The sequence below is a fragment of the Camelus dromedarius genome, chromosome 19 (assembly GCF_036321535.1).
Source record: "Camelus dromedarius isolate mCamDro1 chromosome 19, mCamDro1.pat, whole genome shotgun sequence".
NCBI lineage: Eukaryota > Metazoa > Chordata > Mammalia > Artiodactyla > Camelidae > Camelus > Camelus dromedarius.
The window spans coordinates 19,418,375-19,489,629 of NC_087454.1; the positions used below are offsets into that span (position 1 = coordinate 19,418,375).

General features: G+C 45.2%; 2 protein-coding genes, 1 long non-coding RNA gene and 2 pseudogenes across 3 annotated transcripts; 3 read left to right on the plus strand and 2 right to left on the minus strand.

Moving 5' to 3' along the window:
* LOC135318469 (patr class I histocompatibility antigen, A-2 alpha chain-like) overlaps positions 1–1,301 on the plus strand; it is a 6,257-nt pseudogene extending 4,956 nt beyond the window's left edge.
* A 3,396-nt stretch (positions 1,302–4,697) lies between these two features.
* LOC105087511 (HLA class I histocompatibility antigen, B alpha chain-like) lies at positions 4,698–13,700 on the minus strand. The gene is made up of 7 exons (XM_031435403.2): positions 13,554–13,700; positions 13,080–13,349; positions 12,599–12,874; positions 5,648–5,923; positions 5,417–5,530; positions 4,981–5,013; positions 4,698–4,834 (listed from the first exon to the last, which is right to left on the minus strand). Exons 1-7 carry the CDS (start codon positions 13,675–13,677, stop codon positions 4,713–4,715), a joined length of 1,215 nt encoding a protein of 404 aa, XP_031291263.2. The 5' UTR covers positions 13,678–13,700; the 3' UTR covers positions 4,698–4,712.
* A 13,403-nt stretch (positions 13,701–27,103) lies between these two features.
* On the minus strand, positions 27,104–30,535 carry LOC116147766 (uncharacterized). Its single transcript, XR_004131387.2, has 3 exons — positions 30,293–30,535; positions 29,417–29,463; positions 27,104–29,055 (listed from the first exon to the last, which is right to left on the minus strand). It is a non-coding gene; the product is annotated as an uncharacterized LOC116147766 (long non-coding RNA).
* A 3,045-nt stretch (positions 30,536–33,580) lies between these two features.
* Positions 33,581–39,758, plus strand: LOC116147841 (NADH dehydrogenase [ubiquinone] iron-sulfur protein 8, mitochondrial-like; annotated as a pseudogene).
* An 11,364-nt stretch (positions 39,759–51,122) lies between these two features.
* Positions 51,123–54,548, plus strand: LOC116147840 (class I histocompatibility antigen, Gogo-B*0102 alpha chain-like). Its single transcript, XM_064476279.1, has 8 exons — positions 51,123–51,277; positions 51,582–51,851; positions 52,050–52,325; positions 52,942–53,217; positions 53,336–53,449; positions 53,840–53,872; positions 54,016–54,063; positions 54,228–54,548. Exons 1-8 carry the CDS (start codon positions 51,214–51,216, stop codon positions 54,230–54,232), a joined length of 1,086 nt encoding a protein of 361 aa, XP_064332349.1. The 5' UTR covers positions 51,123–51,213; the 3' UTR covers positions 54,233–54,548.
* Positions 54,549–71,255: the final 16,707 nt, after the last annotated feature.

Sequence of the window (71,255 nt, forward strand, 5' to 3'; positions counted from 1 at the left end):
TTAGCTTATAACCAAGAATACTCTATCCTGCAAGGCTCTCATTCTGATTTGATGGAGAAGTCAAAACCTTCACAGTAAACAAAAGCTTAAAGAATTCTGTACCACTGAACCAGCTTTACAACAAATGTTAAAGGAACTTCTCTAGTCATCAAGTAAGAAAAGAGAACAAAAATAAGAATGGGGGGGACCTATAAAAGATTGCTTTGGCAATTTGGGGACTTTTATGGTGCCATAAAAATTTTGGAATTGTTTTTTCTCGTTCTGTGAAGAATGTCGTGAGTATTTTGACAGAGGTTGCATTGGATCTGTAGATTGCTTTGGGTAGTATGGCCATTTTGATGATGTTGATTCTTCCAATCCAGGAGCACAAGCTATCTTTCCATTTCTTTGTATCATCTTCAGTTTCCTTCATCAGTGTTTTACAGTTTTCAGAGTATAGGTAACCTCCTTGGCTAAGTTTATTTACAGGTATTTTGTTGTTTTTTGATGCAATGGGAATGTTTATGCCAGTTATAAAATTCTGGTTTTTGAAGTGAAAAAAAAAAAAAGATTGAAGGGGTGCAAATGGCAAAATAGCCTTCCTTTTTATGGGTGAGTTGTATTCTATTACATGTATATGCTGCATCTTCTTTATCCATTCATCTATTGATGTGCACTTAGGATGCTTCCATATCTTGGCAATTGTAAATAATGTTGCTATTAATAGCGGGTGTATGTATCTTTTTGAATTAATTTTTATTTTGTTGTTGGCTTTATTCCTTTGATAACTATGTAAGTTTAAAAAGCTTAAAGCTCTAAACATTCTTAGAAACAATGAACAGTACATATATGTTAATTTTTAAAAATACATGCAGTGTATTGTGTATATGTATTTACATGCAATATATTGTATACATGCAGTCAAATTGTAACAATTCTACCTAATAAAACTGAAAAATGAAAAAAAAAAAGATTAAGAAACCTTATTACAGCCTGAGAAATTAAATCTATTCTTAAAGTTAAATTTGTGTTTAGCTGAGCTAAGTCCTTGAAGACTTCAGTGCCTCTTGAAGACGTGTCTCCCTCTAGCTCATGTCCACATTTACATGCCTGCTGGCTCTTGTAAGCAGTTTTGGCTGAGACCCCTGCATGGACTGTAAGAACTTTGCCCCCCCCCATATTTGCTTGTTGACTTTTGATTTTGTACCAATACCATGCTGTTTTGATTACTGTAGCTCTGTAGTATTGTCTGAAGTCTGGGAGAGTTATTCCTCCAGCTGCTTGTTGACTTTTGAATAAATAATATTTTAAATTTTAAAAAAGTGTTGTTTAACATGATAATTAATAAGAATAACTGAATTGAGAGCTGAGATGAGTTGCCTAATAGAAAGTTATCATTTCTTATCCAGCTTCCAGACTTGAACCAATTCTGAGACCCAGGACTCACTGGCTGAAGGGAGCTGAGGTCCCCTGAGGAAATACCCTAGAATATATGGCAACTGTGTACAGTAGGAATTCCCTTCGTCCTTCCATATAGGAACCAATGACCATTTTTCAGGTTTCCATTAACTGAACAAAGGAAGATCTAGGTCCCTTTATGTCTGCTGCATAGAGTCCAATCTGACACTGATACCTGGAAGCCAAAGCACCATCCTGAACCCCCACTAGAGAAACATTGACAGAGATGACTTAATTTGAGTCCTGTCTTAGGCCCACCCGTATGTCAGTGGGTTCTCGGTCTCCACACATCCACTTGGTGGGAATCTCCTCAGTTTCCAAATATTTCGTTGGAGGGGATGTGTGTAGAGTTTCTAAGAATCCTTATATTGGTTCTTTCACCTGTAGAGCAAATGTTTTTAGTGAGAAAAGACAAGAAGAAGCCCCTGAAAAAGCCTCCCAAGTTCAGTCAAGACAGAACATTAAAAACAATATTGTATCTTGAGAGTAATGAAAGAGATAAACGTCCTCCTCAGAGACTTAAAGGATGGGGGGGGGGTCCCCTTCCCACAACCACTAGATTCACCCCTGAGGTTCTTGCAGAAACCGGAAGTGTCATTGCCAATGGCAGTGAGACAGCGCTAACTCAGACCTGCTGCCTTTTTCTTCATTTCCAACCTTTGTGTTTCCATCTACACAGTTCTCTCTTTTAATCCCAAATTACCTGGAAGACTGGGACAGGTTTTCGGGAACGTAGTTTTGATCTGGATTGCTGTGGAGTGAGCACCAAATCCTGTGAACTTGATCTCTTTATTTGTCCTATGCTCTTCACTCCTAGTCTCAGCCCTGTGAGAGGCCGTCAGGTGGTTCTCAAAGGCACCCTGTGGTGGGCAGACTCTACGTTAGTCCCCAGTGTTCGCCCCTCTGGTATCATGCTCTTGTGTAATAGACACTTTTGGAATATAAACTGGACGTAATGACTTGCGTGTAACAAATAGAAGAGGGCAGGTGCTGGGCTGTATATTTTGGAATCACTGGGGGAAGAGACATGAGGGACCTGGGGTCAGTTGTCTCAGGCTGGCTGTCCAGGGCAGGCTGGGGCAGCAGAGATTTCCCATGGAGCCAAATGACAAAGGACCCTGTGTTCCTTTCCTACCTGAGGAATTTCTCCTCTAGATCTCAGCCCCCACAGCCCCTGCCATCAGACAGTTTGAGGAGGAGGAAGAGACACCAGCAGTGATTCTCATCCTGGCTGGAATGTCGAGGGAACTGTCTGTAAAAGGAACAGGAAGGAAGTGAACAAACCAAGGCTCCCAAATCTAACACCTGGTGATCCACACACTCCCCTAGGTCAGACCCCATGTGGAAAGATGAGAAGGGTAGCAGTCTCCAGTCTCCCTGTGCTACCCCCTGGGGCCCAGCTCTCTTCTGCAACTGAGAATACTTGCTAAAAGCTTTTGTCTGAACCAATATGGGGATTCTGGCCAACTCTACATATGTCCCCTCCAATGACATGTTTGGAAACTGGGGAAATTCCCACCAAGTGGATGCGTGGAGACAAGAGAACCCACTGACATATGAGTGGACCTAAGAGAGGACTTGAATTTTGTCATCTTCCTTATGTGCTTCTCCTCTCATACGGGTTCATGGTAGTACTTTGGTTCCCAGGTATCAGTGTCAAGTTGGACTCTGTATCCAGTAGAAATAAAAGGACCTAGATCTTCCTTTGTTCAGTGAATGGAAATCTGAAAAATGGCCATTGGTACCTATATGGAAGGACGTGGGGAATTCCTACTGCACATAGCTGCCATGTCAGAATTGATTTTAGCATATTCAGAGAGGTGTGACCATACCCACAGACAATTTTGGAACATTATCATCCCCCAAAGCATTTTTCTGTCTCTCACAAGTGATGATATCACCTCCACCCCATAGCCACCTGTCTCCACAGCACACACAATGATGTCTGTCTCCTCAGAAGATGATCCTACATTTATGGGTCCTATGGTCCAACCCACTGTGAAATTACATTAGACTGTGTTACAAATCCATGAGTTTGGCCTGGAGCCAGCACTAGGATTACTAGATCTAAGGGCACAGAGAGAGAGAGCAGGCTGCAGAGAAGACAGAAATCCGGCAAGAATTAAATGAGGATGCGAAACTACTGGGTCCCTCCTCTTCGCTAATTCTATCATCTTTGTTTCATAAAAAAGACGAGGAAAACATGCAAAGAAGAATCCTGGAAACAGTGGTAGAAGAAGGGCAAGAGCTGGATGAGGCTGAGAATTTCTCTCTTGATACTGAGAACTGAGAACCTGTGTGCAGGGACCCCTGGGACTTGTGGGGACAATGACTGGCAAAAATGACTCCTACTAGTGTCAGAGATGGGGGACACCCAGAGCAGAATGAGACCAGAACTCTAAATTTGAAAAAGAACAATCATAATTTTTTTTTAAATCCTAAATAGGCAAAATATAAATACACATAAAAAAGATGGGCTGAGGGCTGGACTCTGGTCTGAGCCTAAGTTGATCTGGTCACATGAAGCCCTCACTACCAGTGTCCTCTACAAGGCCTGGGTGACTTCTGAGTGCCTGTGATCACAGGTCCTGGTGGGACCAGGTTCTACTGAAGTTACAGGGACACAGGAACAGAGATGACCCATCCCAGTAGTGACCCCTCCACAGCCCACAAGGAACTGAGCACTGACTGGGCACAGTCCCTGCCCACACTCCTCACATACTTCTCCTGTCCCCCCTGCAACAGACTCAACACAGCAAACATGCAGATTCTGGAAGGTTCTCAGTGCTCCATTTATTTCCTCTCTCAAACTTTGGGAATCCTCACCTTTATTATTCCATCAACCCATCAAGGCAGTAATAAATTCATATCCAGATTCATTCTCATTAGGAAAGTAAGACAGTATTACTCAGAGCAACACAAAATTAAGACAGGGATGGAGACGGCCCAGCCCTGCTTCTGCTGAAAAAGAAAAGTCAATCAGGGAAGAGAACACAGGTCAGGGTGGGGAGGGGTCCTGGGGGGCAGGGGTGGGGCACTCTCCCCACTTACTCACATTATGGTAATAGGAGCACAGACACATTCAGACGCAGCTGCAGAAACAGGAGTCAGGGGATCTGAAGTCACAAAGTGGGACGTGAACACATCTTGCATCACTCAGTCCCTCACAAGGCAGCTGTCTCACACTCTGAAAGAAAAGAATTGTGAACCGATTCAGGTCAGTCATGGAAGTGCTGACATTCTCAACAGCCCCCCACATGCCCAAAATGTCCCACTCAGAGAATCCCCACACCCAGGGCATCCCCTCTGCTCCAACCCCTCTCCCAGTCTAGGCCCTCCAGGGTCTCACCTCTGGGATCTGTGAGAGACACATCAGAGCCCTGGGCACTGTCGCTGCCTGGGGAAGAACAAAACCAGGACGTGGTCAGAACCTACAGGAGAGAAACTAGAGACGGAACTCTGAGGTGGGGATGATCTCCCCCCCATGGCTTCCCAGCTCCACCATCACAAGGGTCTCAGGAATGACAGTCACTCTGTACTTACTTGCAGCCTGAGCATAGCTCCCTCGTTTTTCACCTGTGAGAAGAAATTATCATGTGAGATGCTAGGGAAGAAGACTGAGTCATGAGAAGAACCCCTTGTCCTGGACCACAGAGAACTTTCCAGAACTGTGACCAAAAATCCAGGACAGGATCAGGAGTATGAAGGAAGAGATGTGAGGGACTGGACCAACTGCCTTCCTGAGGGGAGTCTATCCTTCTGAATTTTGACTGCTGGGAATCTGATCCCCAACTGGAATTATCAAGGTGAAAAATCTTTCATTTTCACAAGTGCTTTACAATAAGTGGTAGCACTCAGCTCCAGATGGGCAAGCACGTGCGTGTGGATAGTTCTTCCCTGTAATGAGGCAGACAAACTTCTACCTGGACTTGAAACCCCAGTGAGACAAGAGAAGTCAGATTCCCTCTCTGTTCCGTACCTGAGCGCCTTTTCCTCCAGATCACAACTCCCGCCACCACAGCTGCAGTGAACACAAAGAGAACCAGGCCAACAATGATGCCCATGATGGGGACAGTGGGCTGAGGAGGCGGCTCTGCAATGAGAAGAAAAGGGGCCCTGACCTCAGGCTTGAGTCCCGACCTTGCTGAAGGTTTCCAGAAGGGCTTCTGCTTGATCTGAGAAGAAGCTCCACCCCCGTCTCCCTCCTCACCCCATCTCAGGGTGAGGGGCTCCTCAAGCCCCTCGTGCTGCATGTGGCATGTGTATCTCTGCTCCTCTCCAGGAGGTACCACCAGGGCTGCCCACTTCTGGAATGTCCCGTCCCCTGCCGGCCTGGTCTCTACGAGCTCCGTGTCCTGGGCCTGGTCCTCCCCATCATGCTGCCAGGTCAGTGAGATGTCTGCAGGGTAGAAGCCCAGGGCCCAGCACCTCAGGGTGACCTCATGATCAGAGATGGGGTGGCGGGACACATGGGTCTTTGGAGGATCTGAGGAAAAAGAATCAGAAAATTCACACTTTGGGCTACCTGCATGGGCCACTGAAACAGCATCATGTGACCATCCTGAGACAGGACAGGATAATTGTGCGGTGCCAACTGGTGCCTACTGAGGCCTTGTGATCACCATCCCTGGGCCCTCAGATGTCTGCCTGCAATCCCGCACAAAACCAATGTACACCTTTTCCTGATGTGTGTTTGCCTTAGCGGAATTAACAGCCTTGGAAAATGCCTAACCTCCCCATAGCTCAGGCTGACTTGTCTCAGGCCACATGTCCTCCTTATTGGAGTCATAAATCCCACTACGCTGCTCATGTCAGCCAATCAGAAATCTGCTCCCCTATCCCTTTGTGTTCACAGCCCCTTCCTCAATAAAAGACCCTGCATGGTCACCCTCGGTGCTCACACAGGCACCTCTCATCTGTGTGGCCCGCTGTTGTCTATGACAGTATACCTAATAAACTCCTTCCCTATTTTCATTCTTTGTCTCAGGTAAATTCTTTTACTGCCTGTGCATCAGCCCATTGTGTCCCCCAATGTTTGGTGGCCCATATAGGGAACCCCAAAACACATGGGGACCCCACCAAGTATGACGAGCCCTACGGGTGGATCTCCCTTTCTCTGTCCTCCCTCCCCTTCCTACGGGAGCCGCTCCCCTTGGCTGGATGAATGCATACTGGAGGGCAGATTGCCAGGCAGGCTTCCCCCTCCCCTTCTCTGCTTTACTCTCTCTCTCACTTCCCTTCCTGCTGTTCCCTAGCGTTTGGGACTTCCCCAAGTCTTAGGGAGGACTGAGGAACCCTGGGTGGGCTACTCTAGTGGGCTCTAAAACTCGGTCTGACAGAGGGGAGTGACCCCAGCCCACAGTGGTGACCACACACGGAGAGGGTCTTCTTTTCCAAGTCCCGTCTCTGGGTCAGAGGGGACTTTGCATCTAGTCAGGGAAGGCACACGTAAGGACTGGTCATCTCCTGGTGCCTTGAGACACCCAGGACCCTGTATCCTGGTTGGCTTCAGACACATAATAGGGAGCGGTCGGGCCAGCAAGTAAAAGCAGTGGGAGGTCCACCCCATAAACTCCACACTGTGACCCAGTACAGACTTGCCTCTTCTTGCTCTCTGTGGCCTCAATTTCTGAGCCTAACTGCCAGACGCTATCTTCCTGCGTCTCCCTCCCACACTGCCTCTGTGACCTGGACACTTCAAATACATCAGCTGAGCCTCCGATCCCCATGCCAGGTAGAAGCTGCCAGCGGATGAGTCTCTCCCCTCTTCTCTTCTTTCTAAACTGCTCAGCCCTTGTGCCAGTTCAGCCTTGGCACCAACTCCCTTTTAGCCTTGGTGCTGGTGGGCTGGTTGCCCTCAGCTCTTGCACTGGTCAGTTTCTCAGCCTCTGCGCTGGTGGCCTTGGCACTGGTTTCAGCTTCTCTTTCTCAGGGGGTGCCCAAAGTAAGAGGATGCTGGCAGTTTGACCTCTCTTCTTCTGGGTTTAGCCGCCTCTTTCTTGTTAGCCTCTCTCTTTCTGGGGGACAGACGCCCCAGAATAGAGTCTGCACTGGTTTCCTTCTCTCTTTGATACCTGCCCTTAATCACTACAGGAAATGCTCCCTCTATCCCCCAGGACTCACCTTTGGGTTTCATTTTAAAGAACTGGGATAAGTGTGATCCCCAGGCCTTAAAGACAGAGTGCCTTGTCTTTTTCTCTAACACTGCCTGGCCACAATACCAACTCCCATATCAGGACACTTGGCCCCTTAATGGGACTCTGTAACACCATCTGTCAGCTCGATCTCTTCAGCCACAACTTAAACAAATAGCCCAAGGTCCCATATGTCCAAGCCTTATGGCTGTCTCTCATGGAGTCCTCTTGGGCAAGTTCTGTCTAACTGGAAAGATTTTAGTTATGAGCGCATGAGAAAAAAATTATATTATAACACTGTGTGACCACAATATTCTTTAGTCTCCAAAGAAAAATGGTTTAGAGAAGCTGTTTGAAAATTCCAAAACTGGTTCTTTTGCATATATAGTTAGAAAAAAAAAACTAGCTTCAAAATCCTAAACCTGAGAAAACAAAGATATTCCTAAGAAAAAGCTTGAAGTTAACCTTTATGATGTCCTTATAATACAAACACAGCCTGCTATGTCTAAGACTTCAGCGTTGGGCTAATTAGTAAAATTTCAAACCAAAGGAAAAAAGTGGTAAAAGGCCTTCTAAAAACTCAAGCAGAAAAACTATGAGATCTCTGTCTGTGTCTGTCTGGCTATATGTATGTCTGTGCACACATTATACACATGAGATGTCTCTACCTCTAAAAATGTTATCAAAATTAAATTTATAAAAGAGCTCTATTTAATTGACCTAAAATAAGTGCTTACAAACTAATTTTAAAACAGCTAAACAAAGTAACTTACAGGGTCACGTGAACTGGAAAATATTCAGTATTAAATTAGTAGTACCTGGCATTAAAGTTCACTGATTTAATTAATATAGACAAGTCATCCATGTTAAACACAATACTTCTGTTGTACATAGGCTTAATAAAAGTCAAATAAGACCTTGTTATATCTGTTACAAATTTGTCAACAAAAAATAACTTGGTATGGTGAAATTCTTATAAGTAAATTAAATACAAATGAGATAATAAGACACTAAAACATTAATTACTAAACACTGGCTTCCCCTTGGAGAGAAACTAAAACTATTTAAGACTATTAATAAATATGTTTGGTGCCCCCCTGAGATGTTCTCTATAAGAAAACGTGGTTTTTAGAAATTGTTAGTATTTATGTTTGCCAATCTACAGAATGCTAATGTAAAAGACAATTCATACTTGCCTACTTCTTAGTTTTCACTGGAAATTCCAATTTAAGAGTTGACGATTCTATTTTGAATATTTATTTGGAGCTACTAGGAAAAAATAAAGGAAACATTTCAGTATACAGTAGGAAAGTGAGATATATGTTTTCAGTAAGAAAGGTACGAGGGATGGAATTGTGTTCAGAGAAAACAAAAGTAGGTTTGTCCTATAGCTGGTTGTTTCTGGATGGAAAAATAAGGGACAAAGTAATACAGATTCAGAAAGTGATAAAAGGTTTGTAGAGAAGAAATCCCGAGAAAAGAGTTTTGTGTATGGTTGGGATTGACTAAACTTAGTCTAAATAAATAGATTTTGTTGTTAAAAGTAAGTTGATACATACTGAGTTTTGATTCTCTATGTTAAAAAAAAATTAAGTTTCTTAGAGTACAACTTTTGATAACAGATTGTGTATCTGTGCCTTTAAGTGACTTATATCTGTTTTTAAAACCACTGTCACTTTGGTTGAATGAATAAGTAATGTTTCACAGTGACCAATGATTTTACCTGACCAAATGTTTTAAAACTTTTAACAAGCCTCCCAAATATCAAATTGTAATTAATGTCCTTTTAACCTCCAGCTAACTTTGGAATGCTTCAGAGAGCCCCTGAAACTTCCCAAAGCGAGACTGAAACTAGTTAGGTTCATTTGGTATGTTAAATTACATGGGAACTATTGTCAAATAAATAATAAATCTTCTAAAGTTATACTGTATGAAAAAATATTATTAGTATAGATATTCTAAAGATTTTAAGGAATCCTAAAGATCTGGTATGTCTGGTAAAATGTTACCAGTTATAATTCTAGTTACTATCTTAAACTGTTCTGTCACAGTAGTAACAAAGTTTCTGGACAATTGTTTTGTAAACAGGGTTTTAGCTGTGTCTGCTTAAGTCTTTTGTCATTCATAAACAGTACAGTTTTACTCTGATGCCTGTTTTGAAAAAAATGCTTTCTCTTCAAAAAGGTTAATTTTAAAAAAGGAATTCTTTAACAAGTACAGGTTTCTAATAACTTTTAAATCATACTGCTAAACTGGGTAATAAAAATTTTTTAAGTCTAATAAAAACTCTGATTTCATAAAACTGTTAACAAAAAAGATTAGTTACATGGAATTGAGTAAAACAATAAATATGGTTATAATTTTTAATTTTATCTAAAATAGTACTGGCTTTTAATCCATGCTTTTCCAGATATTAAAAAAAAATCCTTCTCAAGCTAATTCTGACATAACAATTCAGTAAATTATACCTCTGTAAACAAAAGTGAAACATTTATCTTTTTCTCTCTACCTGATCCCTGCAAAGACTGAAAACTCTTAGGCTCTCAACAGCTTTATAATTAGCCTGAATCTGTAAGACATGGCTTTCCTGGCCTTGAGAGACCTTTTAAAAATTCAACCTGAGACAACTTACAAAAAAAAAAAATTCCAACACAACCAATTTAAAAGAGCCTATATGACCAGTTAATCAGACAATTTACAAACAAATTCATCTTAATTTGTCTATATTTGATAAATGAGGGTAATTATAGAGGAAAACAAGATTATGTTTCAGTGGATATTTTAGTTTTGTTAACTGAAATCTGTATTTACTAAGACACACTGCCCAGACCATTCCTTGCTGTTATGTTATATTGTTACAAAGTTTAATTAAATTATTAAAAGGAAACTCTAGGTTTGTTTCTGAAGCTCAGTAATCTACCCTTGGATGAAAATCAAATGCCCCATGACCTACCAGAAATTATGCATACTAAAAACAACATAATTTAAGGGCAATCTTCAACCTAAACGGAAGGACCTTTATCAGGTACTCTTAATTAGCTCACAGTAAATTGAAGGAAATTGACTTTTGGATTAATTTCCACTCCAAAAAGGGCCCCCGCACTGGACTGGCCAATAGAGAGGGCTGCTGCACCTTAAAATGATGCTCAAATGGAGAAAAAGCTACCAGACCAGAATGAGAAAAAGACGACATCTGAAGTAGACAGCTGACCCAAGACAGCAGATCAGGCCTGTATACCAATTACTTTGATAATTGTTCACACCTTTGCTTAGAAACTAAATGTATCTCACAATCTTATGCAGAGCTAAGTCTTATGTAACTGTGTGACTGAGCCTCTGATAAAATGATGACAACTTAAAGCAGTTAACCAGATACATAGTTCTATAGATTTATGATTGTAATAGTGTAACTCTAAATATGGAAAGAAGCAACAAGAGGGAATATTTTCCTGGACCATAACAGACTAGCAAGGCAGGTGGTCCAGAGCCTTCTTGGTGCTGTTAATAAGGCCTAGTCCCATAATAACACATGGCCTATCAACAAAATCTTCGCCTGACCTAGGGATGAGCATTCCTAGCAACATGGAACAAAATGGTCATAAAATGCCTCCCAAGCTGTGGTCAAATTTATGATCATCAGGGGCCCTGCCAATTAAAGTTAGCACTTGCCATCTGCCACTACAGTCACTAACCTCCAGCACACCCTAAAAGGAGTTCAGGGTGGAGATCAGGAATGAGACTGGGACTGTGCTCTGGGACAACTGGCAAAATAGGCCTTCAGATAGTTAGACATTTTCAGGAAAAGATGTTATGAGCTCAATTCTTGCATCTTCTCATATCTAGAAAAATACTAAAATCATTAATGGTGACATCTACTTTGGCCATTAAAGAGAGCTGTTCTTACAAACCAAAAGATGAGACCTCTGCCCACATGCCAAAGATCTGATGTTGCCAATCTGTTGAGGGGGAAGCGGTGCCACCTGGTGCCTGCTGAGGCCCTGTGACCCCCATTCCTGGGCTCTGAGATGTCTGCCTACAATCTTTCAAAAAAACAAAGTACACCCTTTCCTGATGTGTGTTTGCCTTAGCAGAATTAACAGCCCTGGAAAATAGCTAACATCCCCACAGCTCAGGCTGACTTGTCTCTGGCCACGTTTCCTCTTTTTTTGGAGTCATAAATCCCACTACCCTGCTCGTGTCAGCCCATGTCTCCATCTTACTGGAGATGTAAACTCACTGTCCTCCAGTATACCAAAGCCCCTTACCTCACTTCTAGCCAATCAAAAGTCTGCTCCCCATCCCTTTGGGTTCACAGCCCCTTCCTCAATAAAAGACCCTGCTCAGTCACCCTTGGTGCTCGCACAGGCACCCCTCGCCTGTGTGGCCCGCTGTTGTCTATGACAGTGTACCTAATAAACTCCTTCCGTATTTTCACCCTTTGTCTTTGGTAAATTCTTTAACTGCCTGTGCACTGGATCGCTGTGTCCCCTCAACAAATGGTTTTGAAAAGAAGCACAAATCCCAGACACCATCCTGGACTTGTATATCTGGGAATATCTCCTAATCCTTGGAAAATTCAAGAATCAGGATGAAAGCCAAGGTACAAGACTCCAGAACTCTAAGGGGGAGAATACAGAGTAATATTCATGACTCTGGGGGAGGATGAATGAATCAGAAAAGCTGGAGTCAGGCCTCCAAACATGCTCTCAGGTTGAGAACAGGCCTTGAAAGAGAAAGTCCTGGTTCACACGATGGCAGCCGGGGTCAAAGGGCACCACTGATCAGTTATTTCAGGGATAGTCTCCCCGTCTTTATCCTAAAAGAGACTGGATTTCTGAACTGTCCTGTAGAGAAGTGGTGCCACTGGCGAGTCACTCTATTGTACAGAATATGGAGACCTGGGCGGATTCCTCCCTCTCCCAACAGGAAGCTGGGGCTGCATTCCCGTAGGATCCCATCCTCCTCTCCTTGCGGGACGCCAGCTCCAGCCCGAGGGGAGATCGTGGAGGCACCGCGGCCCCTCGTACCTGTGCGCTGCAGGGTCTCCTTCCCGTTTTCCAGGAATCGTCTGAGTGACTCCACACACCTGCCCTCCAGGTATTTCCTCTGGCGCTCTGCCTCACCGGCCGCCTCCCACTTGCGCTGGGTCATCAGCGCTACCGCGTCCGCCGCGGTCCAGGAGCGCAGGTCCTCGTTCAGGGCGATGAAATCAGCACCGTCGTAGGCGAACTGATCGTACCCGCGGAGGAGGCGCCCGTCCGGCCCCACGTCGCAGCCGTACAGGTTCTGGTAGGTGTGAGACCCTGACCCCGCCCCGAGGTGAGCGCCGCTCCCCCAGCCCCCCACTGATTAAACCTAAGTTGAAAATGAAACCGGGTCAAAGTCCCCGCCGGCTGTTCCGGGTTCGGGGAGACGGGAGGGTCCCGCGATATCGGGGTGACCCTCAGACCCTGGGACTCAGGAGACCCTGGCCCGTCCCTGGGGATGGGGGTCCTGACCTGGGCTCACCGGACTCGCTCTGGTTGTAGTAGCGACGCAGACTGTTCAGGTTCACTCGGAAAATCTGTGCGTGGTCTTTAGAGATCCGCGTGTTCCGATCCCAAAACTCCGGCCCCTCCTGCTCCACCCACCGCGCTCGCGGCTCCTCCCTCGGATTCGGGGCGTCGCTGTCGAACCGCACGAACTGCGTGTCGTCCACGTAACCGACGGAGATGTAGCGGGGCTCCCCGCCGCCGGGCCGGGACACCCCCGTGTTAAAATACCTCATGGAGTGGGAGCCTAGGGGCGGGAAGGGGGTGAGACCCGGCCCGACCCTCCTCCTGGCGAGGCCCCGGGTCCGAGGTGATGTGGCCGGGTAGGGTGATGGGTCTGGGAGGGGACGGCGACCTCGCACCTTTCTCGGGATCCCTGCCCGCCCCTACCCCCGGGCGGTTTCCTCGCTCCTGCCCCACAGGGGCCGTTTTCTCCCGACCCCACACTCACTGGCCCAGATTTCGGTCGGAGCTAGGGCCCCCGAGAGGACCAGGAGGAGAGTTCGGAGCCCCAGTGCCAGCATCTTCGGAGTCAGTTGAGAAGCAGAGTCCAGACCGATCGACGAGGACTTCATAACCCGGTGACGCTGATTGGCGTCTCTAGAAACCCGACACCCAATGGGAGTGAGAACTAGGACTGTGTCACGAGTGTCCAGGCAGGAGGACCAGGCACAAGCTGTGAGAGAGAAAGTGAAACCCGGGGAGATGGGGAACCCCAGCACCAAGCGTCCCCGCCCAAGACCCCGCCCTCGGTGAGACCCCGAGAGCCACGCCCTCCAGGGTACCTGGGATTTTGCTATGATCCCTCCCGTGCTGCACTGAGAGCTCTTCGTCCCACTGTCTCCCCGGGTCCCGGCCCTGGGTTGTGTAAATTGATGATTTTCAAAATATTTTGGTCAGAATACTTAAACTCGTACAAACTAGTGATGATCACAAGGATAATTTTGTTTATGTGGTTATTTCCATCACTATTTTTCACACTAGGAATAAATTTTTATTTTTTCTTAAGAGATAACATTAGTAACCTTTGCATTTAATATAAAAAATAATTTCCAAAAAATACACATAGTAGTGAGAAGACTGGAGCTTTTTACATTTTTACAAGTCTCTAGTCTGTCTCATTAAAAGACCACTGGATTTTCATGTTTGCTGCTGCATTTATTACGTTATTTTGATTGAACTCTCACACATATGTAAGAGCAGTATTTTTAATAACCTTGTCAGATAATTGTAGGTGGTCCTTTTTGATACTAAACTAAAATTACCAAAGTGGTTGTTTGTCAAAGGTTATTTGCAAAGTGGTCCTGAAACAATATCAGTGAATATTTGTTATTCTGTTACATTAAAATTTACAAGCCTACTTTGGACACTGAATGTCTCTTGTACTAATGGAAGATTTTTTAAAATAATACATTGTTTCTCTAAAAAGTTATACAGATCTTCCAGTGTCAGTCTTTCAAGTAAAAATAGTATTCCATAAAATAGAGGGTAGTTCAGTTCACACAAATTATTTTACATGGGACATAGTACTTTGAAATGTAGCAGAAGTGGTTGATGTGTATGTCCCATGTCATCATAGAAAATATTTTTAAAATATGATTTAAGGATGATGATTTAGGAACAATAATAATTTTAATGCTTCAATCAGGATGTTTTAAAACAAATCTGTCTTTTTTTCCTGCAAGTAAATTGTTAAAATAATTACTATTGCAGTTTGCTTCCATAATCTCCATTATTTCTAAGATGTACCTCAAAGCAGATGTCAACACAGTGAAAAGGCAAATAGAATCTTAGTAATGCTACGAAAATAGTTTTGACTGGGCATCTGATTAAATCTCACCCATAGGGTAAGAGGATGCAGCTGTAACAGCACAGAAGCAGTGGTCGCCGTATGAGCACAGGGAGAGGTTTGGTGCACAGTGAGGGACACAGTGCCGCCTCATGTGGTCTGTGCTTTGAATCGTGTCCTGCTCTTGTCTTGGCTCCCTGTGTCATGGTCTCAGGTGTCCCTGTCTGATGTCGATGTTCTGTGAAATGACTTATGTCAACAGCATAGTAACATGGCTGAGTGGGGAGCATCAGCCCCGCTTCTGACAACACTGAGGCCCGTGTAAGTGTCAGACCAGTTCCTGTGGTTGGAGGCTGCTTTGTCCTTCTTGAATTCAATATTTTAAAATAACTATACCCTCTCCCCCAAAAAGGAATATTAGAGAACAATTTAGAAAAGAAGAAATGCAAATGTTAAACAAATATATTAGTATTAAATAAATGTAAACAAAAATGAAAATGTGGAATAAGAAATGGGAATGAATTAAAATGTATCATCTTGGCAAAGATGAAAGTGAATGAGGGGAGGACTGACAGGAATTGAGGGAGAACAGACTGTCGAAAAGACTGATGGGATTGAAAATTGGTACAGAAATCTTAAAGGTCACTTTTGCAAAATGTCTCAATATATTCAATATGTCTCCATTTTGACACAGAAATTTTTCCTTTAGAAATTTATCCTAAGAAGATAATCACAAATGTTCTCAAAAATAGTTAGTCAAGGATGTATCTTGAATTGTGCTTTATAAAAGCAAAGAATGGAAACAATCTAAATACTACAATGACTGTCATGATGATCACTATGAATAAAGGAGCACTGGCTATGTTTCAGGCAGTAATTCCATGTGATTTACATACGGGGTCAAATTATCCCTCAAAGCAAACCCATGAGGTGTTCACCACGTGATCCCTTTGTGCAGACAGGGAAAGGAGACTCAGAGAGGCTAAGGAGCGTCTATTTGCATCAGGATCTGGAGAATCTGGAGGAGAGCAACAGTTAGGCCCCTGCTGATGGGAGACGGGCTCTGCTGTGCGGGAGAGGGACAGAAATGAGCAAGACAGATGCACAGCACGACTGCACTAAATGCCATGAGGAAGAGCTCATGATGCCATGAGAGCAGATAACAGAAGTCCTGACAGGTCCCCTGCCGCTGTTATCAATGATATCTGAAAGATGGAAAAGATAAATGAAATATGAAACAAAAACAATTCTATACAATTATATTCAATCATAGAATAGAAAAGAGCTCTTGGGAATTAAAAATATGGTCATAGAAATAAGTTATTCCATAGATGAATTGGAAGATTACAGTCGTGCTCCCAGTAAGTAGATGGAAAAGTAATGGCAAGGAGGAGAGAGGACCTGTAAGAATATGTCTATCAGTCACAATGTTCCAACAAGTCACAAATAAAAGTTTCAAAAATAATGGAGAGTAGGAAATGATAAAAAAAAAAAAAAAATTCAAGAGAACTGCTAAGTTTACCGACAAAAACTTGTATCTTGAACAGCCTACACGAATTCTTAGTGCACTAGGTGAAACAGACCCACAGGAGGGCCCATCACAGTGAAATCTGAGAAAGAGGTTGGAAAAGAAGAGACCTTGAAAACCTCAAGAGGCAACAAACACGTGCCTGGAAGACATTGAGCAATGCCTTCAGAATTCTGAGGAAATAAGTATTTCCAACAGAGATCTGTACATCTAGTCAAGATGTGAGTCAGTCCTGGGGAAGCCTAAGGCCCTTCAGAGTTACAGTGATTCACTTTCCACATTCCCTTCCTCAGGATACCATTAGGGAAAGTCAGAGGAAATGATGGAGAAAATCAACAATAGGGAAGCCATGGGATCCAGGCCCCCAGGGGAGCCAAAAAAGAGAGGAAGAGGGCTGCCCAAGAGGAAGTGAAGGAGATCCGGGACTTCAGCCCTGCCCCAGGTGTGCAGGGACCCTGTCCATACGAGGCATGACTGAGGGCTGTGGGACAGGTCTGTGCAAAGAGAGGAAGTGGACAGAATATCAGATGCGCTCAAAGATGTTCACGAAGACTAGACTCTGGGGAGAGTTTGAGGATGGTTTAAAATTAGTACAACAAAACTACCACTTATTCCAGGGAAAATAAAAAATTCATTCAAGAAAATAAATAATTCATTCAAAAAAATAAAAGAAAAATAATCATAGTCTACTAAATGCTCAGTTGTGACTTTCATTTCCATCATCAACGTAATGTAAATATTGCAGGTTGAGCTAATCAAAATTACAAAATTGATAAATTTTTAATTATGAACTATAATTATAGTGGGAGGACAGGGGAGAGTGAAAGAAGAACCAATTAACTAAAGATGATACATAAAACTGAAAAACAAAGAGGGAGCATCATAAAGAGGATGCTGTTTAGAGGTACTGAAGTAACAATTAGAGAATCAGCTGAAAGAACTAAAACAGCTTGTCTCTGAGATTCAGGATTTGGGGGAGCCTGGAAGATTGAGTCTTCTGCCTTGATACAAAGTCTCGTAGAAGTCTTATACTCTTTAAAGCTATGTGCACATATCCATTAGATAACAATGAAAAGATAATCCAGTAGGTGTGCCAATGGACTTGGGAACTGTTCTGTAAGGAGAGTCACAGACATAGGGCAGTAGTTAAAATGAAACTGGACATAGTGGTGGGTTTTTATGGGATGATTTGTTTTGATTTATTTAGTTTAGTTTGATTATTATTTTTTTTTTTAAGCAGGAAGAATTATGGCATGCTTTAAGCAGGAAGGAATGATCCAGAAGAGAGCCAGAAACTGCTGATACAGGGGAGGGAGGAGCTGCATCCTGTGTCCTCACTGAGGGGCAGCCTTAGACAGGAGGGACCATCCATCATCACCGGTGGGAAGGTGAGAATACAGGTGCAGATTCAGGAGTAGGGGAGGAGGAGGATGTCATTCTCACCTGAGTCCTCTTTTATTTTCTGAGGAAAACAGAAGTTCACCATTAAGGATGGGAAATGGGGAGGGAGTGGGGGGGATCAAGGAGGGAGAAGGAAGTGAAAGACGGCCTCTCAGGAGGTAGAAGAGTGAGCTGACTCAGGATATGGCATCTGACAGTGCGGGGTGGTGGCCACTGAGGTCTGTGCTCATCAACTTAGAGAAAGTTCCAGCCCTTGGGCAGCAACAGAAAGATGAATAATAAACTAAAAGAAAAAGCAACAAAATATCTCCCATGTGAGGATTTCAGTTCTTTTTACTTTGTCATTGATCACTTTCAACACTTTGTAACTTGTTTTACAGTGAATGTACATTATATCATATATGATACATTACATATACATCATAATCAGAAGTCAAAAGCTACATTTATATTTTTAAAAAGTAAACGCAGGTGGATAGAAAAAGTAGAGAGCGTGGTGGGGGCGGAGAGCTGGACGTGCCGGGCTCCACGCCTGGGCTGTGGGCAGTGAATTCATGGAGCCTTTTCTCCTTTTCTCGGGATCATGTTCTCTGTGGAGGCCAAACAGGATCTTTCCCTTCTTTTTTTGGCATGTGGTCATTTATTAGTATCTTGTCATCACTTTGCTGCTTTTAGGACGGTTTTTGTATTTTACATGGCATTTTTAGCTATTTCCAGTGGGGAGAATTGTCCATACAATGCAGCCCATCTTCTCCTGTAACGGAAATTCTGTGTCATGATCTGCAGATGATCTGTCAAGTGTTTTTGGAGTGTAAGGGATTTTAATGTCTTTTAATTTTTGAAAACATTATATGCACACAGACAATTTAAATGATACTGAAGAATATAAAAAAAAAAAACCTCTTATTGTCCCCCTCACCCCCTAGCCATCCAAGTCTTCTAGTCAGAAACCACTGCAGTGAGCAGTTTCTCTTCCCAGAGAAATATATCCATGCGTTAGTGTGCACTGTTGTGTCAGTCATAGAGCTCAGGGCACAGACTGGGAGAAATTATCTGCAGATTCACATGTCTGATAGAGGACTTGTTTTAGAATATACACAGAACTCTTAAACTCAGTAATATGAAAACAAATAACTCAATGAAACAGAATAAACAAAAGCCTGAGCAGATACCTCATCAAGGAAGATATATAAATGGAAATACGTATGAAAAGATGGTCAACATCATATGTTATTAGGATATGGAATTTAAAACAATCATTTTTGGTTTGTTTCCCCCCAGGGTTTTTAAATGTTATTTATTTATGTATTTATTTTACAATACCAAATATTTAAACTGAAGTATACTTGATGTACAATATTACATGTTACAGATATACAATATATAGTGAGTTTCAATTTTTAAAGGTTAGGGGATAGTGATTACAAATTATTGGCTATATCCCCCATGTTGTACATGCATCCTTGTAGCTTATTTTACACCTGACAGTTTGTACCTCTTAATCCTGCACATCCATCTTGCCCTCAACCTTCCTCCCCACTGGTAACCACTAGTTCCTTCTCTACATCTGTGAGTCTGTTTCTTTTCTGAAAAACAATGATGTGATCCTATCACACACCGATGAGAACAGCTAGAATCCAAGAACGGGTGATGCCAAGCGCTGATGGAACTTGGAGCCGCAGAAGCCCCCGACACTGCTGCAGGAACACGAAGCAGCGCAGCCACTGCAGGGACGGGCAGCAGTTTCTCATGAAGCTACACGGAGGCTCACCGTCCCACCTGCTGATCACTCCAGTACTTACAAAACTCATTTTAGAACTCATGTTTGCACAAAACCTTGCACACCAATGCTTATAGCAGAGTGCCTCTCAAGGGCACATAGTGACTTCCTTCTAAAAACTACAGTATGGAAAGTGGGAAAGGAAAAGTAAAACTTCAGAAGGAGAAACCTGGGACATGTACCTTAGCCAGGTGTTGAGGTGCACTTATTAGTGATAATCAAGTGTGTAGGCCCTCGAATGTGGGAACAAAGGAACGAGCCTTGGGCTGGAATGGTTAACAAGTTATAAAAAGCTGCAGACTAGAAGTGAGAAGGCTGGTTAGCCAAGGACGGGTAAGATCCCCAGAGGGGGGCAACCTAAGACAGGCACAGCCGCCTGAGTCAAGAAGAATATTGTTAAGCAGCTGTTTCTCATACCTTCCACCCTGATAAGCTGTGAGGCTCGCTGGTGCCAACACGAACATGATTTACCGAAACATAAAGGATCTTCTGACCTTGAGCCAGACACTGCCTATTAACCATTTCCCTTGTCATTCTTCTTTGCTATATAAGACTGTGTAACTTAATAAAGCTTCGGAGTAGCCATCAGCTCTCTCCGCATACGGTGTGTATGTGTAAGTGATATCGCGACACCAACATTTGGTGACCCCGACGTGATGTCAGCGTAGCAACTACATGTAAGTAAGGGGAAAAATTTATATCGGGGATTTTCAGCCTATCAGGCGTGCCGCGAACTAACCATGGGACAGCAGCTAACAGTACAACAGAGGATTTATTTAAAGGCTATTTCAAAGTGGGGCACCCTCCCAGGTGCCCCTCAAAAACAAATATAGGAAATCACTATCAGACTAAGTCTCATTCCACCATTTCTGACCTCATCGCAGCTTCCCCCGGGAGCACAAGTTTAGATACTATTGATAATGAGTTGATAAGTGACAGTAATAAGACCTACTTAATTTCTACTGGAGTTTGGGGACATTTACCTTCTGGGTATTTTGGATTGCTAATAGGGAAATCATTTGTGGGCTTGAAAGGGTTAACAGTTTTACCTGGTGTTATTAATAATGATTATACTGGAGAAGTTAAAATTATGGTTCATGCTTCTTCTTTTACATTATTCCTAAGCAATCTCAAATCGCTCAGATTATTTTAATACCTTATTTACCTGCTCAAAAATTTGCTAAAAATAATAGAGGAGATAAGGGCTTCGGACAGGACAGCAAGCTTTTTGGACACATTCATTAACCGATAACAGACCTATATTAACAGTTTCAATGCAAGAAAAGCAATTTACGGGGTCATTGGACACAGGAGTGGACAAAACTATTATTTCTAGTTTTCATTGGCCTTCTGATTGGCAAAAACACAAATCTGATGTTACTGTACAAGGAGTTGATGGACTGATGGCACCTAAAATAAATTCTCACCCACTAAAGGTCTGAGGGCCTAAAAATAAAATGGCCTTTGTAACTCCTTTTATATCACCAATACCCTGCACTCTATGGGGCAAGGACCTTCTTGCTCAGTAAAACCTAACCTTAAAGATTGATCATTTTTAATAGGGGCTGCTGCTACTATCCCAAATTTTATTCGCACTGCTCTAACATGGACCCAACAGCAACCTGTTTGGGTAGAGCAATGGCCCCTTCCTAAAGAAAAACTACAAGCATTACAAAAATCGGCTACAGAACAACTAAAGCTGGGTTATCTAAAACCTTCTACTAGTCCTTAAAACACACCTGTTTTTGTAATCAAGAAAAAAATCAGAAAAATGGAGGTTATTGCAAGATATGCATGCTATAAATGCTATAATGCAACCTATGGGACCCTTACAAAAGGGGCTGCCCAGTCTTTCACTTATTCCTGACTCTTGGCCCTTAATTGTTATTGACATAAATGATTGTTTTTTCTCATTACCTTTGCACAAAGCTAATAAAAAAAATTGCCAATTGCCTTTACTGTTCCTACCTATAACAATCAGGAGATTCCTAAACGTTATCAATAAAAATTCCTTCCTCAGGGTATAAAAAATAGTCCTGCTATATGTCAGCAATTGGAAAAAAATTTTAAAACCTATACGTCAACAATTTCCTCAAATATATATTTTTCACTATATAGATAACATCTTCCTGGCTGTAAAAAACAAACCTAACCTCCTTCTATTATTTCAGAAAACTATTACATTTTTACAAACTAAGGGCCTTTTATTGCTCAGGATGAAGTACAAAAAATGCAACCTTAAAAATTTCTTAGGATAACTATTAACACACAAACTATTAGGCCACACCACATAAAATTAAATATCAAGCCTTGTTTAACATTAGCTCAATTGCAACAATTGCTAGGACATATTAACTAGATCAGACCCTTTTTAGAAATATCTACAGTCCAATTACATCATTTATTTCAATTGTTAAAAGAAGATAAGAAACCTGCTTCATTACGTACAGTAACCCCTAAAAGCTATCAAAAAATTTTAAAAGGTTAATAAAGCTTTAAATTGTCAATTTTTACACTGGTTACAACCTAAATTACCTATTATTCTTATTGTTTTAAATACACCTCAAACACCTACAGGGGTACTTATACAAAATGGGACACTTTATTCTTTTTAAAGTGGGTTTATGTGTCTCACTCATTAACTTGGGCCTTAACCACTACTTATCATGTCTATGCTAATATCATAAACAAAATTCGACATCGCTGTTTACAATTAATGGGACAAGATCCTGCAAATATAAATTTACCATGTACTGCCAGCCAATTCCAAAAATATTTTATAAAAAATGAGGATATCCAGGCCTCTTTAAAAAATTATCTGAAAAAAATTACATTTAAAAATATTCACATCCCCTGTTACAATTTTACACACAAGTGCCTCTAAAATTAATGACTATTATTTCTAAAAAACCCTTATTGCAGGCAGTTACATTGTTTACTAATGGTTCTCAAAAAACGTCCAAGGCTGCCATTGCATGGTTTAATAAAAAACAATGGCATTCAAACTTTACTACAGGACATAAAAGTACTCAGATAGCTAAAATTGCTACAATAGAGCTAGCCCTATTTTTAAAAAAAACCTAATAAATCTTTAAATATAATTACTAATTTTCAATATACGGCAAATGCATTGCCATTATTAACCACTGCTATATTGCCTCAAGCATCCTCAAAAATACATTTACAACATTTTTTAAATATTAAAAATTTGCTACACAATAGACAATATCCCTCTTTTATTGCTCATATGCGATCTCATACTAATTTACCAGGACCATTGTCAGAAGGCAACAATTATGTTGATAAAATAGTATCTAATTATGTTCAAACCCAACCTGCTATTAGTAAATTTAAAAAGGCTAAACAATTTCATGCCTTACACCACTGCAATGTCCAGGCCTTAAGATCTATTTATGATATAACTAAAAGACAAGCAAAACAAATCATGCAGACATACTCACAATGTAATCAATTTACAATTGCTAAACCAAATTATAATTTAGAGGACGTTAATCCAAGAGGTATTCAGAGTAATCAAATTTGGCAAACAGACACCATCTTGTTTCCCTCCTTCGGACATTTAAAATATATCATAGTTTCTGTGGACACTTTTTCTAATTTTATATATGCCACTTTGCATACTAAATGTAATGCCCACAACGTCATTTGACATTGGTTATCTGCTTTTAGTGTTTTAGGCAAACCCCACAAAATTAAAACTGACAATGGTCCTGAGTTTTCTGCACAAATTATTTCACAGTTTTGTCAAAATTTAAAAATTAACCATACTACTGGTATTCCTTATAATTCCGCTGGTCAAGCTATTGGTAAGCAATGTCATCATTAAACATTAAAATCTTATTTGCATAAATTAAAAGGGGGAGTAATTATAGAATACAAAAAGCCATAATATATTACATCATGCACTTTTTACACTCAATTTTTTAAATCGAGGACCAGATAGATTGACACCAGCTAGAAAGTTTATAAACACACCTTTAGATGTAAAAGGAGTTAAGGTGTAAATAAGAAAACCATTTACTGATATTTGGGAAGGGCCTTTTGATGTAAAATGTTGGGAGAGGGGGTCTTTATGTATTGATACAGGTGCTGGATTAAAGTGGGTACTTTACCCAGAAGAATGTTAAGAAGTTCACTGAAAAGGGCAGCTGAAGATGGGTAAAGTATGGTGCTATACCCTTATACTTACTTCTTTCTTCTTTGCATGCTTGCGTGCTGAGCTTAATCTATCTTATTGGACTTATGTTCTGAACTCTCTTTTATTCACACCTTTAACTTGGTGGCATGCAGATCCCCCTCTTGCCTCTAATGATTCTGAGTGAACAGGTGAAACATGGATCTCACCGGTGACCAGTACTGAAAATTATCTGCGCAGCAACGATTTTTTGATCCTGTACTCTTATAATCCTCCTATATGCATCCAATTTAATAACATAAGTAATTCTCCTTGCATACAATTACAAGCTCAGTTGTATTTATATTACCAACCTAAAAAGGGAAACACTACAACAAACCTTACACTTATTACTGCCATATCCACATCCTCCAAAACACTTGTGAATGCCTCTCAAGTTCCTCCTATACCCACGTGCCGACCAAAACCGGACTGGAAGTATAAGTTCTACTCGGTACAATGGACTCCTTGTCAAATTCCTCAACCTAAGAAAAGCTCCATTTTTAATGTGACTCTACTAAATTGGGAACCTCACGGACATTTAAACAGTAACAGCGTCACCATACAATTCAATACGAATTCCACAGCGCCCATCGCATGGAGTAAACACAGTCTATCCAGGCCTATTCTACCACTCATGGATGGAAATACAATTTTTAGTCCTATTAATAAAACAATTTGGAGGTTAAGGTTGCCTTTTATTAACAGGGTTCTTTATCATGGCCACTATAACAACCATTCTGGTAAATACTCTATAAAACTGAAACAAAATGTTTCCAATTCTGTTATGATATGTATTACACATCCATATATCTTGGTGTGGGGGCCTAACAGGCCTAATATTACTGTTAATCAATTATATATGGTTAACTTACCCTCGCCTTTTTAATACTTTGACTGTTTATCCAATGCTAATGTAACCTCTAAAAATGTGTTCTTTGTTATGGTATTAAAAAAAAGCTCCTGTCTGGTTTCCCGTAACACTTAACAAAACCTGGTCTAATGAACAAAGTTTATATGTAATTTTAGAGTAAACAAATACAAAATGGCTTATATTGGCTCAAGCCAAAAAATTGGTTCTCAGAACTAAATTTACAAATCTTTCTCAATGTAGGGCTTTTTTGCCTCCTCGGCATTGCTTTCCCATGTATGTTGTGGTGTATATGTCAGTTGCATAAACAACAACAGGCTCAAAACAAACATTGGCTATGTTGGGGCTTCTAGCTTCTACACAACATGATTGTTTTGTTGCTTTAAAACAAAATAAAAATGGGGGATATGTAGGCCCCCCACTGTGGGGACAAAGGAACAAGCCTTGGGCTGGAATGGTAAACAAGTTATAAAAAGCTGCAGCCTCAGAGGTGAGAAGGCTGGTTAGCCAAAGACCAGTAAGATCCCCAGAGGGGGGCAACCTAAGACAGGCACAGCCGCCCGAGTCCAAGAAAAATATTGTTAAGCAGCTGTTTCTCATACATTCCGCCCTGATAAGCTGTAAAGCTCGCTGGTGCCAACACGAACCAAAACATAAAGGGTCTTCTGACCTTGAGCTAGACACTGCCTGTTAACCATTTCCCTTGTCATTCTTCTTTGCTATATAAGACTGCGCAACTTAATAAAGCTTCAGAGTTGCCATCAGCTCTCTCCACATACAGTGTCTATGTGTACGTGGTATCGCAACACCAACAAAGTGGAGAGTATGCACCCTGGATGTATGGAGAATGTCACTTCATCTCTGTGCTCTTTTTCTCCCAAACACTTTGCTCCAGTCACTCAAGTCAAGTGGGAGACAGTCTACAACATCCCTGAGCAGTCCTCTCCACAATATACAGGTCATTGAAAATCAGGGAAGTCTGAGGGGCTGTCACAGCCACAGAGTCTGAAGGAGACAGGACTGGGACTTGATATAATGTGTCTTTGATAGGATCCTGGAACAGAAAAAAAAAAAAAGAAAAACTATTGAAATCCAAATAAATTTTAGAGTTTACTAATAACATACCAATGTTTCTTAATTAGCTGTGATAATTTGTGATGGTGAGGTTTCCTCAGGGGAAACTGAGTGTGGGATATACAGGAACTCTCTACTAACTTTGCAATTTGTTTGTAAATCTCAAATTAATCTCAAAAAATTTTTATTAATTAAAAACTATCCCTTAGAAATGGACTGTGAGTGGAAGAAATAATACAGACTTTGAGTTTTCCAGGGTGTTTTCATCAAGGGCGAAGAGTGTGTTGTGGAGAGAAGAGATGGGAACCTCAGACACAGGGCTCTCCTTTCCTCCACTCCCTGCCCCACTCCCAACCTGACCCTCCACTTTTGTTATTTTATACACACTTCTGGAATATAATCTGGACCTAATGACTTGCGCGTAACAAATAGATTAGGGGAAGTGTTGGGATGTATGTTTTAGAATCACTGGGGTAGAGACATGAGGGACCTGGTGTCAGTTGTCTCAAGCTGGCTGTCCAGGCCAGGCTGGGGCAGCAGAGATTTCCCATGGAGCCCAATGGCAATGACCCTGCGTTCCTTTCCTGAGGAGCTTCTCCTCTAGATCTCAGCCCCCACACCCCATGCCATCAGACAGGAGGAGGAGGAGGAAGAGACACCAGCAGTGATTCTCATCCTGGCTGGAATGTCGAGGGAACTGTCTGTAAAAAGGACAGGAAGGAAATGAAGAAGGTAAGATCCCCAAATCTAACACCTGGTGACCCACAGACTCCCCTAGGTCAGACCCCGTGTAGTAGAAAGATGAGGAGGGTAACAGTCTCCAGTCTCCCTGTGCTGCCCCCTGGGGCCCAGCTCTCTCTTCTCCATCTACAATAATGCCCCAGGAGCCCACAGGGGTGACACTGTGAATAGATTTCTGCTCATCTCCAGAGCAGAACACCATGGCCACACACCCCGGGAAGTCTTGTTCTCTCCATATGTATTAACTCAGCGTGTGCAGCAGAAACACAAATAACAGTGGTCTAACAGGATGGAAGTTTGTCTGTTTCTCCATGACAGGGAGGCAGGCAGTTCCAGGGCAGCTCGGGTGCCTCTGCACCACGGGGTTGTCCAGGCATCCAGGATCCTATGACCTTCCCTCTCTACTGTCCCTGGGATCTTACCCTTGTTGGCATGACCCCAGGTAGCTAAGACCAAGTCCATGTTCCGTGAGCAACCAGAGAATGCATAGACTGAAGAAAAGTTTGTTCCCTTAAAGCTGGACATTTAAAACGTCACATCTGCTTCATTATATTGGCCAGAACTTAATCAGAGTGACACAACTGGCCTCAGGAGAGACTGGAGAATGAATGTAATTTTTAATCTGGGAGACAGAGCCCAGGAAAAAACTCCACTAGAGTGGGAGAGAGATGACTTTTGCTATACATACATTTTTAAAAATCAGAAGTGCAGAATTGTTATTAAAATTATCTTGACCTGAACCATAATTATATTTTAAAAATGGCATAATCTCAGAATATATTGTTAATTGTTAACAAAGGTTCAGAGAGAATGTGTGGTAAATACAGCAGATACAATGGAATCTCTATACCACTGTTGAGACTGGTAACAGTCACCTTGTCCTCAGAGGAAATTTGGAAGAATTATGAATAGGATGAAGCCAGAAATGTAATTTTCACTGTTTATCCTTTACGTCATAGGAATTTTTTCAACCTTGCACATGTATTAATCCATTGAAATGAACGTTGAAGGACGAAACAAAACCCCACACTCATTTAGTAATTGTTTTATCCTGGATGTCGGGCTCTCTGCTGGGCCTCAGTGAGTGAAACACCAAGAGTTCGCACTGGGGTGGAAGAGCCTGAATTACTTGCAGCAATTGAAGAGAACGCGCTGCATCTTCCCAAAGCAGTGTCTCCCCAAACAGCCAAGTTGGGGAGGTTTTAAGCTAAGGGCACAACTGAAGGGGCTTACGCAGAGGAAAATTCAGTATAGAATTGGGGCAAATGGCAACAAAGTCCAAGTTTAAGTAGATGGTGGTCTCTGGGTTCATAAAGGTCAGCAGCATCATCCCCAAGGTTCCAGGTCACGTGGAGGTTGAGCGCCCGCTGGGGCTTGAAGTTCTGCAAAACCCTCAAGAAAGTGCTTCAGGCCCATTTTACCATTGACATAGATCTGGGGTCTTTATTATCCGGGTTATTATGTAAGCTGTTGTTACTTCTCTTCCCTGGGATCAGTCACTCCTTTTTCTGTTCCCTTAACTTCATTATCAGGGCAAGCATGTGACCAGGCTTAGATCATAAAATGGCTCAGGTCTCAAACAGCTTCTCTTATGTGAAAAGGCTGTACCTGACTCATCTCCTCTGGAGACCCCCTGCTCTGCCTGCTTACAACACCAGCAAAGTAAAATCACCAAAGGGACTCTGTGGGATCTTGTATGACAGCAAGATGGAAGGAATAGTGGGAGCCCAGGATCTGCTGACAGGATGACAAATAAAGAAAAATATAGTTCATTTTAGTGATAGATCTTTCCCAAGATGTAGGAGACCTGAAAATTCAGAGGGAAATATTCAGAGAGGACCCTCTCTCAGGTTCACACAGAACCGGAGAGAAACCTTCCAACGGAAACTTTGATGCTTGTATCCAGGACGGTGCTCTGTGAACACAGCTCAGTCCTGCAGGTCATCTTGTCCAACGTGGACCCGCAGTGACAGTGAGTGTTCAGTGATGTGCGGCCCGTGTATGAACACGTCCAGGGCAGAGGCCGCACTGCCTGGTGTTCCTGCTCTCTCTGACCTGGGACATCCCTGTGCAGACAGACTCTGAGGTGGTGCCCAACCATCCCTGCCCCCTGGGAGTCACACGTTGTGGAATCTCCCCCTCAGGAGTGTGGGACCTGGGACTTGCTTCTAACCAATATAATGTGACAACGGAGACATCACCCCTGTGATCAGACCCTAGAAGAGCATGACCACATCCTGGTAGCTGACCGCTACTGTCCACACTGCCCACAAGCTCTGGTGCAGCCAGCAGCTGCGCTGGGAAGGCCCACGTGGCAAGGAGCTGAGGTAGTGCCCGACCCACAGCCAGCAAGAGACTGAGGTCACCAGTCTGACAGCCCACAGGGCCACTCAGGCCTCTTCCCTAAGGCAGCCCTTCCCTTTCTTGAGGACACACACCCCACTTTCCCTTTACCAGCACACATGTCCGGCTCTGTCTCTATCCGAGTTGTTCTCTTCTCCCTCCATCCAGGAGCCCAGCAGGGAGCAGCAGGCAGGGAGGGAGGACGTGCTGGGAGCAGGGCTGTGGTGTCACCTTGGAGCAGATGGTACCAGGAAGTCAGTGTAAAGGAGAGAAGTCAGGGCAGCAGGGATGGGAAGGAGAGGAGTGACCACCCCTGTGACTCTCAGGGGCACATGGGGCTGTGCTTTCGGGCTGTGAGATAACACAGTGATGAGTAAACTCTGCGTGGTCCCTGCTAGTCTCTCCTTCAGCATCTGGATCGTCCAGCTCACAGCCTGGATCCAAACACCACTGATGCCCCACAGCCCAGATCCAAACACCGCTGATGCCCCACAGCCCGGTGTGACCCTCCCTTCCCACCACCTCCAGCAGACACACCCCATCAGCCAATGCGGGGCCAACTCTCCTGTCACCTCACACTCCAAGGACTCACCTGTAGGGGTGTGAGAAACACAGCAGACTCCTGGCCAGTCTCAGAGCCTGGAGGGGAAGGGAAGCCATCAGAGCCCCCAGAGGAGGGGACCGTCAGTGAGGCAGGTGAATAGTCCAGGGAGTCAGCATAACAGAGCGAGGACACACTTGGGCTCAGTGTTCACACTATTTCCTTAGAGTCATGGCTCAGCCAACTGAGAGTCAGTCAGGCTCTCAGAGGCCTCAGTTTCCTTGTCTGTAAAATGGAGTTACTAGCTGTCCCTATCTAGAGGGCTCTAATGAGATACAAATGATATATTTCCTGTAAATCCATTAAAACAATATCTGACACAAAGACAAACACCATATGATATCATTTATCTGTGGAATCTAAAAAAAGATACAAATGAATTTATTTACAAGACAGAAACCGACTCACTGGCATACAAAACAAATTTTTGAGTATCAAGGTGAAAGGGGAGGAGGAAGAAATTAGGAGTTTGGGCTTAGCAGATACAAACTACTCGATATAAAATAGGTCAACAGCAAGGTCTTGCTGCATAGCCCAGGGAACGACAGTCAACATCCTGTAATAACCGATAATGACCAAGGACACATACATGCACAACTGAATCACCCTGCTGTCCACCAGAAAGGAACACAACATTGTAAACCAACTATTATTTTTAAAAAAATAAAAACAACAATGTCTGCCAGTGTTATTAAGGCAGAAGGACCCACACATGTTCAAGTTCACTCACCTCCACACATACACACACCTCCTCACACAAACAACACACATTTGTGGACCCATTTGCTCCGCACACACACTCACACACAGTGCACTCTCCCTCAGATTTGTCAGTTCAGTGTGGGGCCCGGCTTACTGCCTCATTACCTTTCAAACAAGATCAAGATGATGCAGGAGGAGGACCTGAGAATGTTTGTCCCACTCGATCCCTAGGCATCTGGTACCTTCCGGGCCTCACGGGGCCCTGCTCCTGGAGCCCTCAGAGCGGGGCCGGGGACCTGACCTTAGATCAGCGTCCTGGAGGCCAGAGGCCGCCACGCGCCTGCCCTCACCTGGGATTGGGCTCTGCGAGTCCAGCAGCTCCCAGGCCTTTCCTGTTAACAGTTTATCTGTGAGCAGAGTCATTGAGAAACAGAAAGGACAGGCACAGGGAGGAACAGAATAGCAGAAGTCATGTGACTTCCTCATGCTCACTCTTCGCCTTGTTTGGACCTGGCTGATGTCACCAAAGCAAACTTGGGTCCGCTTGTCATCCCACAGTAACGCTAATTGTACTGACATAGGGTTGTGGTGAAGGAAAGTGTGGCATTTACCGTGTTGTAAGGGGACAATACAAGGGGACAGGTGGCCTGTGCTCAAAAACCCTGAACTTCCCGAAGAGTTAAGGGCAGGTGAGCGAGGGGGTCCCAGGCTATGTGATCCGCTGGTACACAATTCTCAGATTGATGGTGAGGTAACAAGGCAGGGTCACAGGGGTTAATGTCATCAATCCTTAGGGTCCAGTAGGTCTCATGGTCATCAAGGAGTTACTTTCTTCACCTAGGGGTGGTTTGGCACCTGTAAGACTCAGGAAATCTGCATCCGGTACTATTGTCTCGCTCTGGGCACCTCAGGGAGCAGTTGCAGTAGAGGACACGGGGAAGGGCTCTGTCCTGGGAAGGCCCCAGAGGGCCCTGCTCAGTTACACTGACTTGTCCACATGGGCATCCCCATTTGGAGACAAGGCTCGGAGGAGAGCAGGACTGTTCTTCTCCCGTTTCCTGATGAAGCCGAAGATTTGTGTGCTTTGGTGGCCGCCACTAGCTCTGCGGTGAGCTGCACAGGTGAGGGCAGCAGGAGTCAGGAGAACACAAGCTCCCTAAGCAGCTCCAAGGGCGCGAAGCTGAGGGGTCGAGGGTGCAGGAGGATTTTCTGAGTAACTGAGATCACTGGGCACTAGACAGACCTAGTCAGGAAAGGAGTAATTTCCTGATTGCCTGTGGGGAAAGGAAGCTTGAGTCTTTAGGTGGAGCAGTCTGGGTGGGATCCAACACAAGAGAGGAAAGTGAGGGCAGAGCAGTCTCCTGAGGGGCAGACAGAGGGCACCTTCCATCCACACAGCGGAGTCTCCTACATCCTTGCAGGGAGTGCCATCTCCCAGAACCCACTCCTCATCCTGCTGTCCCACTCTGCTCAACAGATGTCAGGAGGGTGGTCAGGGAGGGAGTCCAACAGGCTGGGAATGGGGGGAGTGTGTGCCCTGGCTGACTTGGTTTCGGGACTCATGATCAAAACAGGTCGACACCAACTACTGAACTGAACCCTTGTCCAAAGCTCTAGGGAGGAAAAGGGGAGATGGAATAGTGTCTATTTCAGCTCCTTAGCGGAAGGTTTAATGATAGAGAGCATACAATGGCGGTTTCTTTTTTGTCTCCTGAGTTCCCCCATCTCTCCCAGGCAGACCTCTCTGTGTGCAGCAGGATCTCAGGCAAAAGCCAGGATATTTCTCCCCCTCCCTTTCTTCTTCACCATGTGTTGAGTTCAAGATGAATCTTCTTAGTATTCATTCTCAGAGGGAAAAGGGCAGACAGGACTGAGTTGGAACTCACTCACATGTCTACACACAGCACGTGAGGAGACAGGAGAACAGCGGAGGGGAGGGAACAAGTTATATTGATCAAAGGTCTGGAGAAAGGAGACAAAACCATGTTTATTTATTTTCTCTTTCCCATACATACCTTTGAAATCGGTTTCCCTTCCAACCATCCAAGCAAGCACCACTCTTACTGTTCTCGCACATGACACGTTTTGGAGGGGCATAAGGCTCCCAGGACTGGTGGGGGTGCTGTTAACTGATGTGGTTTTTCAAGTTAGTTCCCAAGGCCATTCTTGGTGACACAGGAAGAAAATGAACATGTTATATTATTATATTAGGTAGTGGGATTGCGAGTGAATTTTTTTTCCAATAAAAAATTTATTTGCTGTCCTTTTTGTTGGTGTGTGATTTTGTGCAATCAGAAAAAAATGGGAGAAGGAAGAGTTGATCTTGGCTGCTGTGATGCAAAGAAAAAACAAAACCAAAAATAAAACAAGAATTTACATGGATTATCCAATGTATTCCACTCATAGCTCTGTGAAGGCAGTCAGGTACTATAATCGCAGCTTAACTGTCCTGTGTTAGGAATGACACTCAGAAGTGTCAAGCCCAGGATTACACGGCTCACAGAACCCAGGTCCCCAGAACCCCGGCCAGGGCTCCATCTACAATGGTCACTTCAGCATGGAGGGATCTCGGAGACCTGGTTCTTGGTCCCCTCACGTGTCACACTTCTCTCTACAACATCAAGAGGGAACGGCTGAAGCCTTTTAGTGATGGAGAACTCAGTTGCTACCAAGGAAGCGGATTCCTGTGTCAAGTCTAATTAAAAAGCAAAACAAACAAAGCCTTATGATGAGCCCAATTCTGTCTCTGTGATGCTTCCACAGAAACAACCAATTTTTCACCTCTATGGTCAAATAGAATTAGTTTAATTCTTCACATAACATCCTTCAAACATTTGAAGTGTATTCTATTAATAAGCAAGGTATATTGCATAAAGGTAAAGAAAAAAACTATTATCATGGGGAAGGTTGGTCCAAATACGTTTCAGCCCGCTAGAAACATAAAGTTCTGCCTATCAACACTTTGGGGAGGTGTGTTAATTTTTTAACTCAAATGGTATTCAGTTAGCACGTGATATCTGCCAGGCAGGGGGGTAAGCCTAAATTAGCAAGTCAAATATGCCCTGCGTCTTTAGACACTAAATAATCAAGTGGAAAGACAGGCATTTGGAGTCTCGGGCGAGGGCGCCCACACTAGTCGGGAGCAGCTCAGGACGTTCTCCCTGAGGAAGTGACATGGGAACTGAGCCCTGAGGATGAACAGCAGTTGACAGGGCAGGTGTGGTCTATATGGAGGGAAACCACTGATGAGAAGTCCTGTATGTATATTGGACAGTGTGGGGTGGTTTGTGGGACTGACCAGGTCCAGGGAGGCTGGAGGCAGCCGGACATGGTGCTGAAGGGTGCGGGCTCCACCTAGACAGCCTGGACCCAGCATCTCCTGTCCCACCCACTTAGCTGTGTGACCCCGGCAGGTGACTGACCCCAGTGCCCTTCACTTTCCTCATCTGTAAAATGGGTGAGGATTTAGAGACAAGGTGAGGACTGGCTGAGCTGAGACCTATGAGGTGCTCAGAACAGTGCCGGGCACACAGCTGATGCTCAACCCTGTTTGTTTGGTGGTGGGAGGGGAGCAAGGTGGGACAGAGAGGGGAGGCTGAGGAGAGAGGACAGGCCCTCAGAGCCCTCCTCACCTGGTGCTGGAAACAGAGCAGCACAGGTGAGCTTCCATTCTCAAAGAGATCCCTCCATCTGCAAGCGGAGAAGAGACTAGAGAGGATGAGAAGTATGTGTGGGGACCAGTGAGGATGCTCCTGGGGAGGCCCCGCACCAGTGGCCGAGATGACCCCTCTCCATCCCAAACCCTCCTTTTCCTGCCTCAGGTCCTGTTCACATTCTTCTCGGCATCCTCCTCCTGCCAGAGTCACGGTTGAGAAGGAAATGCTGAGCACACCGTGGACGGCGGTCACAGCAAGCGGGCCCACTGCGGGGGACCTCCTGGGAGAGGTGACCTGCGGGGTCTGCCTGGAGCACGCGCCGGACCCTGTGAGCCTCTTCTGTGGCCACAGCTCCTGCCAGGCCGGCGTCACCGGGTGCCGCGTCGCTTTCAGATCCACCGAGGAAGCCCTGTGCTGTCCCTTCTGCAAGCAGCCATTTCAAGAGGGGACCTCGGGCCCAACTGGATTCCGGCCAGTTTGGTCCCCAGCCTCCTAACACTGGAGCCCAGGGGTGAGACTCCAGCACAGGAAGTCTGGTTCTGTGAGCAGCACAGGAAAAGCATCTTTCTCATTTTCCAGGAGGAACAGCTATTCCTGTGTGTGGTTTGCAAAGATCTCACAGAGCACAAGTGCCTCTCAGGGCTGCAGGAGGAGGGAGACACTCGGCCTCACAATGTAAGTCACCCCGTCACTGTCTTGTCTGAACCAGGTGCAAACTCTGGGGTGGCTTGCTCTCCTACTGCCTCATTCACTAGTACAGACGAGTAAACTGCTGTGTTCTAGACACAGTTCTAAATGCACCAAGAGCTGCTCTTTCAAGCCTGGGTTCTACTCGTTAAAATTGCTGTGACTGCTCACTGTCTCTAAACGTCTCCAGCAGCAGAGGCATCGCAGCTTCTCCACCTGCAGACACAGCAGCCTCGGGGTTGCTTGAGATCTCGCAGCCCCTCCAGGTTCCCTTCCGGGTTTCTGGGTGTGAAGGAAACATGATTGGACACAGAGTTGTAAAACCAAAAATGCTCTTGATAAATAGGGCTTTTACTTCACGTGGGCTCTACTATTCAGACAAATAAAAACACTTTGTTATTTCTAGAGAAGTAAAACCTTGCGATAGTCATCACTATTTTTTGGCTGAAAGTGTCAGAAATTCAACTTAGCCTGGTCAACGGGGGTCACTATCTTCCTGAACAGATTAAAGAAAAGCAGGGGACCAGGAGTCTCAGGTACAAGTAGCACCAGGGGCTTGACTGCAACTAACAATCCCACCTCTTATTTCCTCTTTGCTCTTATTGACTCATTTTTCAGACCAGTGACCTGTACAAACTGTATCCTCAGCCATGTCTAGGGTCTTACCTCTCATCCTGCCAACAAAGAAAGACTGAGAGTTACTCTCCCTGGTCCTGAAGTAGAAAATCCAAGGAATGAATTTGAATCAGTGGCCTGCACCCTGGCTTAGCTGCACTGGGTACCGCTGAGGGGCTGCTGGAGCGTCAGCTAGCAGCAAGCTTTAGGGCTAGAAGCTGAGGTCAGATTCAAACCCTAGTGTCTCAGTGTATCGGGATGGACTCGGTTATGCTGCAGTAACAAACAACACCCCTCTGCCAGTGGCTTAAAGATAAAGATTTCTTTCCTTCCAGTGCTCCTTGTCTGTGGTGGGTGGTGAGAGGGGCTCTGCTCATTGGAGGCACAGGACAGCCTCCAGCTCAACACGGATACTGCTGTTCTGGAGGGGAGAGAGCGGTGGCTGCATCTGCAGTTAACCCCGTGCAGGAGGAATCCTGTCACCCCTGCTGACAACTCACTGCACAGTCCTAACCTGAACTCCCACCTGCTGCACATGCCACACTAGGACCAAAAAGTCAATCTCACTGTGAGTCTAGAAAGCGAAGAACCAACAAATGCCGAGAACACTCATGGTGACACCCCTCATAGTCTCATCAGTGGTGGCCGGAGGTGGGGGTGGAGCTGCTCAGGAGATGGACGGTCTCAAGTGACCCTCTGTGGAGCTGAATGGGTTCTCCCTGGAGGACTGAGGGCTCTGTCCTGCTTAGATGAAAGCAAACCATGTCTAACACATTCATTTTTTTTAAAAAAAGTGGGCAAAGGCTATTTTCTTAAAAAAAAAACTCTTAATCAGTGTTTACTTCTTTTTGGGGATCCCCATATTCAACCCTGCACAAATGGGCCCTAAGCTTTTCTTCTGACAATAAAACTCCATTTCTAACCTCCTGCTGCTTGGATCACCTGGAAAACCAAGGAGGTATTAACCGTGACTTGTACAGGCCCAATTTCCTCACAGTTTCTTCATGATCAGTCCCTGACTTCTCCTTCCTCTGCAACCATTTCTGCTTCCTCTGCAGCCCGTCTCCCAGCTCCGCAGAGACCCGGCCATGCCTGGACGCGGGTCGTGATTTCATCAGCGAATGTGACTATTCTCTGAGCAAGAGGCCATCAGTCCTGGAGTGAACAGGACAATGAGAGGGAGAGGGAGGTGTTCTTTCTCAGACATGTGGTTAGAGTTAGGTCATCAGGGAACATTCGCTGCAAAACTGTACTTAATGTTCCCCCAAACCCACTTTAATACACTCTGGTCTTATAGGACCCTTGTTCTGTTCCTAATCACTTCTTCATTTCACTCCCTCATTCCATTTCAGTCTCTCCTTCTCTATGAGTCCCCTTAGATCTCTATGGTTTCACTATCTAGTCAGTCATTAACCTGTCAGGGTAATCTGGATCTGTGGAAATACGGAAGTGTTGATTCATGACTGCATGAATATTGCATGTAGGGAAAGTGTATGCAGCACGTCGTTTCCATTTTCCATATAACTGATGATCATAGACTTCTGTATTCTTTTTTAATTATTTTATTTTCATTGAAGTATAGTTGATTTACTGTATTATACTAAGTTCAGGTGTACAGCATAGTGATTCAGTGTTTTTACGGATTATAATCCATTAAAATTTACCACAAGGCAATGGCTATGATTCCCCTCTATAGAATGTATCCTTGTTGCTCAGCTATTTTATGTTAAATAGTTTGTATCTCTTAATCACATCTTCCAATCATGCCCCTCCCCACTTCCCTCTTTCCACTGGTAACCACTAGTTTGTTTTCTATATTAGTGAATCTGTTTCTGTTTTACTTTACACATTTGTTTATATTATTTTTTAGATTCCATGTATAACTGATATCATACAGTATTTATCTTTCTCTGTCTGATTTATTTCATGAAGCATAATATTCTCTAGGTCCATCCACAATGCTGGCAGTATCAGAATTTCATTCCTTTTTATGGCTGAGTAATATTCCATTGCATATATAATATATGTGTGTATGTATATACATATATATAGACACACCATATTTTGTTTATATATTTTCTGTTGATGGATATTTGGGGTTTTCCATATCTTGATTAGTATAAATAGCACTGCTATGAACATTGGGGTGCATGCATCATTTCAAATTAGTGTTTTCACTTTTTTCTGGCTATATATCCAGGACAGGAGTTGCTGGCGCCTTATGTTAGCTCTGTTTCTAGTTATCTGAGGAAACTCCATACTGTTCTCCCTGGTGGCTGCACCAATTTATATTCTCACCAGCAGTGTACAGTGGTTCCCATTTCTGCACACCCTCTCCAGCATTTATTATTTATATGCTTTTTGATGATGGCCATTTTAACGACTATGAGGTGATACGTTGTTGCAGTTTTGATTTGCATTTCTCTCATAATTAGCAATGTTGAGCACCTTTTCACATGCTCTTTAGCCACCATATGTCTTTTTTTGAAAAATGTATATTCTGGTCTTCTGCCTACTTTTTGATTGGGTTATTTTGGCTTTTTTGATATTGAGTTGTAAGAGCTGTTGATATAGTTCTGATATTAACCCATTGTCAGTCATATCATTTGCCAATATTTTCTCCCATTCAGTGGGTTTTCTTTTCATTGGGTTGATGGTTTCCTTTGCTGTGAAAAAGCTTTGAAGTTTACTTCAGTCCCATTTGTTTTTGTTTATTTTGGGCTTTATTTCTTTTGCCTTAGGATACTAATGAAAAAAATATATTGCTACCATTCATGTTAAAGAGTGTTCTGCTTAGGTTCTGAGCAGCTTTGTGTTTTCAGGTCCTGCCCTTAGGTCTGTAATTCATTTTGCGTTTATTTTTGTATATGTAAGGAAATGTTCTAATCTCATTCTTTTACATGTATGTGTCCAGTTTTCCCAGGACCACTTATAGAAAAGACTGTCTTGTCTCCATTGTACATTCTTACTTCCTTTGTTGTAGATTAATTGACCATAGGTGCATTGGTCTCTTTCTGGGCTCTGTATTTCCCTCCCTTGATCCATGTGTCTGTTTTGGTGCCAGAACCATGCTGCTTTGATTACCTTAGCTTTGTAGTATATTCTGAAGTCAGGGAAAAGGATACCTCTAGCTTTCTTCCTTTTTTCTCATGATTGCTTGGCCATTCTGGAGTCTTTTGAATTTTAGGATTATTTGCTTTAGTTCTGTGAAAAATGTCCTGGGTGTTTTCATAGGGATTGCATTAAATGTGTAGATTGCCCTGGGTAGGATGAACATTTTAACAACAGGAATTCTTCCAATCCAAGAACATGGGATATCTTTCTATTTCTTTGTATTATTTTCAAATTTCATTGTCAGACTCACCAAGATATACCTTGGACCAAGGATTTTTTATAATAACAGGTCTGTATCACAAGAGAAAGGTAATAAATGTATAAAAACCTAATTACAGATCCTAAAATAGATGGGGTATGAAGTAACAGAACTGATAAAGAAATATATTGCTCTCTATTATATTTATATATTAATGAACTTTACAGATCAATTATATTTCTAGATCAGTTGTCCTATCTCATAATAAGAACAAGTAAATAAAAAATAGCTAAGGTCATAGAAGACTTAAACCAGAGAAAGAGCCCACTTGACCTCACTGCCATGTACTGAGTATCACAACTAACCAGGATAGAATAGACTTTCTTTTCCATGTTCACCTAGAACAGTCACAGAAATAGACTATATTCTGGGTCTAAACAAGTCTCAAAAAGTTGAAAGGGACTGGAATTATACAGTTTATTCTCTGACCACAATTATATGAAATCAGAAATGCGTATCATGAAGATACCTGGGAAATCCCTAAACATTTAGAAATTAACCAACACACTTCAAACCCATGGATAATCATGGCTTTAAGAAGAGATCAGAAGAAAAATGGAATTCGTTTTAACTCTAAGAAAATGAAGTCACAATTTGTGAGTTGCTTCAAAAACAGTGTTAGAGAGGCCTCTCGGCAGACAGACCGCTCCGCATGGAAGGAACGGCTGCGCTTCAACATGCTTCCTGACCACGCGCGTGCTGCTTCGGGCCCTGGCCCCGGCTGCACGTGCTGGGCATCCCAGTGGCCGGAGCCTCCACAGCAGCGCGGTCGCAGCCACCTACAAATATGTGAACATGCGGGTGCCCTCGATGGACATGAAGTCGGTGACCGACCGGGCAGCTCCGACCCTGCTGTGGACCGAGATCATCCGAGGCCTGGGCGTGACCCTGAGCTACCTGTTCCGGGAGCCAGCCACCATCAGCTACCCATTTGAGAAGGGCCCGCTGAGCCCCCGCTTCGGTGTGGAGCACGCACTGCGCCGCCACCCGGCGCGGGAGGAGCGCCGCATCCCCCGCGAGCTTTGCGAGGCTGTCTGCCCCGCCCAGGCCATCACCATCGAGGCTGAGCTACCCGCCGACGGCAGCCACCGGACCAGGCGCTACAACATCGACACGACCAAGTGCAACTTTGCGGCTTCTGCCAGGAGGCCTGCCCCCTGGACGCCATCACAGAGGGCCCCAACTTCGAGTTCTCCACGGAGACGCACGAGGAACTACTGTACAACAAGGACAAGCTGCTCAACAACGGGGACAAGCGGGAGGCCGAGATCGCTGCCAGGCTGACTACCTTTACCGCTGACTACCCAGCAGACCCGTGGACCCTCCTGCCCAATAAAGAAGCTCCCCACCCCCCACTCCCCCAAAAAAACAGTGTTAGAGAGAAATGTATCATTTTAAACGGATAAGAGACTCTGATAAACAAAGTAAGCAAATATATTTGATAACTGATATGAATTGACCCAAATTTCTTTAAAGACACCATTTACTGAACTGAATTCAAAAGATATAGGAAACATAAATAATCCCCTATGAACTAAGTAAACTAAATTCATAATTTAAAACGTATTCCAAAAAAACTTCCAGGCTCAGCTGGCTTCCCTGGTGAATTCTTCCCAACATTTAAGTGTTCACAGCACTCCTACACAAACTCTTAGAGAAAATACAGGAAAAGAAACACTTTCCAAACTGTTTTATACTTTATCACTGATACCAAAACCAGACAAAGATGTCAAAAGGTAACTTCAGACCAGTGACGGTCATAAATCCTTAACAAAGCATCAGCAAATTGAATCCAACTCATTATGACCAAGTAAGTTTCATGTCAGGAGGCAGGTTTGGATAATATATACAGACATCAGTGCAGGTGTCACAGTAATAGAATAAAAAACAGTAAATGTAGGGTCATCTCCATGCAGAAAAATCATTTTAAAAATTCAACAGCCATTCACAATAAAACTCTCAGCAAACTAGGAATAAAAGGCCACTTCCCTCATTTGGTAAAGGGCATCTGGGAAAGACCACCAGCTGATACCACACTTTATAGTGAAAAACTGAACATTTTCTACTTGAGGCAAGGAACAAGGCAAAGATGTCAACAGTCACCATTGCTATTACACATCGCACTGGAGCTCATAGCCAGAGCATTAATACAAGGAGAAGAAATAAAAGGGATATAGTTTATAAAAAGGAAGTTAAGTGCATTAAATTTGCAGCTGACAAGATCATGGACATAAATTCCTCAGGCAAGGAAATATTCTAGAAGTAATACTTGAATTTAGGAAGACTGCAGTGTATAAGGTCAATTGGGTTTCTCTGTATCAGTGACATACAATTAGGAAAACAAAAAATTTAAATTCAACTTGTAATAGCATCAGAAGAAAATATTTAGCTTTCAACTAAAAGAACGGGTGCCAGATTTGTACAGTTAAATCTACTTAGTTTTCTTTAGCATTTCAGTCTCTTTGGTAAAGTGTTCCTTCTGTTCATTCACTTTATTCCCGAGCTCATTATAGTGCCTGTCTGAGTTTTCTTGTAGTTTGTTGAGTTTCTTCATGACAGCGATTTTGAATTCTCTATTGGTCAGATGGCAATATTCCACGGCTGTATGTTTGATTTCTGGAGAACTGTCATTTATTCTTTGTGATACAGTGTTACTGTGGTTCTTCACCTTGCCTGATGTGTCACTCCTCGGCCAACACATCAGAAATAGCATTTTTTGCTTGATTCTAACCATTCAGAAGATGAGCAAGCAGAGGCCATTCTTCTGTGGTCCAGTGGGTGCCATTATAGGACTTGAGCGGCCTCTGATTCTGTTTGAGAGTTGGCACTTTCCATCCTCTGTCACCTCTGTCAGGGGCGGCCCCCTGCCCTTATTGCTTCTTGTGCCGCCAGGGTCCTTGATGTCTTGTTGCTCCCAGTGCCGCTGGCATCGCTGCCTGATGAACCGGGATAGTGGGATCTTCTCTAGTGTCCCGGATCCCCTGAGTCACAGGGGCCAGGGATGAACACGGCAACCTGGAGTGGTCCCGGCACCTCTACCACATCCTGTGTTGTAAGGTTCTCTGGCTCCTCTGCTGTAAGTGGAGCAGGGGCAGCTGGGGAATCAACGTCATGGGTATCTCAGTGGCCCAGGACCACCTTTTGCTGCTGCCTAGGTACCTGGGGCCCTGGGCACTGCTGTGGCTGGAAGGCTGGATTCCTGTGATCACCTCCCTGCTACGCTGGGTGTCCTGGGGTTTCCAGCTCAATGGCCACAGCTGGGGACCAGGATCGCAGGCTCTGTCTCTGCTGTTCCCAGGGTTCTGCCTCCTCCGTGGGTTCCAGACCACCCACCTCTACACGTCCATTGTGTGGAATTCCCCGGAGTCCTGGTGTGGTGGGCAGAGTCACCTTTGTTGTGCTGTGTTTGTTCACTGGTTGTGGATGGAAAGAGAGAGACTAAGGCAGCTTTTCCCTCCTTCGTGAGGCTGATGTGTCTCCTCCAGGTCCCAGTCTTATGTCCAGAATCTCACGATTCTGCGCAGTGGGAGGTGGGGGTCAGCTGCAGCCTGTGGGGCCTTGGGGAGCTCCCCTGACCCTGACCCTAACCCTAACCCTGCATCAGCCTCAGTGTCAGAAATTAGCTTTGTGTCCAAGACTGCAGACCTTTAGTTTCAGGGTTTGCAGATGGCTGGAGACAGGCCTGAGGTTCCCAGACAGCAGGTCGCTGTCTGTTAGGTCCGTGAAGGGGGAGAAGAGGCAGGAGGCTGAGTTGCTGCTCTCTCAGGATGGGAGAGGGGGAGGGCATCAAGGCTTCAAAGGGTGTGTGGCGCCTCAATGGGAGTGTTCACGGTTTGCATTCTTGGGTACCCTGTTTGGACCCTAGGTCCTGCAGGTCTTCAGAAGCGAAAGGTGGTCTTTGTGTTCTCAGGGAAATGTTCAGGGGACACCGCGGCCCAGACCCCTGGCTGATCTCCTTGTAACCACTGTGGTCTCCAGGCTCTTCCTGACATCCTGTCCTCTGCTCTCCAGGTGGGCACCAGCAGTGCAGCTTGATTCCTTGGCCCTGAGGGCAGTCATTTTGGCAGAGCGTTCTTTACTGTCTTAGCTCATATAAAGACGATGTCCAGTAGCCTGGGGCTGTGCGCTGAGGACGGGTCCTTTCTTCCTTGACTCTCCCTGCAGCCAGCATCCTGCATCTGTGGGGGATGTGGGTACTGTGGATGTAAGGGTTATTTCTCTGGACCAAGAGGAATTCCTTATCACCTCCCCTCTCTCCTTTTTCCTTTTCCCTTTCTTCCATGTGTATTTCTGAGTTGTATAATATGAGTCACGTTGTCTGTTGTACCATACCTCTCAGCACAGAAAAATACCTAAAACTTAAGTAGAGTTTGCCATCAAAATAAGAGCTAACACCCTAATTACCATCCATGTGAAAACTGGAGCCTCTGCCTGTGCCCAGGCCAAAGCCCCTGTGCCTCTCCCGACACAGACCACATCTCTCCTGCACTCGTGGCCACTGAGCTGACCCCTTCCCCGCCCCTCTCCTTTCTGCTTCTTCCTTCTCCAGTCCTGTTGGCCTCCACCCCTTACTGTCACGCTTTCCTCCCTCTCCGCACTTCTCCAGATTTCCCTGCTTCCTAGGCCATCACCCTGGGGATCTCTTTCTCCTCAGCCTCCCTTCTTTACCCCATCTGAGGGATGAAGAAACCAGTTTGGATTCCCTGGAGGAGGAGCCTCCATCTTTGAAAGCAGCAGCAGAAACAAGTGACAGGGACTTAAGGTTCAAGGTCCCACCCCAGGAGACTGCAGATACCCCGTATGTTTGTGGGGTCCACCCTAGAGCCAGGAACCAGCTGTTACATCCTGAAGATTGGCTCCTCCCTGAGGCCAAAATGCTTAGTCATTTAATGGGTGGAAAACGTCTATGTCAGTGCGTATTTTGGGAAACAATCCAGACTCTAAACTTGACGCTGGATGGGGCACCCCCTTGTGGGCACAGCCCTGTCCCACGACTGGGAGCCCAAGGAGACCCTGGGCAGGTCCCTGGTAAGGAAGTCAAAGGGGAGCTCAGGCCTCCTGTCATCATCCCTGTGGCCACACGAGGGCGCTGCTGCCCTGCGCTCTCCTATTCAGCACAGACCGGGGACAGGAAGGGATATAGTCTGAGTCACAGAGATGTCTGACCTGGAGGCTGGACAGCAGTGGGGGATGAAGATGCCTTCTGAGTAGCTCTGGAGTCAGGCGCGGTGGTGGGGCAGGGAGTGGAGGGGAGGCGAGCCCTGCAGCCCTGCCCTGTGCCTGAGGTCCCCACCTTTTCTCCTCAGTACTCCTCTGCACACCTTGATGACAACACCCTGGAAAACTCAAAGGTAATCATTGTTTCTTCCACCCCCTGTTTCTTTCTGAGAGATATTTCCATTTATTTTATTTTAGAATACTTTGAGAATTATGAAACAGTAGCAAAGTTACTAGAGTTCCTGTATATCCCACACTGTTTCCCCTCAGGAAACATCTTAGGTCAGTATCATACATTTGTCACAGCTAATGAAATATTCCAGATATATTATTACTAAACTCCAAAATGTATTTGGATTTCACGTTTTTCTTTTTTCCTGATCCAGGATCCGATTACAGACACATTACGTTAAGTCCCAGTCGTGTCTCCTTCAGGCTCCTCTGGCTGTGACAGTCCCTCAGACTTCCCTCCTTTCCCATGACCTTGATGTTTTGGGGGAGCACTGCTCAGGGATGTGGTAGACTGTCTCTCAATTTGAGTTTGATTGGCTGGGGCTAAGCGTTTCGGGGAAGAGATGTCACAGAGATGAAGCGACATTTTCCACACATGGGGTGTTTCCTCTCCCCTGGCTAAGGTACGTTTCCCAGGTGTCTCCTTGTGAACGTGTATTTTCACTTCCCCACTTTCCATGCTGTAGTCTCTAGTGTGCAGCCCACATGTGGGGAGCGCTCTGCCACAAACACTAATCTGCAGAATTCTGTGCAAATATAAGTTTTATATATTTTTATTAAAGTATAGTCAGTTTCCAATATATACATTTCTAGTGTACAGCATAATGCTTCAGTCATACATATACATACATACATTCCTTTTCATACTCTTTTTCATTACAGGTTACTACAAGATATTGAATATAGTTCCCTGTGCTATACAGCATGAACTTGTTATTTATCTAGTTTATATATATTAGTATCTGCAAATCTCAAATTCCCAATTTATCCTTTCACACCCCCATCACCCCCGGTAACCATAAATTTGTTTTCTATGTCTGTGAGTCTGTTTCTGCTTTGTGAATAAATTAATTTGTCTTTTTTTAAAATCCCACATATAAGTGATATCATATGGTATTTTTCTTTCTTTTTCTACTTTCTTCACTTAGAATGACAATCTCCAGTTGCATCCATGTTGCTGCGAATGGCATTATTTTATTATTTTTTATGGCGGAGTAGTATTCCATTGTATAAATATACCACAACTTCTTTATCCAGTCATCTGTTTATGGACATTTAGGTTGTTTCCATGCCTTGGCTATTGTAAACAGTGCTGCTATGAACATTGGGGTGTGGGTATCTTCTTGAATTAAAGTTCCCTCAGGGTATATACCCAGGAGTCAGATTGCTGGATCATACGGTAAGTCTATTTTTAGTCTTTTGAGGAATCTACATACTGTAAATATAAGTTTTTTAACGAGGTGGAGCAGTACTGGAGTGATCAGCAGGTGGGACAGCGAGTCTCTGTGTAGCTTCATGAGAAACTGCTGCCCGTCCCTGCAGTGGCTGCGCTGCTTCGTGTTCCTGCAGCAGTGCCGGGGGGCTTCTGCGGCTCCACGTCCTGCTCAGCGCTTGGCATCACCCGTTCTTGGATTCTAACTGTTCTCATCGGTATGTGATAGGATAACATCATTTTTTTCAGAAAAGACTCACAGATGTAGAGAAGGAACTACTGGTTACCAGTGGGGAGAAGGAAGGGGAGGGGCAAGATGGAGGTGGAGGATTAAGAGGTACAAACTATCAGGTGTAGAATAAGCTACAAGGATGTATGTACAACATGGGAATATAGCCAATAATTTATAATCACTATCCCCTAACCTTTAAAAATTGAGAATCACTGTATTGTATACCTGTAACATATAATACTGTACATCAACTATACTTCAGTTTAAAATTTTGGTATTGTAAAATAAATACATAAATAAAGTTTTCAAAAACCTTGGGGAAAAAAAACAAAAAGTCATTGTTTTAAGTTCCATATCCTAATAACATATGATGTTGACCATCTTTTCATATGTATTTCCATTTGTGTATCTTCTTTGATGGGGTATCCGCTCAGGCTTTTGTTTATTCTCTTTCATTGAGTTATTTGTTTTCATATTGTTGAGTTTAAGAGTTTGACGTATATTCTAAAAAAGTCCTCTATCAGACGTGTGAATCTGCAGATAACTTCTCCCAGCCTGTGCCCTGAGCTCTATGACTGACACAACAGTGCACACTAACGCATGGATATATTTCTCTGGGAAGAGAAATTGCTCACTGCAGTGGTTTCTGACTAGAAGACTTGGATGACTAGGGGGTGAGGGGGACAATAAGAGGTTTTTTTTATATGTATATATATATATATTCTTCAGTATCATTTAAATTCTCTGTGTGCATATAATGTTTTCAAAAATTAAAAGACATTAAAATCCCTTACACTCCGAAAACACTTGACAGATCATCTGCAGATCATGTGTGAGGACGCACATTCTCAGTCTTTTGACTGAGCTCTTCTGACACAGAATTTCCATTACAGGAGAAGATGGGCTGCATTGTATGGACAATTCTCCCCACTGGAAATAGCTAAAAATGCCATGTAAAATACAAAAACCTTCCTAAAAGCAACAAAGAGGCAACAAGATAGTAATAAAAGACCACATGCCAAAAAAGAAGGGAAAGATCCTGTTTGGCCTCCGCAGAGAACATGGTCCTGAGACAAGGAGAAAAGGCTCCGTGAGTTCACAGCCCACAGCCCAGGCGTGGAGCCCGGCAAGCTTAGCTCTCAGCCCCTGGCTCTCTACTTTTTCTATCCACCTGCTTCTACTTTTTAAAAATATAAACATAGCTTTTTAATTCTGATTATGATGTATATGTAATGTATCATATATGATAACAATGTATATTCACTGTAAAACAAGTTACAAAGTGTTAAAAGTGATCAATAACAAAGTAAAAAGAACTGTAATCCTCACACAGGAGATATTTTGTTGCTTTTTCTTTTAGTTAATTATCCAATATTCTGTTGCTGCCCAAGGGCTGGAACTTTCTGTCTCTAAGTTAATGAGCATAGACCTCAGTGGCCCTCACCCCGCATTGTCAGATGCCATGTCTGAATTAGCTCACTCTCCCACTCCTGAGAGGGCTGTTTCTCACTTCCTGTTCCCTCCTCAATCCCCTCCACTCCCTCCCCACTCCCTATCCTTAGTGATGAACTTCTGTTTTCACTCAGAAAATAAGAGGACTCAAGTAGAATGACATCATCCTCCCACACTCCCGCATCTGCACCTGTATCCTCACCTTCCCACCAGTGATGATGGATGGTCCCTCCTGTCTAAGGCTGCCCCTCAGGGCGGGCACAGGGTGTGGCTCCTCTCTCCCCTGTATCAGCAGTTTCTGGCTCTCTTCTGGATCATTCCTTCTTGCCTACAGGTATGCTGTAATTCCTCCCAGTAAAAAATTTAATAATAATCAACCTAAACTAAATAAATAAAAACAAATCATCCCATAAAAACTGACCACTGTATGTCCTGTTTTATTGTAACTACTGCCCCATGTCTGTGATTCTCCTTACAGAACAGCTTCTGAGTCCATTGTCACTCCTACGGGGGTGTCCTTTCACTTTTGGCTAATGAACACATGCACATAGCTTTAAAGAGTAAAACACTTCTACAAGACTTGATATCAAGGCAGATGACTCCGTCTTCCACGCTCCCCCAATTCTTGAATCTCAGAGACAAGCTGTTTTAGTTCTTTCAGGTGATTCTCTAATTGTTATTTCAATGCCTCTAGTTAGCATCCTCTTTATAATACTCCTTCTTTTTTTTTCACTTTTATGCATCATCTTAGTTAATTGGTTCTTCTTTCACACACCCCTGTCCTCCCAATACAATCATAATTTATAATTACAAATTTATCAATTTTGCAATTTTGATTAGCTCAATCTGCAATATTTACATTATTATGATGACGGACATGAAAGACACAACTGAGCATTTAGTAGACTATGATTACTTTCCTTTTATTTTCGTTTTTTTCCTTTCATTTTCTTGAATGAATTTTTAATTTTCCCTGGAATAAATAATTGTGTTATTATACTCATTTTAAACCATCCCCAAGCTCTCCTCAGAGTCTAGTCTTCGTGAACATCTTTGAGCACATCTGATATTCTACCAACTTCGTCTCTTTGCACAGACCTGTCCCACAGCCCTCAGTCCTGCCTTGTGTGGAAGGGGTCCCTGCACACCTGGGGCAGGGCTGACGCCCTGGATCTCCTTCACCGCCTCCCAGGCAGCCCTCTAGCTCTTTTGTTTGGCTCCCCTGGGGCCTGGATTCCATGGCTTCCCCATTGTTGATTTACTCCACCATTTTCCCCCACTTTGCCTAACAGTATCCTGAGGAAAGGAACATGGAAAGTGAAACACTGTAACTCTGAAGGGCCTTAGGCTGCCCTAGGACTGACTCACATCTTGACTAGATACACAACTCTGTGCTGGAAACACTTATTTTTTCCTCAGAATTGAGAAGGCATTGCTCAATGTCTTCTAGTCTCTGGGCACATGTTTGTTGCCTCTTAGTTTTCAAGGTGTCTTCTTTTCCAACCTGTTTCTCAAATTTCACTTGATGTGTCTTGCTGTGGGTCTGTTTTCATCTAGTGCACTAAGAATTTGTGTAGGCTGTTCAAGATGTAAATTTTGTCTGTAAACTCTGAGAAGTCTTCTTGATTTTTTTTTATCATTTTTTACTCTCCATTATTTTTGAAACTTGTATTTGTAACTTGTTGGAAAGTTGTGACCGACAGACATATTCTTACAGGTCTTCTCTCCTACTTGCCATTACTTTTCCATCTACTTACTGGGAGCATGACTGTAATCTTCCAATTCATCTATGGAATTATTCATTTCTATGATCATATTTTTAATCCCAAGAATTCTTTTTCATTCTATGACTGTATATAACTGTATAGAATTCTATTTTTGTTTCATATTCCATTTATCCTTTCTGTCTTTCAGATATTATTGATAACAGCGGCAGGGGACCTGTCAGGACTCCTGTTATCTGCTCTCATGGCATCATGAGCTCTTCCTCACGGCACTTAGGACAGTCGTGATGTGCATCTGTCTTGGTCATTTCTGTCCCTCTCCCACACAGCAGAGCCCGTCTCCCATCACCTGGGGCTTAACTGTTGCTCTCCTCCAGTGTCTCCAGATCCTGATGCAAGGTGCCCTCGAAATAGATGCTCCTTAACCTCTCTGAGTCTCCTTTCCCTGTCTGCTCAAAGAGATCACAGGCTGGGTGCCTCATGGGTTTGCTTTGAGGCATAAATTTGACTCTGTATGTAAATCACATGGAATGACTGCCTGAGACATAGTCAGTGCTCCTCTGTTCATAGTGACCATCTTTACAGTGATTGTAGCATTTAGATTATTTCCACTCTTTTCTTCTATAAACCACGATTCAAGATGCATCCCTCAGTATCTATTTTGGAGAACATGTGTGATTACCTTCTTAGGATAAATTTGTGAAAGAAAAATGTCTATATTTCAGTGTTAACATATTGAAATTATTGAGACATTTTGCAAAAGGACCTTTAAGATTTCTGTACCAGTTTTCAATCTCATCAGTCTTTACAACTGTCTGTTCTCCCTCAAGTCTTGTCAATCCTCCCCTCATTCATTTCATCTTTGTGAAGATGATAGATTTTAATTCATTCCATTTCTTATTCCACATTTTCATTATTGTTTACATTTATTACTAATATGTTTATGTAGCATTTCTTTTTTCCAAGTCATTCTTTAATATTCTTTTAATTTTTTGGATGTAGTTATTTTAAAATATTGACTTCAAGATGGACAAAGCAGCCTCTGCCCACAGGAACTGGTCTGACATTTACATTGACCTCAGTGTTGTCGGAAGCGGTGCTGATGCTCCCCACTCGGCCAGGTTATTCTGCCGTTGACATAAGTCATCTCACAGAACATCAACATCAGACAGGGACACCTGAGACCATGATACAGGAAGACAAGACAAGACTATGACATATTCTGTCTAAGGACAGACCAAACAAGCTGGCACTGCAACCCTCACAATGCACCAAACCTCTCCCTGTGCTAACACAGTGACCACTGCTTCTGTCCAGATACAGCTGTATCCTCGTTCTAGTCTGCCTTCCCTATGGGTGAGATTCAGTCAGATGCCCAGTCAAAATTACTTTCAGAGCATTACTAAGATACTATTTGCTTCCTCACTATGTTGACATCTGCTTTGAGGTACAGTACAGCTTCAAAGTAATGGAGACTATGGAAGCAAACTGCAGTAGTAATTATTTTCACAACTTTTTGCAGGGCAAAAATAAGGTTTGCTTTAAAACGTCCTGGTTGAAGCATTAAAATTATCGTTCCTAAGTCTTCATCCTTAATATCTTCTATGATGACATGGGACGTATACATAAAGCACTTCTGCTACATTTCAAAGTACTGTGTCCCGTGTGAAATAATTTGTGTGAACTGAACTACCCTCTTTTTTATGGAATACTGTTTTTACTTGAAGAATGAATGACATTGGAAGATCTGTATAACTTACTGAAACAATGTATTACTTTTTTAAAATCTTAAATTAGTACAGAGACATTCAGTGTGCAAAACAGGCTCTGGATTCTAATGTAACAGGAAATATTCAATGATCTGTCTCAGGTCCACTTTGCAAATAACTTTGACAAACTACCACGTGTGTAGTTTTAGTTTAGCATTAAAGAGGACCATCCATAATGATCTGAAAAGCTTATTTAAAATATTACTCCTACATAAGTGTGAGACTTCAATCAAAATAACTGATTAAATGCAACAGCAAGCATGAAAATCCAATGGTCTTCTATTGAGACAAACTAGAAAGAGACTTGAAAAAATGTAAAAATGTAAAAAGCTATGCCTTCTCACTACCATGTTTATTTTGGGAAACTATCTTTATATTAAATGCATGGATTATTAATATTATTCTCAGAAGTTAATACAAAAAGTTAAACTGTTATTGCTACAACGAAAAATATCGGTAGATGTACCCACATACACAAAATTATCTTTGGCTTCTTACTCATTTGTAAGACTGTGTGAGCATTCTGACCAAAATGTTTTGAAAATCACAAACTCATACAGCCCTGGGCCAGAACCCGGGGAGACAGTGTGTCAAAGAGCCCTCGGTGCAGGAGGGGAGGGATCAGGGCAAAGTCTCAGGTCCCCAGAAGGGCAAGGTTCTCGGGGTCTCACAGAGGGCGGGGTCTGGGGCGGGGACGCTCCGTGCTGGGGGTTCCCCATCTCCCCGGGTTTCACTTTCTCTCTCACAACCTGTGTCGGTAGCTCCTGCCTGGTCACTCGTGACGCAGCCCCACTTCTCAGTCCCATTGCGTGTTCTGTTTCTGGAGAAGCCAATCAGCGTCACCCCGGTTTCTGGTTATAAAGTCCGCACGAACCTGTCTCCACTCAGCTTGTCTTCAGGGTCGGGGCAGGCCAGTCATGGGGACGCGAACCCTCCTACTGCTGCTCTCGGGGGCCCTGGCCCTGACCAAGACCTGGGCGGGTGAGTGCGGGGTCGGGAGGGAAAGGCCTCTGCGGGGAGGAGCGAGGGGCTTGTGGACAGGAGGGCAGGACCCCGAGGATGGTGCTACCTCGCCGGCCCCCGCCCAGACCCATCACCCCACCCGGGTCCCGTGTCCTCGCTCCCTTGCTTCCCGCCCCCTCTTCTCTCCCATCTCATCCCGACCCTTCTCCACCCGCCGCCCCTTTTCCGTCTCACGCACCCGCTCCTCCCCGCCCATCACCTCGGACCCGGGACCCAAGGCGTTAGGAGGGTCGGGCCGGGTCTCACACCTCCGCGCCCCCAGGCTCCCACTCCATGAGTTATTTCTACACCGCCGTGTCCCGGCCCGGCCGCGGGGAGCCCCGCTTCATCATCGTCGGCTACGTGGACGACACGCAGTTCGTGCGGTTCGACAGCGACGCCCCGAATCCGAGGATGGAGCCGCGGGCGCGGTGGGTGGAGCAGGAGGGGCCGGAGTACTGGGAAGGGGAGACACGGAAAGCCAAGGGCCACGCACAGACGTACCGAGTGAACCTGCGCACCGCGCTCGGCTACTACAACCAGAGCGAGGCCGGTGAGCGACGCGGGCCCGGGTCCAGCTCACGACCCGCCTCCCCAGGGACGGGCCGGGGTCTCCGAGTCTCCGGGTCCGAGGGTCACCCCGACGTTGCGGGACCCGCCCGGCCCTCGACCCGGGAAGAGCCGGCGGGACTTTGACCCGGTTTCATTTTCAGTTTAGGTTTAATCACTATGGGGGGCGGGGCGGGGTCAGGGTCTCACACCTTCCAGAGCATGTACGGCTGCGACGTGGGGCCGGACGGGCGCCTCCTCCGCGGGTACAGCCAGGATGCCTACGACGGCAAGGATTACATCGCCCTGAACGAGGACCTGCGCTCCTGGACCGCGGCGGACGCGGCGGCTCAGATCACCCAGCGCAAGTGGGAGGCGGCCGGTGATGCGGAGCAACTGAGGAACTACCTGGAGGGCACGTGTGTGGAGTGGCTCGGCAGATACCTGGAGATCGGGAAGGAGACGCTGCAGCGCGCAGGTACGAGGGGCCGCGGGGCCTCCACGGCCTCCCCTCGGGCTGCAGCTCGGATCCCACGAGGAGAGGAGGAAGGACCCCGCGGGAAACCAGCCCCGGCTTCCTGCTGCAGAGGGAGGGGTCCGCCCAGGTCCCCACATTCTGTACAGGAGAGTGACTTGCCAGGGGCCCGACTTCTCTAAAGCACAGTTAGGAAATCCAGGCTCTTTAGGATAAAGAGGGGGAAACCGTCCCCGAAATAACTGACCCGCGGTGCCCTTTGACCCCGGCCGCCATCTTGTGAACCAGGACCTTCTCTCTCAGGCCTGTTCTCAGCTCAAGACCGTATTTGGATCCTGACTCCACCTTTTCTGAGTCATTCGTCCTCCTCCATTGTAAACAGGACTTTGTATTCACCCCCTTACAGCCCTGGAGCCTCCTATCTTGTCTTTCATTCTGATTCTTAAGCATTCCGAGGACTAGGAGATACTCCCAGACATCCAGGTGCAGGCTGGTGTCCCGGGTTTGTGCTTCTTTTCAAACCCATCATCCTGTCCAGTCTCAGGATGGTCACCTGATGCTGCGTCAGTGGCTCATGGAGGTAACCCAGAGTGAGAAGTTTCTGATTCTTCTTCCTCAGACCCTCCAAGGACCCATGTGACCCACCACCCCATCTCTGACCATAAGGCCACCCTGAGGTGCTGGGCCCTGGGCTTCTACCCTGCGGAGATCTCACTGACCTGGCAGCGTGATGGGGAGGACCAGGCCCAGGACACGGAGCTCGTGGAGACCAGGCCTGCAGGGGACGGGACCTTCCAGAAGTGGGCGGCCCTGGTGGTGCCTCCCGGAGAGGAGCAGAGATACACGTGCCATGTGGAGCACGAGGGGCTTCAGGAGCCCCTCACCCTGAGATGGGGTGAGTGGGGAGACAGGGGGTGGAGCTTCTTCTCAGATAAAGCAGAAGCCCTTCTGGGGAACTTCAACAAGGTTGGGACTCAAACCTGAGGTCAGGGCCTTTTCCCTTCTTTTTGCAGAGCCACCTCCTCGGCCCACCGTCCCCATCATGGGCATCATTGTTGGCCTGGTTCTCTTTCTGGTCATTGGAGCTGTGGTGGCGGGAGTTGTGATCTGGAGGAAGAGGCGTTCAGGTAGGGAAGGGAGAGGGAATCAGACTTTTCTTGTCTAACTTGAGGTGTGTCAAGCCCACTAGAAGTTGCCTGCCTTGTTACTGGGAGGTACTATTCACACACACGTGCTTGCCACTCTTGTAAAGCACTTATGAAGATGAAAGACAAATTTTTCAGCTTGGAATTGCAGTTGGGGATCAGATTCCCAGCAGTCAGAAGTCAGATGGATAGAACCCCCATTGAGGACACACCTGAAGAAGGTAGTTGGTCCAGTCCCCCCTCCCTTCATGTTCTGAACCTGTCCTGGATTTTTGGTCCAGTTTTACAAAGTTCTCTGTGGTCCAGAACAAGGGGTTCCTCTCATGACTCAGGCTTCTCCCTGGCCTCTCACAAGATGTTTTCTTCTGACAGGTGAAAAAGGAGGGAGCTATGCTCAGGCTGCAAGTAAGTATGGAGTGAGTGTGGTTCCTGAGACCCTTGTGATGGTGGAGCCGGGAGGCCATGTGGGGAGCTCACCAGCCTCAGACTTCCTTCTCTGGTTTCTCTCCTGTGGGCTCTGACCACGTCCTGGTTTTGTTCTCCCCCAGGCAGTGACAGTGCCCAGGGCTCTGATGTGTCTCTCACGGATCCCAGAGGTGAGACACTGGGGGGCCTAGACTAGGAGAGGGGTTGGGGCAGAGGGGATACTGTGGGTGTGGGGATTCTCAGAGTCGGACATTTTGAGCATGTGGGGGGCTGTTGAGAATGTCAGCACTTCCATGACTGACCTGAATCGGTTCCTGATTCTTTTCTTTCACAGTGTGAGACAGCTGCCTTGTGAGGGACTGAGTGATCCACGATGTGTACAGTTTGTGACTTCAGATCCCCTCACTCCTGTTTCTGCAGCTGCACCTGAATGTGTCTGTGCTTCTATTAGCACAATGTGAGGAGGTGGGGAGACTGGCCCACCCCTGCCCCCCACGACCTCCCCCCACCCCCACCCTGACCTGTGTTCTCTTCCCTGGTTGACTTTCCTTTTCCAGCAGAGGTGGGGCTGGGCCGTCTCCATCCCTGTCTTAACTTTGTGCTGCATTTTATAATAATGTCTTACTTTCCTAATGAAAATAAATCTGGATATGAATTTTTTTTTTTGTAATTCGTGCCACAAGCCATTAATGAAATAATAAAGGTGAAGATTCCTAAAATTTGTGAGTGGAAATAAAGAAGCACTGAGAACCTTCCAGAATCTGCATGCTTGTTGTACTGAGCCTGTTGCAGGGGGGACAGAAGGCTGTGAGGAGGGAGTATGGCAAGGACTGTGCGCAGTCAGTGCTCAGTTCCTTGTGGGCTGTGAAGGGGTCACTACTGGGATGGGTCATCTTCTCTGGTCCTGTGTCCCTGTAATTACAGTAGAACCTGGTCCCACCAGAACCTGTGATCACAGAGACTCAGAAGTCACCTGCGCCTTGTCCTGTCTGGAGGACATTGACAGCGAGGGCTTCCTGTGACCATGTCACCCTAGGCTCAGGAGAAAGTCCAGCCCTCAGCCCCTGTCCTTTTTGTGTGTGTTCATATTTTGCCCTTTTAGGATTTTTTAAATTATGAAGTTCTTTTTCATATGTAGAGTTCTGGCCTCATTCTGCTCTGGGTGTCCCCCATCTGTGACAGCAGGAGGAGTCATTTTTGCCTGTCATTGTCCCCACAATTCCAAGGGGTCCCTGCACACAGGATCTCAGCAGTATCAAGAGAGAAATTCTCAGCATTATCCAGCTCTGGCCTGATTCTTCTTTGCATCTTTCTCCCATCTTTTTTAAGGAACTAGATTCTAGAATTAGCGAAGAAGAGGGACCCAAAAGTTTCCCATCTTCCTTTAAATCTTGCTGGATTTCTGTCTTCTCTGCAGCCACTCCCTCTCTCTGCCCTTAGATCTAGTAATCCTAGTGCTGGCTCCAGGCCAAACTGATGGTTTATACCACAGATGTAGATTCACAGCAGGTTGGAATAGGGGACCCATATGCGTAGGATCATTTTTTCTGAACATACACATATCACTGTGTGTGCTGTAGGGACAGGTGGCTGTAGGGTGGACAAGAGATCACCATTTGTGAGAGACAGAAAAATGGTTTGAGGAATCAAAATGTTCCAAAATTTATTGTGCATATGGTCACACCTCTCTGTGAATATGCTGTAATCGATTCTTTCCAATGGTTGAATGAGATGTCTCATTTATATCTCAATAAAGCTGTTCTAACAGGAAGTTCTGGCTCCACATCAAATGAAGCAGAGATGCCAGAACCACCGTGGTGATTGAACAGAAAGACATGAAAAAGCTCAGGCGAGTGGACATTTAGCACAAAATAAAACTGGAAAAAACCTACAAGTCTGTCTTCCAAGGGAAACTGTTTCTCAGGCAATAAGGACTGAGCAAGTGAGCACAGTAGTGACCTCAATGTGTCTGTCCTTTGCAGGCGGGGATTGACTCTAGGAGATAATATTACAGCAGTAACAGGGGTGATAGTGTCTCAGAAAGTCAGAGGACAGGTGACAGCAAGACCAAAACAAGGACTACACCCCTAAAACCAGCAATGTCACAATGGAAGCAGGAAAGTCTGACTGCAAGGACTTTATGGAAATGCTTCATAGATTGTGGTGTTTCTAGGGGCAAGGTGGATGGACAGACAACAAGAGTTGCTTAGCATGATAATTAATAGATAGGAATAACTAAATTTTAGGCTGAGATGAGCTGCCTAAGAGAAAGTTACCATCCTTTACCCAGTTTCCAGACCTGAGCCAATTCGCAGACCCAGGACTCACTGGCTGAAGGGAGCCGAGGTCCCCTGAGCAAATACCCTGCAATACATGGCAACTGTGTGTGGTAGGAATTCCCCACGTCTTTCCACATAGGTACCAATGGCTATTTTTTTATATTTTCATTCATTGACAAAAGGGAAGATCTAGGTCCCTTTATGCCTATTGGATAAAGTCCATTTTGATAATGATATCTGGGAACCAAAGTACCAGCATGAAACCCCATTAGAGGAGAAGCTTTTGGGGAACAGGAGGACATAACTCAAGTCCTTTTAGGTCCACCCGTATCTCAGTGGGTTCTCTGTCTCCACACGTCCACTTGGTGGGAATCTCCCCAGTTTCCAAATATGTCTTTGGAGGAGATGTATGCAGAGTTGGCCAGAATTCTCATGTTGGTTCTTTGACCTTTGGGGTAAAAGCTTTTAGTGAGAAAAGCCAAGTAGAAGCCCCTGAAAAAGCCTCCCAAGCTCAGTCAACTCGGAACATTAAATACAATGTTGTATCTTGGGGGTAATGACAGAGGTAAACGCCCTCCTCAGAGACTTATAGGATGGGGGGGGGTCCCCCTCACACAACCACTTGATTCACCCCTGAGGTTCTTGCAGAAACCGGAAGGGTCACGGCGAGTGACAGTGAGACAGCGCTAACTCAGCACTGCTGCCTTTCTTTTCATTTCCTACCTTTGTGTTTCTATCCCCACAGTTCTCTCTTTTAATCCCAAATTACCTGGAAGACTGGGCCAGTTTTTTGAGAACATAGTTTTGATCTGGATTGCTGTGGAGTGAGCACCTAAATCCTGTGAACTTGATCTCTTTATTTATTCCAGTCTCCTCACTCCTAGCCTCAGCCCCGTGAGAGGCCATGACGTCAGATGGTTCCCAAAGTCACCCTGTGGTTGGCAGACTCTAAGTTGGTCGCCGGTGTTCCCTCCTCTGGTATCACGCCCACATGTAATATATGCTTTTGAAATTTAAACTGGACCTAACGACTTGCACGTAACAAATAGAACAGGGCAGGTGCTAGGCTGTGTATTTTGGAATCACTCGGGGAAGAGACACGAGGGACCTGGGGTCAGTTGTCTCAGGCTGGCTGTCCAGGCCAGGCTGGGACAACAGAGATTTCCTATGGAGCCCAATGACAATGACCCTCGGTTCCTTTTCTACCTGAGCAGTTTCTCCTCTAGATCTCAGCCCCTACAGCCCCTGCCATCAGACAGGATGAGGAGGAGGAAGAGACACCAGCAGTGATTCTCATCCCGGCTGGAACGTCAAGGCAACTGTCTGTAAAAAGGACAGGAAGGAAGTGAAGAAGGGAAGATTCCCAAATCTAACACCTGGTGACCCACACACTCCCCTAGGTCAGACCCCATGTAGAAAGATGAGGAGGGTAACAGTCTCCAGTCTCCCTGTGCTGCCCCCTGGGGTCCAGCTCTCTCTTCTCCAACTACAATAATGTCCCAGGAGCCCACAGGGGTGACACTGTGAATAGATTTCTGCTCATCTCCAAAAGAGACCACCATGGCCACACACCCGTGGGAAGTCCTGTTCTCTCCATATGGATTAACTCAGCGTGTGCAGCAGAAACACAAATAACAGTGGTCTAACAGGATGGAAGCTTGTCTGTGTCTCCATGACAGGGAGGCAGGCAGTTCCAGGGCAGCTCGGGTGACTCTGAACCACCAGGTTGTCCAGGCATCCAGGTCCCTTGACCTGCCTTCTCTACTGTCCCTGCCCTCCTGCCCTTGTTGGCATGACCCAAGGTACCTAAGACCATGTTAAATGAACAACCAAAGAAAGCAAAGATGGTTAAAAATTCTTTCCCTTAAGATCAAAATTTAAAAATACACATCTGGGTCATCATATTGTCCAGAACTTAATCATGGAACTGGGGTCTTTATTATCTGGTTTATTATTTAAGCTGTTGTTACTTCTCTTGCCTGGGATCAGTCACTCCTTCTGCTGTTCCCTTAAGATCATTATTACTGAGACCAGTTCAAGGGCAAGCATGTGACCAGGCTTAGATCACAAAATGGCTCAGGCCTCAAATGGCGTCTCTTATGTGAAAAAGCTGTACCTGCCTCATCTCCTCTGAAGACCCCCTACCCTGTCTGCCTACAACACCAGCAAGGTAGAACCACCTGAAGGGACTCTGTGGGATCCTGTATGACAGCAAGATGGAAGAAAGAGTGGGAGCCCAGGATCTGCTGAAAGGATGACAAGGAAAGAAAAATATGGTTCACTTTAGTGATTGCTCTTTCCTAGAGCTGTAGGAAGACTGAAAATTCAGAGGGGACTATTCATAGAGGATCCTCTCTCAGGTTCACATAGAACGGGAGAGAAACCTTCCAATGGAAACTTTGGTGCTTGTATCCAGGGCGGTGCTCTGTTAACACAGCTCAGTCCTGCAGGTCATCTTGTCCAACGTGGACCCGCAGTGACAGTGAGTGTTCAGTGATGTGCAGCCCGTGTGTGAACACGTCCAGGGCAGAGGCCTCGCTGCCTGGTGTTCCTGCTCTCTCTGACCTGGGACGTCCCTGCGCAGACAGACTCTGAGGTGGTGCCCAATGATCCCTGCCCCCTGGGACTCACACCTTGTGGAATCTGCCCCCCAGGAGTGTGGGTGGGACCTGGGACTTGCTGCTAACCAATAGAATGTTACCATGACGATGTCACACCTGTGATCAGAACCTAGAAGAGCGTGACCCCATCCTGCTAGCTGACCGCTACTGTCCGCACTGCCCGCAAGCTCTGGCGCAGCCAGCCACTGCGCTGGGAAGGCCCACGGGCAAGGAGCTGAGGTAGCGCCCGACCCACAGCCAGCAAGAGACCGAGGCCACCAGTCTAACCGCCCACAGGGAGCCACTCACGCCTCTTCCCCAAGGCAGCCCTTCCCTTTCTTGAGGACACCCCCCCCCCACTTTCCCTTTACCAGCACACATGTCAGGCTCTCTCTCTATCCGAGTTGTTCTCCTCTCCCTCCATCCAGGAGCCCAGCAGGGAGAGGCAGGCAGGGAGGGAGGACGTGCTGGGAGCAGGGCTGTGGTGTCGCCTCGGAGCAGATGGTACTAGGGAGTCAGTGGGAAGGAGAGAAGTCAGGGCAGCAGGGATGGGAAGGAGAGGAGTGACCACCCCTGGGACTCTCAGGGGCACGTGGGGCTGTGCTTCCGGGCTGTGAGATAACACAGTGAGGAGTATACTCTGCGTGGTCCCCGCTGGTCTCTCCTTCAGCATCTGGATTGTCCAGCTCACAGCCTGGATCCAAACACCACTGATGCCCCACACCCCAGTGTGACCCTCCCCTCCCCTCCCAGCACCTCCAGCAGACACACCCCATCAGCCAATGAACAACCAAGTCTCCTGTCACCTCACACCCCATGGACTCACCGTAGAAGGTGTGAGAAACACAGCAGACCTCTGGCCAGTCTCAGAGCCTGGAGGGGAAGGGAGGCTGTCAGAGCCCCCAGAGGAGGTGACCCTCAGTGAGGCAGGTGAACAGCGCAAGGAGCCAGCGTAACAGAGCAGGGACACACTTGGGCTCAGTGTTCAGGCTATTTCCTTAGAGCCATGGGTTCAGCCAGCTAGAGTCAGCCAGCCTCTCAGAGGCCTCAGTTTCACTGTCTGTAAAGTGGGGTTGATAGCTGTCCCTATCTCAGAGGGCTCTTATGAGGTTTAAATGATTTAATTCATGTTAATTCCTTAAAACAGTATCTGATCCTTTTATTAATCAAGATTCCTAGGAAGAAAGTCCATGGATTTAGCTCCTGATACCTTTTTCAAAGATGATGAGGACCCGTTTCCTCAACATGCATCACCTGAGCCTCTTCTTACGAGCAGACAGAGAGAGAGCTGTTCTGACTTTTCTGTCCCCTGTGGTGGGAGGGGCATCACAAGGAGGCCAGGGTGGACCTAAGGATGAGGAAGTGTCAGTGCAATGCACACTCACACACCACGAACATGGACATACACATACAAAGACCCACACATGCTTATGTACACACATATACACCAACTTCCACACTCAAGTACCACATACATTTCTATACCCACCTGAACCCACACAGACAGACACACATGTACATTACCCTCTCCCTCCTCTTTTGCCAATTCAGCTCAGGGCCCAGCTTACTCCTACATCATCTTTGTAAAAAATTTAAGATACTGCAGGAGGTGGACCTGAGAATTTTTGTCCCACTAGACAGTGGCCCATTCCCCAGGTATGTGGCATCTTCTGGATCTCATGTGGCCCTGCTCCTAGAACGCTCAGAGAGGGGCCAGGGACCTGATCTCAGGTCAGGGTCCTGGGGTCCAGAGGCAGCCACGTGCCCTGGCCTGACCTGGATTTGGGCTCTGGAAGTTCACCAGGTCTCCAGGCTCCCAGCACACCTGCAGCTTCCCCACTGGCCCTCCCACCAAGCAGGGTCCCCCCAGGCTTTGCCGCACAGCAGGGGTCTGCACACTGGCTGCAGGAGTCACAAGAACAGGAGTTGTGATTCCACCCCTTGGGGTAAGAGACCCTTAGGTCAGAACAATAAATCCAAGGTTCTCTTCTTCATCTGGCTTCTGTTGTTCTAGGTCACATTTCTTCCGAGCAAAGTTCCAATAATCTAAGCTCCTGCAAACACAACCACACTGATGACAGCTCCAAGGAGAACCTGGCCTGCAAATGTGCCCTTGATGGGGATGTTGGGCTGGGAAGACTGATATCAGGAGGAAAAATGAGTGAGGGGCCCTGACCTCACATCTGAACCTGGTCTTGCTGAAAGTCTCTAGTGGGCTGGCACTTCCCTGAGAAGAAGCTCCACCCCCGTCTCCCTCCTCACCCCATCTCAGGGTGAGGGGCTCCTGAAGCTCCTTGTGCTGCACGTGGCACATGTATCTCTGCTCCTCTCCAGGAGGCACCACTAGGGCCGCCCACTTCTGGAAGGTCCCGTCCCCTGCAGGCCTGGTCTCCACGAGCTCTGTGTCCTGGGCCTGGTCCTCCCCATCACGCTGCCAGGTCAGTGAGATCTCCGCAGGGTAGAAGCCCAGGGCCCAGCACCTCAGGGTGACGTCCCTGTTAGGCTGGGATGTGAGTCAGGCAGGTCCGGAGGCTGCGTGGTCAACAAAGCACGGAGGATGCAGGGAAGGGCTTGTTCAGCCACATCGACTCCAAAGACAAAGATGCTAGAAGTCTTGACAGTTTGGCTATAAACCAGCGCGAGGCAGTGCAGGTCCTCCCGGCACAAGGAGAAGGGAACGGGCACTAAGCTAAACCGGGGCCAAGACGAGGGCATGAGAGGTCTGCTCAACATTCTCCTCCAGGATAGGAGCCTCTTCCAAGACGCCTCCCTCTTATCAAGCCCATTAGTCCATGTTTCTAGATAAACATTTTTAGATACTCCCAGCTGCCTGGTCTCTAGTGAGAAAGGGCCTGTGATGTGAATATAAACCTCTGAGAGCCTGGGAACTAGCCCTGTGCTCTCCTGGTAAAGGTTTCACTGCACAGGGGCCCAAGAGGAACGGGTGAGGTGGCCCCGCCCAGGAGACTGAGATGGGTAAGGTGTCCTCACCCCCTGGCCCCATCCATCCCACAGGACATGTCCGAGTCCTCTTGGCTTGATGGGCTCTGGGGAGCCCCCAGCACCGTGGAGAGAGAACTGGCCAAGGCTGGGTGCTGGGGGAGGGCTGGGTGGGCTGCGGGAGGTCATTCCAGTGTGGTTCACACTCTCCCCTCCGAGCTCCAAGTCTCTCCACAGCCACAGGACACACTCCTCAAATACACCTTTTCTCTCTCTATGAAGTTCCCACTGGCCTCGATTTTTGTGCAGCGGCCATGAAGGAGACTGCGGGGTGCTGCCGAGAGTCCATATCCAGGCTCAGGGAGTCGTCAACATCACAGCCAGGGCCCCGTGGTCCTGCCGTCCTCCCAGAACTCATGGTCATAGGTGAACTGGGAGGGTGGGGGCTGGCCCGCCCCCAGGCCCAGGCAGTGTCAGTCAGGCAGATGGGCCTCCGAGGCCTCTCCATCCATGGTCCCTGCCCCCTCATATCCCTATACTCTTGGCTTCTCCTTAGGGGACATTCACATTCTAGACTGTGACACTGTGACACAGTAAGAAGGATATGTTTGGGTGTTCACCCAGGGTCCCCAGCACACAGCTCCTACAACCTTTGTAACCTCCTAAGCCTTGAGCACAGCAGAGCATCTCTTATTATAATATGTTGTTTTTGTTCCCAGTTCCTGAAATAGCTCCAGAGCAGTAAGGTGACAGGAACATCTCTTTATAATATGCAGTCTGTTGTCCTCCATTCCTGGAACAGGTCTGAGTGTAAAGGTGAATGTACCTGTCCTTCATCACAAGCCCCTCACAACTCCACCTGAGTTTATGTCAACAAGCTGATAACCGCAGGATGGGGGCTGGTTGCCCAGGGAACCAACTTTGGGATTGGAAGTTTGGAACTTTCATCCTCATCACCGACTCCTGGAAGGAGGAATGGCTGGGACTGAGCTCAGTCACAGTGGCCAATGGTTTAATCAACCAGGTCTATGTAATGAAGCCTCCACAGAGAGAACAGAGTTCAGAGAGCTTCGGTACTGGGGGTACATCGAGGTGCTAGGAGGATGACACATGTACAGATGGGACGGAAGCTCTACTCCCCCCCAGTCCATGCCCTACGCATCCTGCCCCTGGCACTTCCTGATTTGTACCTTTTTGTAATAAACCGATAATCTAGTCAGGAAACTCTTTGTTCAGTTCTGTGAACCATCCTAGCAAATTGTCAAACCAGAGGAGGAGGCCATGGGAACCCCTGATTTATACCCAGTTGGTCAGAAGCCCAGGTGACAACATGGAGCTGAATTGGTATCTGTAGTGGGGCCAGTCTTGGGGAACCGAGCCCCTCATGTCTGGGGTCTGAGCTAACTCAGGTAGGCAGTGTCAGAATCACCTGGTGTGAAAAACACATATATTTGGTTTCCCTCTTTAAGGTGAACTGACGTGGTTCCCTGACCCTGATCTCCTTTACTTGCCGTCAGCTCTGCACTGGTGAGTGGGCTACACTCCACTCCAGGATGTATTGAAAAAGCGTTGGATGGGGACATATAGACTTGGGGTTTGCCATGAACTGCGTCATTTAAGAAAGTTATTTAACTTCCGTGGTTCTCTGTATCTTCTGTAAATGGAGGGTTAGGTGATGACCCCACAGGTCTCTTCTCTGCCAATGTCTCAGATTCTGACTACAAGTTCCTGAGAACAGAGTCACAGGGCACAGTATGAACATGAGTGGGCACCATGCTCAGTCCTTGAGGTGCTGGAGATGCAAACAACTCAACACTAATAAGCACCGAACTTCTGCTGAGAAAGCTGCTGAATGAATTTCAGAATCAAATACAAATAATTCCGGGACTGCCCCAGCCTGGTTCACCACACCCGCCAGGGGGCGCCCACAGTCCCCCGCTCAAGCTCTTAGTCCAACCCTTACACACTTTACCAGCATCACAGTGTGTCACTCCCTCCTCTTACACCGTGAGCCCTTAGAAGGCAGGACTACGTGGGTGCCTGGAATGTGACCATCTGGTAAACCTTTGTTGAATTCATGCTCCTAAAATGTTCAACTGATAAAACGTGAACAGTCTCATTATTCACGTTGAGTTGTACTCTCACTGGTTGATGCCTTGACTGAACACTCAAAGCCTTTCACAAACTTTCAATAGTGCTAAACACTCAGAGACATTAACTAGAAATTATTAAATGACAACATATCTCCTGAACTCATGGTGTCCAATTTCCCCCACCCTGTCGCACACTAATTCCTGATTCCTTGAAACAGTTTTTTCCTTTTTGTCCTTCGTCAGCACGAATCTTACACATTAATCATACAGTCATACACAAATCATCCAAAATCCACCTCATTCACTAAATTCTCCCCAACCACCGTGGTGAACTTGAGTAAACAATTTCTCTGCTTCTCCTCCTAAAGATAGTTCTGATCTATGACATCACTGCATGTGCATCAAAGTGTCAATGAGGCGTCCCCAGAAGTATGGGTGCTGCCCCATATTAATAGTAAGCTCTCTCAGGACAAATACTAGGCTACAACGTTCTGTTTTCCCACGTCCAGAGCCCCCAAATTATGCTAGGCATGTATCCGTGATCTAATAAAATTGCTGTATTAATGATTAATTAATTAATGGCTCAAAGACCCCAGCCTTCATTCTCAAGGGATGACTTGTGCACATACACCTGCCACCCCTGTCCCTGTGGGAACACCTGTCCGGAGGACCTCCCACTCCTGCAACCTGGGGTGAGGTGATGAGCACTGCTTCCCCTGTTGTCCCAGGCACCCACCTGCTTTCTGCAGCGGGTGCTGTTTGTTCAGACCACGCTCCGTGGTTTGGTTGTAGTATCGCTGCACTTTTTCAGATTTATTGGAAAATCTCAGTCTGACTTGTGAAGTTCCTGATCTCCTCATCAAAGTAACTTGGCTCCTGCATCAAGCCCTGAACTCAAGACTTTGTCTTCACCTCCTCACTGTCATGGGGATGAAGAGTTGTTATCCATGAACCAAAAGCACTAAGGCAGGGACTCCTGGAGCTGGTCAGACACAGCCACACAGAAACGCTGCAGAGAGTGTGACCTGGGGTTACCATCAGTGGATTCAAAGTAAGCTCCGCTATTCATTGAGTGAGACCCCTTCCCAATGTGTGAGAAATGAGTGTGTATGTCCTGCGTGTGTGTGTGTGTGTGTATAATAGGAGAGACAGGGCACAAACACACAATGATGGGAAAACAATTGTACCACAACCTCACAAGTGAATTCAAATCCCACACTGAATAGGCACTGAGAGTATTTGGAGAAAAAAAGTGGAAATGTTAGTTCGACACCTCCATAAGAAAACGGTCCAGAAGGAAGTAGTTCTTGAGCAGGGCTTGAAGAGGTAGAGGGTGAGGAGGAGTGGGGGAGTTTGGGAAACGCTCTCATGGCAGAGACGGACATGTCATTTGCCTGAAAGTAGGACTCTCCCCCAGGTCTCCTGCCTCTCACACTGGTGGTTCCCTCACTCTCCCCACAAAGTCCCCTCCCCCAGATCACCTCTGTTGTCTTTGTGGAAAGCCCCCTGGCCTCACAATCAGTGAGTTCCATCCGTGCCACACCCTCCGTTTCCTGGGGCGGTCACTTCCCTCTGTGGCTTCAGCTTCAGTATCTCCAGAACAAAGCCACTAGGCTAGAAGGCCCAGAGCCTCCAGGTCCTACTATTTTGTAATTATAGGGCTTCTGAAGTCAGCCAGTGGGTCCACGTGCTGAGTGTGGAGGTGGAGCAGGTGGAGGGAGGGAGCCCCCGGATAGAAGGCACAGCCTGCAGCTGTCCTCGTCCTGGCCACCCTGGTCTCAAATCTGTCCTTTCCATGCCAGGACTTTTGATCCCTTGTTCTTCCTTCATCTAGCACATTCCACCCCAGCGACCTGCCCTAACCTCTGGTCTTACCCCCTTCATCTCTGCTGAAACGCTACTTCCTCAGGGATAGTTCACTTCACCCCCAACATTTCCCCCCCGGGCAAGGAGAGTTTCTTCTGCTCACGTGCTTTCCTGGCCAGTGGGTGTCACGTGATAGCACAGCCACCACCTGCCTTAGAAATTCCTTGAAAACTGCAAGGGTTTAGCAGTTATTGTTAGTGCCTGTAACAGTCCTGTATTAGACACTGTGCGTCAGAGAAGCAGAGCCCCAAGACACACGCACACATATAGATAAAAATACATTTAAAACTTGGCTCACGCAACTGTGGGGCTGCAATTCCAAAATGTGCCAGCTGGGCGGGCAAGCCGGAGACCAGGGCAGGGCTGATGTCACAGACTGAATCCAAAGGCAGTCTGGGCCACAGAGTCCCTGGGCTGTATCTTCGTCACTCTGAGAGTTAGGAAAATCATGTTTATCATTACCCTGTATTACACAACTTCTGAAAAACGTGTTCGTTTGGCTTTTCTTTTTTCTTATTGTTGGTGTCCTGAAGTTTTTTGGAAATAATAATTGTGCCGTGTTTTGAAACCTATAAATTCAAGAACTTCTAATAGTAAACAGTGAGAATGAAGGACAAAGGAAGTTTGGAAACTTATTAACATTCAGAAATTAACCAACACAATTTAAACTCATGGATTATCCTGGCTTAAAGAAGAAATCAGAAGGGAAATTAGAAATCTTTTTAACTCAATGAAAATGAAATAAAAATTTGTGGGATGTTTCAAAAGCAGCATTAGAGGGAGATTTATCACTTCAAACGAATAATAAGAGGCTCTTACAAACAATTTAAACAAATAAATTAGATAATGAGTATGAAAATGAACCAATTTCTTTAAAGACATCATATACTGAACTGAATTGAGAACAAATAGGAAAACTAATTAATCTCATATGAATTAAAGAAATTAAATACGTAATTTTTTTTAATTCAACAAAGAGCCTGGTGAATTCTATCCAACATTTAAGTATTAACACCAGTCCTATACAAACTCTTGGAGAAAATGCAGGAGGAAGAAACGCTTTCCAAATTGTTTTATGAGGTTAGTAATACCCTGATACCAAAACCAGATAAAGATGTCAAAAAAAAGTAACTTCAAATCAGTGTCACTCATGAATCCTTAAGGAAACATCAGCAAGTGGAAGCCAACACGTTAGGAGCAAGAACGATATATCTCAGGAGGCACCTTTGGATGAATATATAGAAATCAATGTAATGTATCATATTAATGTATCAAATCTCTCAGCACACTGGGAGTAAAAGCCCACTTGTTTAATCTGATGAATGACATCTATGGAAAAGCTAGAACTGACATCATACTTTATGGTGAAAGACTGGATACTTTCTATGTAATGTAAAGAACAAGGTAAGGATGCCAACACTCACCATTTCTACTAAACATCTAGTATGTTTCTATTGTACTAGAGGTCCTAGCCAGAGCATTGATCAATGAAAAGCAATAAAAGAGATAGAAATATAAAAAAAGATTTATTTGCCAGTGACATGATTGTGTGCATAGAAGTTCCCCCCAAAAAAGCTTCTAGAACTAACAGGTAAATAAAAGGAGACTGCAGGCTACAAGGTCAATTGGGTTGCTATGTACCAGTAATGTAACATTAAGAAAATGAATAATTTAAAATTCCATTCATAATAGCATCAAAATAAAATATTCAGGCATCATTTTAAAGAGAGTGTGCCAGATTTGAACCCTGAAGTCTACATAGTACACCTGAGAGAAAGTAAGGAAAAACTAAAGAAATGGGGATAAACTCCACATTCACTGATTAGCATTGTCAATATTAAGGCCCCAGTTCTCACAAAATCAATCCATACATTGAAAGCAAATCAATTCAGAATCCTAAACACTAATCAAAACTCTGACAGTGTCTTTTAAGAAACTTACCTGCTGAGTCTACAATTTATATGCAAATGCAAAGGACTTTGAATAGTCAAAATAATGACTAAAAAGGGAGCTCAGGTCTCCTGTCATCATCCCTGTGGCCACACGAGGGCACCACCACTCTGCTCTCTCCTATTCAGCACAGCCCTGGAAGCAGAGGGGCTGTGGTCTCAGTCAGAGATGGGAGATGAAGGTGCCTTCTGAGTAGTTCTGGGTTCGGGCTGCGGGCAGGCAGGGAGTGGAGGAGAGGAGAGCCCTGGAATCCTGCCCTGACTCTAAGGTTCCCATCTTTTCTCCTCAATACCCCTTTCACAACTTCATTGATGAAAACAACCTGAAAAACTCAAAAGTTGATCAGTTTCTTCCACTGCCTCTTCACTTCTGGCAAATATTAAAATTTTTTGAATTTTAGTATAGTTTGAGATTTACAAAAAAGTAACAAAGTTAGTACAGAGTTACTGTATATCCCACACTCAGTTTCCCTATGGGAACATCTCATATCACTGTCATACATTTGTCACAGCTAATGAAGCAATATTGATACAATATTACTGAATTCTAAAATTTATCTAGATTTTATTAATTTTCCTTTTTTCTGATCCAGGATCCTATCAAAACCACATTGCATTGAGTCCCAATCCTGTCTCTTTCAGACTTCTCGGACTGTGGCAGACTTCCCCCGGTTTTGATGACCTTGACATTTGGGGAGTACTGCTCAGGGATGTTGTAGACTCATTTGACTTGATTGACTGGGGCAAAGGGTTTGGGGGGAAAAGACCACAGAGATGAAGTGACATTCTCCACACATCGAGGCTGTGTGCTCTCCACTTGATTATCACTAACAAATTCACCTCGTCACCTGGCTACGGTACATTTCCCAGGTTTCTCCTGAATTTTTACTTTTCCTTCCCCACTTTTCACACTGTAGTCTTTAGAAGAAAGCCACTAAGTGCAGCCCACACTTGAGGGGTGCTCTGCTATAAACACTACTGTGCAGGGTTTTGTGCAAATAAAAGTTTTCAAATGAGATGACACAGTACTGGAGTGATCAGCAAGTTGGACGGTGAGTCTGTGTCTGTGTTTATAAGAAACTGCTGACCCTCCCTGCAGTGGCTGCGCTGCTTCGTATTCCTGCAGCAGTGCCGGGGGGGGGGGGGGGGGGGCCTTCTGCGGCTCCACATCCTGCTCAGCACTTGGCATCTCCTGTTCCTGGATTCCAGCTGTTCTCATAGGTGTGATGGTGCGTCACTGTTGTTTTTATTTACATATCCTGATAACATGATGTGGACCATCATTTCATACCCATTTCCACTGATAAATCTTCTATGATGTAATGTTTATCAGACTTTTCTCCACTTTTAAATTGTTTGCTTTCATATTGCTGAGTTTAAAAGTTCTATGTATGTTCTAAAACAGGTCTTGTATCAGATATGTGAATTTGCAAATAATTTCTCTCTGTCCGTGGCTGGAGTTTTTACTCAGATAACAGTATACAGTAATGCATAAATATATTTTTCTGGGGAGAAAAATGAGAAATTACTAACTGCAGAGGCTTCTGAGTAGAGGACTTGGGTGACCAGGGGATGAGGGAAACAGTATGACTTACTTATTTTTGTATACTCTTGAGTGTCTTTTGAATTCTCTTTTGTGCACATAAACAATGTTTTCAAAAAGCACATGACATTAAAACCCCTTACACTTGTGAAACACTTGACATTCATCTTCAGCTCATGTGTCAGGACGCACATTCTGATCCTCTACTCCAGACCCATCACCTTTTGACTGAGTTCTTCTGCCTCAGAGATTCCATTGCTGGAATAGATGGGCTGGACTGTATGGAAAAATTTGTCCAAAGATATAGCTAAAAATGCCACATAAAATACAAAAAAAATTATTGTTAGAAGTATCAAAGAGTTTATAAGATACTAATAAATGACCACACCCCCAAAAGAAGGGAAGGATCCTGCTTGGCTCCAGCTCTGCATCCCCCTGTTCTTGCTCTTGTCTTTTCCTATCCATCTGCCTTTCTTTTTAAAAATTTAACAAAGTTTTAAAATCCTTATTATAATGTATATGTGTAAAGTATAGTGTATAATATAATGTATATTCACTGTAAAACAAAGTATAAATGTTAAAATGACAAAGAAAAATGAACTATAATTCTCACACCAACAATAACTGCATTTTCTTTCAGTTGATTACACATCCTTCTGCTGCTGCCCAAGTGCTGGAACTTTCTCTAGGCTGATGAGCACAGACCTCAGTGGCCCCCATCCTGCACTCTCAGATGCCATGTCCTGAGTCACGTCACTCTCCCACCTCCTGAGAAGGCTGTGTCTCACTTCCTCCTCCCTCCTCAATCCCCTCCACTCCCTCCTCACTCCTTATTCTTAACGGTGAGCTCTGTTTTCACTCAGAAAATAAGAGGACTCCCGTGAGAATGACATCATCATCCTCCCGCACTCCTGCATCTGCACCTGTATCCTCACCTTCCCCCCAGTGATGATGGATGGTCCCTCCTGTCTAAGGCTGCCCCTCAGGGAGGGCACAGGATGCGGCTCCTCCATCCCCTGTATCAGCAGTTTCCCACTCTCTGATGCCTCCTTCATTCCTGCCTACAGCTGCCATTGCTCCCATTAAAATTAATCAAACAAATCTAAATAAATGAAAACAAAACTCTCCCATAAACATCTGCCACTCTATGTCCAGTTTCCTCCCAACACTTGCCCCATGTCTATAACTCTTCTTACAGAACAATTCCCGAGTCCATCTCACATCTACTAGGTTGTCCTCTTATTTTTAGATGATGGATATATGCACATAGTTGTAAGAAGTAAAATACTTCTACAAGACTTGATATCCAAGCAGATGGCTCAATGTTCCATGTCCCCCCATCTCTTAAATCTCATAGACAAGCTATTTTTCAAATTTTAACTGAGTGGGGAGGGTATAGCTCAGTGGTAGAGTATGTGTTTAGCATGCACGAGACCCTGGGTTCAATCTTCAGTACCTTCATCAAAAAATAAATAAATAAGGCTAATTCCCCCCAAAAAATTTTTTAAAACACTTTTAGCTGATTCTCTAATTATTTCTTCTATGCCTCTAAATAGCATGTTTATAATACTCCTTCCTTGTTTTTCAGTTTTATATACCATCTTTAGTTAGTTGGTTCTTTCCCACACCACCATCCTCCCTCTATAATTATAATTCATAAATTTATAAATCTTACCATTTTGATTAGCTCACGGTGCAGTGTTTGCATTGTTATGATGATGGAAATGTTAGTCACAACTGAGCATTTAGTAAACTTTCCTTTCCTTGAATGATTTTTTATTTTCCCTGGAATAAATAATACCTTAGTTATGTTGTATTCATTTTAAATCATTACAAAACTCTCCGCAGACCCTAAGTCTTCCCAAATATTTTTGAGCACATCTGATATTCCACTAACTTCATCTCTTTACACAGACCTGTCCGACAGTCCTCAGTCCTGCCTATGCGGACTGTGGGTGGGGTCCCTGCACACGTGGGGCAGGGCTGACATCCCGATCTCCTTCACCTCCTCCTGGGCAGCCCTCTCCCTCTCTTGTTTGGCTCCCCTGAGGTTTGGATCCCATGTATTTTCTGTTTCTTGTTTTCTCCATCA

What these genes read in the sequence shown, in the direction of transcription:
- LOC105087511 (XM_031435403.2), bottom strand. Translation starts at nt 13,677, where the DNA reads ATGAAGTCCTCGTCGATCGGTCTGGACTCTGCTTCTCAACTGACTCCG. An exon ending in GGAGACCCTGCAGCGCACAG is followed by an intron (nt 5,924 to 12,598) that starts GTACGAGGGGCC and finishes CTTTTTCCTCAG; the next exon opens with ATCCTCCAAAGACCCATGTG. An exon ending in GAGCTATGCTCAGGCTGCAA is followed by an intron (nt 4,835 to 4,980) that starts GTAAGTACAGAG and finishes GTTCTTCCCCAG; the next exon opens with GCAGCGACAGTGCCCAGGGC.
- LOC116147840 (XM_064476279.1), top strand. Translation starts at nt 51,214, where the DNA reads ATGGGGACGCGAACCCTCCTACTGCTGCTCTCGGGGGCCCTGGCCCTG. An exon ending in GGAGACGCTGCAGCGCGCAG is followed by an intron (nt 52,326 to 52,941) that starts GTACGAGGGGCC and finishes CTTCTTCCTCAG; the next exon opens with ACCCTCCAAGGACCCATGTG. An exon ending in GAGCTATGCTCAGGCTGCAA is followed by an intron (nt 53,873 to 54,015) that starts GTAAGTATGGAG and finishes GTTCTCCCCCAG; the next exon opens with GCAGTGACAGTGCCCAGGGC.